Here is a 66404-nt window from a genome sequence, read left to right as displayed (position 1 = left end):
TAATTACTATCAAGTCTGAAAACAGAACTAGACATTGTGATCTTGAGAAAGGGAGTTATTTATCATGTCAGCAGAGGCAGAGGGTGATAATAAATCAGACCTTTTGGTGACACTAATTAAAGCATTTGGAATACACCTGGATCAAAGGCAGAAAGGCAAAAAGGAAGACAATGCAAACCTATTGTGCTGAACTAAGCCTGGAGGGTTTAAAAACACAGAATGACGTTATACATTGGGCTTTAGACTTACGATGTGGTAACTTTTACTTAGATGTCCCCCCACTCCCAACAATGCCCAGGCTCTCGTTGATCCCTATCTGACAGCATGCCTGCTTTCGGTGTGCCTTTATGAACTCTAAGCAGTAGTAAGGATGATGACTATTTACCATTTATAAAGCACAAGCTCAATTTATGTCACTTAAGATACTATATTAAGACAGCTTTGCTGCTCACGCAAATAAATATACTAGGAGATGGACACGATATTTCATTCACTTACATTTTTCCACACACTGTAACTAAGACTCTCACTACCAAAAAGACTCCGCGCCAGGCTGAATTTCTGGTCTTACCTAGACAGAGAAGCAGCTGACAGATGCTCTTGCCTTAGAAAGAAAGGAAGAAATGTAAATTCTACATTACTAAATATTCTATTAATGTCAATAAGTCTTTTTATTTTTTGAAAAGATGATATGGTCTAAAGCACTAGAAGTAGGATTATTGTTTAATACAGCTTTCTGGAAGGCAACTTGGCAACTAGTATGAAAATGTCAAACTCTTATAATGTATAAATACATATCCCGAAGATATCTCTCCAACAATATGAAAATACACATGTAAGCACAGGAGACTGGTTAAGTGTACACACACAAACAAAATGGAGAAATTACAAAAGGAACATGGAAGATATCTATGCACTAATAAGGAGTGACTTCTGGGAGACCACTAAAAAAAGCCAAGTGCAAAAGAGCATATGTGGTAAGCTATGTTTTCTATAAGGAGGAAAATAACAAAACGTACATATATCTGCTTATCTTAAAAAAGAAAACATATGCCCTGGCTGGCATGGCTCAGTAGATTGAGTGCCAGCCTGTGAACCAAAGAGTTACTGCTTTGATTCCCAGCCAGGGCATATGTCTGGGTTGCAGGCCAGGTCCCCAGTAAGGGGTGCAAGAGAGGCAACCACACATTGATGTTTCTCTCCCTCTCTTTCTCCCTCCCTTCCTCTCTCCCTAAAAATAAATAAAATATTTTTAAAAAGAAAGAAAGAAAACATAGGGAATCAACCAGTAAACAATGAAGCTGACTGCCTACAGAAGGTAAGGAGGTACAGGCTTAAAGGGATATGAAACAGTGAAATTACACTTAGTGGGCCTTTTTATGTAGTTCTGACTTTTGGAAACATGTTAATGTTCTGTATTCATGTAATAAAATGAACGAAGAGAGACAAGATGGAAAATAAGAAACTGAAAGCAAACTGAAAAAGCAACTCAATTGTATACCCAGTGAATACCATAACTATACTGAAGGCGAGAAAGAGGAAGAACCAGTCCAGAAAACATAAATACAGTACAGTGTGACTTAATGTTGCCTATAGGTTCTATGTCTTTAAACAAAACTACATATAACAAAGCCAATTTTACCACAAGCTAATTGACGTAAACTAGAGTTAAATTCCTAGGCATTTCATCAATGTTATAACAAAACAACGCTGAGCAAAATGGCATTATTTAAGGACCTGTGTTATTTGGCAGGGTAGGAGAACTACAAATACGCTGAGCTTTTTCTAGTAGATTTGTGTAGCCATTCTGAAACAATTTTTAGATGTATAATAAGATGGAATGAAAAGTAAATGTGTCGGTTTCTGGCATCCAGGATTCTCCCTGTGGAAGAGGGGCTTACAAATATGGAATGGGAGAGGCAAGAAAGAACTCTGGGGGATGGATTGGAATTGGAAGTGTCAGTGGGAACTTACAATTTCTAAAATATGTATTTAATGCTTATGATCAGAAGATGCCACTAGTCACCAAAGAAAAATTTGTAACCCCAAAATCTATACGTCCGCCAGTGTTGGGGTCATTTGCAGACATGCACAAAGCAGCAGAAACTTCGAGTCCCCTGACTTGTATGTTTTCAGTGCGGTTGACACAGGTGTCCCTCTGCCTTCCAGTGTCAACTCTCACGCCATAAACCAGTGTCCTTTTTCACAGTCTATTTAGTGCCACATTTTTCCCATTTTTGTGCTTTTTGTCAGCGATTTTGCTGTTTGAAATGGCCTCTAAGCACAGTGCTGAAGTGCTGTCCAGTCTCCTTAAGTCCAAGAAGGCTGTGATGTGACTTATGGAGAAAAAAAATGTGTTGGATAAACTTAGTTAAGGCATGAAATACAGTGCTATTGGCCATGAATTTGACATTGATGAATCAACAGAATATACTGAGTTAGATGTCTCTAAACAAACACATACCAAACAAAGTTATATACCGATCAGTTAATGAAAACGTTGTGATTAGAGGCTTGTAGGAACTTAACCCTGTGCCTCTTTTAGCAATGCTCCAGTATTCTCTAATCCAGTGTTTGTGGCAGCTTTATGGAACATAACTAATGCAGATAAGGAGAAGGAGCTATGTGTGTATGTGTGCATATTTGCACATGCATTTGGCATGTGGATAAGTATATTTTTGCATGTATATTTGTTTTAAGTATATATACTGTATGTGCATATACTTCCTAGCTCTGACTGCTGAAGGTGCCCAGCAGCAAAAACATCCTAGAAACAATTAGCACATCTAGCACTCAGATATTGGTCTCTAATACCATTTTCCACTAAAAAGAACCAGGGCTCCTTAGTCAAGTGGCTGATTCCAGAGAGTGGGTAGGATGGACACAAGATGAGCCTGGAATATCTCAGTGGGGAAGTGCTAAAAAAAATGTTAGAGGCAGCCAGCTCAAGGGGGCTATCGGTCAAGTCTGGGAGAACATGAGCATGAAAGTAATTGAGTACAATAATGAATTACAAACCACTGGGAAATAAAACAGGGATCCATGAATCCATACCCATTATTCCTAAATGAGAGAGAAGGGAGTTCTTGCCTACAGTAGTATGCTGAGTGCCAGCTGATAAATGTGGACATTGTGCTAGAGTTGGGAAATCATCACTTCTCAGCCATTGTTATAAAGATTGGTTTAGGTAAGAATCAATTAATGCTAAATCTAGGGGTAAATTTTGATGAGGAGCTAGATATTTGAGTATTCCTCTACAAGTTGCTTGGGAGCTCCAAGAGAAAACAATAACTATACACGGAGAAATCTGACCGCACTTGGTTGAGTGTTTAGATTGAACTGAGATTGCTGAAACAACCAGAATTTTTATTCTTCTGTGCTTCAAGATGTTTCATTTGGAAATAAGTTCAAACTTACAGAAGAGTTGCAAAAATAAGAATAGTACCAAGAACATTTTTACACACTTTACTCAGATTCACCTATTGTTAACAATTTATTCCCAAACACTATATATTTTCTAAGAGTAGGGACACTCTCTAATACAAGCACAACACAGTTATCAACTTCCACCACTTACTTCTGAAACAGTACTTTCACCTAACCTGTTGTAACATCACAGTGAGGGACAGATCGACACTCTGAAAAGCACAGGACAGCAGGCTATGCTGGGAATGTGTAACTAGAGTCTAATCATGAAGAAACACCAAACAGACCTGCAATGAGAAACCTCCTATTTTTTCAAGGAGTTGGGGGAAGCTCTGTTCTTTTAAAATATTAATGTCATAAAAACACAAAATGGCTGTGAACAAATGTTCCAGGTTAAAGGAGACTAAAGAGATATGACAACCAAATATAATGTGTGGTCCTATCCTGGATCCTGTACTGGAGAGAATGCTATAAAGACATTATAGATATTGGTGAGTCAACCTAGGAGACTAGAACGTGAACAACAGATTAGATGAAAGTACTGTCTCAGAAGTAAGTTGTGGAAGTTGATGACTGTGTTGTGCTTGTATTAGAGAGTGTCCCTACTCTTAGAAAATATACACCAGTATTTGGGAGCAAATTGTTAACAATAAGTGAATCTGAGCAAAGGGAGTAAAAATGTTCTTTGTACTATTCTCTCTCTCTCTCTCTTTTGAAAAAGATTTTATTTATTTTTAGAGAAAGGGGAAGAGAGGCAGAGAAACAATGTGTGGTTGCCTCTTGTACACCCCCAATGGAGGCCTGGCCCAAAACCCAGACTTGTGCCCTGACTGGGAATGGAGCCAGAGACCTTTGGTTTGCAGGCCAGTGCTCAATCCACTGAGCCACACCAGCCAGGGCCTTTGTACTATTCTTATCCTTGCAACTCTTCTGTAAGTTTAAACTTATTTCCAAATGAAACATCTTAAAATACAAAAGAATAAAAATTCTGGTTGTTTCAGCAATCTCAGTTCTGGGAATGTTTTTCAGGGAAATTTTAAATACAGTTGCAAAGATGAGTATAATAATAGAATGTTTGCTATCATGGTATTTACAAAATCGAAGAGTTGGAAACAATTTAAGTGCTCTATGATAGGAGACATTAAATAAACTGTGGTACAATGGAATAGCATGCCAACATTAAAAGTGATGTGGAAAGATTCACAGTATGTTAAATAATAAAATACAGTTGAAAAACAGTATTTACCATATAGTCATGTGGGTGTTTGTGTGTTATGGGCTGGGTTTCCCCATGAAGTGGATTTTGAAAAGGATTTGCATGTGAGTGATTCTTAGAGAAGCGTTCTGAGAAAGATCAGCTCTAAGGGCATGTGGGAAGGAGGATGAGGCAGAGGGAGAAGTTGAAACTAGTGCAGTCACAACAGAGGTCTCAGCCGACCGAGGGCACTTCTCTAGCTGAAGCTGGGAATTTCCTTCAGAATCGTCCCAGACTGGGGCCCTGAGGTATGCTGAGCAGGCCAGGCAGTGTCTGGCGTTCAGGAGTGCTTAGTCACTGCTGCTGAAGAAAGGAAGGAGTGAACGACATAAATTCATTTCAAATACGGTTTCCGTGGAATCTGAATTCGCAGGTCCCACTTTGAATCACAGAAAGGCTTTGTTGTTCTGGGAAGAGTCCTTATTATATCCATTTAACATATGTTTGTCTTATTAGCACAATATATTCATACATCGTTATTCTGAAAACTTCAGCCTGCATTTTTCTAGAACCACACAAAATTGCTATTTTTGTAGGCCAAAGTGATTGAACATCAGCAATTTTATATGATGTAACCTCATGGAAATCTCATAGTAAAATATTTAAACCATAGAACAATACAAAGTAACACACCAGGTCTCTGTTTATTCCCCCCTTCTCAACCCCACCCTCGGCCCCAGGGGTCACCACAGTTACAACCTGGTCTACAAACTTCCATTTGCTTTCTGGGCACAAACATTTCTGCATTTGTACAACGCACACACAAAAAGCTTACTTTTTATGGAAACGTACTCTACATCATGATTAAATTCTTTCCAAGTCCAGACCTATGGTGATACCTCACCATCTGCAGTTGCTACATACTGTGATTAATATAATTTACCATAATTACTGTAATTTATCCCATCCTGTCCTCTGCTGACGGGCATTCAGATTGTTGTCAGTCACTCACCACTATCACAGTGGCCATTCATTAGAATGAGGAAATAGCCTTTCATGTGGTATGGCTGTGATGAGGATTCCTGCCAGTGGCCAGGGAAGGGTCTCGGGATGGTTTCACCGACTTCGACTCCCATCAAAAGTTCTGGAGCTTATGTGTTTTCCCGCATCCTGATAATCACTGAATATTATCAGTTTTTTAAAATAATCTTTCGTCACCTCATCTTACAGATAAAAGTGAACTCATTTTAATTGGTGTATTTGTTTCTGTATGAATGGCCAGTAAGGCAAGGCTATGAATGCATAGACCTGGTCAATTGTTCTACCGGATGGTTTGAGTTACTCCTACTGATTTATAGGAGTCCTTTAAATTAATCCTCCGAAAGTCATAATGTTTTGGTAAATATTTTCTTCATGTTTGCTGTTTTTGTTTTAATTTTGCTTTTAGTTTTTGTTAAATACAAAAATCTCTTTAAAAACTTCATGCCGTCAAATCTGAAAATCTTTTGCTTGATGGCTTTGATTTTACTCTGGTCTTAAGAAGGCCTTTCCTACACTAAAACAAACAAAAAATCCCCTGCTATTTATCAGGCATTCAAACAGGTGGTGAGAATACTGAATGCATGCATGAATGAGTAAACCGGAAGAAAGTGTAGGAGAGTATCTTAGGTTGGAGAAGGCAACACTGTATTACAAATAATGCAAAGCAGATCCATTCCCTGCCTCATATCTCAGATTAAATTCTTACTTTTACACAGTTTGCAAAAGCACTCCTGGTAGGAATGAAAAATAGTACAACCATTTTTGGGAAACGGTTTGACAGTTTCTTCTCGTGTGTTTCTTAAATCACACTTTTCCAGGCTGGTCCCCAGATTTTAGTACAGCCTCAGCTTGGCCATTTTTCTTCTCACCCGCTGGAGGAAGTGATAGGCACTCAGAGGGCCCCCTTACAGGCCCTTGCAGCTGGTTCCTTCACAACCCTTTGCTTTGGGGCCTCTCCCCGACATGTACATCACACCAAGCAGAGAAAACCGTGAGAGCTGCTCAGAAAGAACATCACTTTTAAAGGGGGTTGTAGGTCTCAAAACACATGAAGTCACCCTTTTACTGCTTTGTTGAGTGCTAGGAAAGGCTTTTTAAAAACTGGTAACATTTCCTTCTCAACCTCAAGTCACATTAATATCCGTGATACTGTGAGTCTATAATCACAATGATCTACATACAGCCCCAGTCAGTGCAGGGCACAGATGCTGGTTGTTGGAGTGCCTGAAATTATGAAAGGTACCTTACTCTAGACTAAGAATTATTCCTACCTCCCTTTGTACTGTAACAAGCTGGCCTTTCAAAGGTTTCAGATGATCTTCCAACATAGGATCACCAAATTTAGCAAAAGACAAATACCGCAAAACCAAAAAACCAGGATGCCCAGTTAAATTTGAAATTCAAATAAATAAAATAATTTTTTTAGTATCTGACCCATGCAATATTTGAGATACATTTAGACTAAAAATGTATTTTTGTAAGATTTTATTTATTTATTTTTAGAGAGAGGAGAAAGGAAGGAGGAAGAGAGGGAGAAAATATCAATGTGCAATAGATATATCGATGAGTCACCTCTCGCACGTCCCCAAGTGGGGGCCGGGCCCACAACCCAGGCATGTGCCCTGACTGGGAATTATACCAGCAACCTTTTGGTTCACAGGCCAGCACTCAATCCACTGAGCCACACTAGCCAGGGCTATAAATTATTTGTTTTTTATCTGAAGTTTCTATATAATTGACAGCCCTATACAGGTATCAAAAGTCTTTGATACTTCCCTATACAGGAGTCAGAATTCTTTGAGCTGTTTGTGGCAAAAACCCAGGTCATATGAGCTTAAGTAAGATAGGGAATTAATTGGATGACATACCTGAAAAGTTCAAGGATGGTGCTGGCTTTAGACAGGCTGGATGCAGACAAATGACATCATCAACACTAGGTGTTTGTCTCTGTCTTTTTCAACATATTAGGCCAGTGTCTCTACATGGTGTCCCTAAGCAGCTCCAGGCTTATCTTCTCCCAGTATGGGCTGTCTTAGTGGAAAAAAGAACCCCTCTTTCCCAGTAGCTCCAACAAAGTTCCCATAATGGAGTCTCATTGGATAATTGGGTCACGTGCCTATCTGTGACCCAATCCCTACTGCCTTTGGAACTGGACATTGGATTAGCTTTCTTTGGCTGCCATAACAAATCACCAAAACTGGGTGGCTTAAAACAACAGAAGCTTTGTTTTCTTGTAGTAAAAGCTCTTGGGGGAGACCATCCCATGCTTCATCCAGCTTCTGGAGGCTCCAGGTGTTCCTTGGCTTGGGGATCTAATCTCTGCCTCTGTGGCCACATAGCTGCCACCTCTCTCTGTCTCAATACTCTCATGATTGTATTTCGGGCCCACCTGGATAACCCAGAATAAGCTCCTCCTCTCAAATTCATTAATCATATCTTCTGCCTTAGAAGGTAATATTCACAAGTTTTAGGGATTTGCACATGGAATATCTTTTTAGGGGGTCACCTTTCAACTCACTATAGACATCAGGATTGAAAAGTCAGTGAGAAAGAATTCTCCAAAAAATGGTGATCTCAGTACTTGAGAAAGGGAAAAATGAACGCTGGGGTTTCCCAACATAACATAACAAGGTGTTAGTGACAAGGACTTTCTATTCTATTCCATTCCACTGATGTCACATGTTTATTGGGAGGGCCCCTCCAATGTGCTGGGCACTGTACTGCCCACAGGAACTTGTAGTCCAGTCTGAAGTGTTTATCCAGCACCTGCCATGTTAAATGCCAGTGAGGATACCAAGCTAACAAAGGAGAGTCCCTTCCTTGGGAACTTTGCAGACTTTACGTGGTGGGGCAAAAAAGCGGTGTGTGCTATGAGAGTTGGTTCTGACTGGGGATGTTGAGCAAAGCTGTAATCAATAGAGGGGAAAGGGACCTCTTGCAGGCAAAATAGCAGAGCAAAAGCTGGGTGGGGACCCTGGCATGGAGTGAGGACATTGGACAAATAGCCAAGAATGCTACACTAGGATTCTATATAGGCAAGAAAAATCCCCACTAAAATTTATTAAAGAGGGGTGAGGTGACCAGATTGGTGCTTGAGGAAGATGATAATGTTGTACAGAATGTTTGTGGAGACTGAGGTGAACCCATGAACCCTTGGGTATACCTTCCAATGTTACATTTCTATCTCATCCACCCGTTTACAATGATTCCCTAACCCGCGCCTGTCCCCTTGCTTTTCTGCTTCAGGCTTGTGTCCCTCTGGGTCCCTCATCATGCTGGAGTATTTCCCCTTCGCTAAGACAGCCACCCATCTAGGCCTGTGTCTGGCTGCTGTGGTGCACGGGGCTTCCCCAGAGTCCAGTCTCCTCAGCGCACGGCAGGCAGCAGCAAGTAATGGCGTCTCCCCTGGCATGCAGAGCAGGTTTGCAGCAGAGTGTCGCCAATGAGAAACCAACCTGTGAACAGCTTTCCCGGGCACCTTAGAAGGAATGTTCCAGAGGGCAGATTTCCAGCAAGTCCTACTGTCACCACAGCAACTTCTCTGATATTCAGGGAGCCATACCCTTTCTGGTGAGGTGTCGAAGTCATTCCGGGGTGTGGGTGGGTAGAGAGGGGGCTCTTCTGAAGATGCTCCTTCTGAGCCCTAAGAGGTAGCAGTTGCTCCATATCTCCGCCATTCTTACATCCTTTAAAGTTCTCTCTGCAACTTGCTGCTCAGACTCTCATTAGTGCAACCCTGCTACAGTTAATGATTCTTCATATTAATCTTTCCATGTTCAAATTACTGTGATTCCTCTCTCCTGATTGGACCTGAACTGTACACCCTTCTGGACCTGCCTTGTCCAATGTAGTAGCTACTAGCCATATGGGCCCTTGAAGCACCTAAAATGTGGCTGGTGCCGAGAAAAAACTAAATTTTTAATTTTATTTAATTTAAACGAAAATATGTGAAACTGTTTTTCCGTTAAATACTTTAGTGTATGTAAAATATCTCATTCACATTTTATTACATTGATTACATGTTGACATGATAATATATTGGATATAGGGGGTAAATAAAGTACATTAAAATGATTTTTACTTGTCTATTTTTTTAATGTGGCTAGTAGAAAATTTTAAATTACATACATGGCATGAATTCTATTTCTGTAGGACAGTCTTGTTCTACACCCATTTTCCACATAGTCTTGATTTTCCTAAAGAAATATGACTTCTATCTCTTCCATAACTTTTTGAATTTCTGTTAGAACATTTGTGGGAGATTTTGGCTAGATTTTTTTTGCCTGCCAGTATTCTGTCTCCTGTTGGGAACTGCCCTGCCTGGTTTCAGAAGCCATAAATAACCCCCATGGCTAAGGCTGAGTAAAGAGACCTTGGGACCATAAGCCACTAAGGAGACAAAGCTTATCTTTCTGGTAGGGGCGCCGCCTCTGTCCCCTTTTACTTCACCCTGCTTGGCCCTGGGCAGATGACTGGTTAGCCAGTGATGGGTAAGATTCCTCAAGGCAGGGATGACCTAAGACAGGCATGGTCATGAAGGAGTCCTCAGGAAAGGACTTGGGGGGGGGCTATAGAAAAGGGGGTGATGGACCCTCGCCCCTCAGCTTTGACACAGCCTGAGTTCTCATTCTGTCTGTGAGAAGTCTCCTAATCTCTTGGCTGCCTTACTTCCCCTGCCTGATTTACACCTGAAACAGTGCCGGAGGTGGGTGCGGCCCTGTGCTGGAAAGGGTGGGTTCCCTGGGGTGATCAGGCCTAGGAAAGAATGCATAAATCCTGTGGAACCTGCTTTGCTAAAACCTTCGATTTTCTGATAAGGGTCCAAGCATAAAATGAGTTCATTTCCCAAAGATTCATGGCCCTTTGGCTAACTGACCATGACTCAAAATAAGCCCTCATAGTTCTTTGAATGTTATCTATTGTTTAATCATTACTGCCTGATAATGATGAATGAAGAACTTCCTTGAGGTAATGTTCTCAGAAAAGCAATAAAAGCCTGTCCAGGCAAGGGTCAGGGCGCTCTCTCACTCAGAGAGTGGCTGTACCATTGCTTTTTTTCCACAGGACTCCTGTAGTCTGTGTGAATTTGTTCATTGCATCCACAGCACTGCGGACAACACTGGTCAGAGTCCACATCAGTCTCCATGCAGGAATGTCCCATGGTGCTAGCCTTGATGAAAATGAGTGCCCATATCCCCCTAGAGAGACCACAGGGCTTGTGCCTACCAGCCTGAGGGAAAACACAAATGCCTTGCATCAGAAGCTCCTTACTGACACTTCATATCTTGAGCAAATGTTGCAAGGGATCAGCTGAAGGTCCTGTTTTTTTTTTTCTAAATATAGTTTATTGATTATGCTATTACAGTTGTCCCACCCCCCCTTTATTCCCCTTCACCCTGCACACCCCCTGCCACCCATATTCCCCCACTTTAGTTCACATCCATGGGTTGTGCATATAAATTCTTTAGCTTCTACATTTCCTATACTATTCTTAACCTCACCCTATCTATTTTCTACCTACCATTTATGCTACTTATTCTCTGTAACTTTTTCCCCTCTCTCCCCATCCCACTACCCCACTGATAACCTTCCATGTGATCTCCATTTCTGTGATTTTGTTCCTGTTCTAGTTGTTTGCTTAGTTTGTTTTTGTTTTTGTTTTAGGTGTTTGTTAATAACTATGAGTTTATTGTCATTTTATGGTTCATATTTTGTATCTTTTTTTTAGGTAAGTCCCTTTAGCACTTCACATAATAAGGGCTTGGTGATGATGAATTCTTTAACTTGGCCTTGTCTGGGAAGCACTTTATCTGCCCTTGCATTCTAAATGATAGCTTTTCTGCATAGAGTCATCTTGGATGTAGGTCCTTGCCTTTCATGACTTCGAATACTTCTTTCCAGCTCCTTCTTGCCTGCAAAGTTTCTTTTGAGAAGTCAGCTGAGAGTCTTAAGGGAACTTCTTTGTAGGTAACTGTCTCCTTTTCTCTTGCTGCTTCTAAGATTCTCTCCTTATCTTTAATCTTGGGTAATGTAATTATAATGTGCCCTGGTGTGTGCTTCCTTGGGTCCAACTTTTTTGGGACTCCCTGAACTTCCTGGATTTCCTGGAAGTCTATTTCCTTTGCCAGACTGGGAAAGTTCTCCTCCAGTATGTTTTCAAATAAGTTTTCAACTTCTTGGTCTTCCTCTTCTCCTTCTGGAGCCCTATGATTTGGATGTTGGAATGTTTAAAGTTGTCCTGGAGGTTCCTAAGCCTCTCCTCACTTTTTTGAATTCTTGTTTCTTCATTCTGTTCTGTTTAAATGTTTATTTCTTCCTTGTAGTTCAAATCATTGATTTGAGTCCCAGTTTCCTTCCCCTCACTATTGGTTCCCTATACATTTTCTTTATTTCACTTTTCATAGTCTTAATTTTTTCCCCTACTTTGTGACCAAATTCAACCAATTCTGTGAGCATCCTGAGTACCAGTGTTTTGAACTGTGCATCTGATAGGTTGGCTATCTCTTCACCGCTTAGTTGTATTTTTTCTGGAGCTTTGATTTGTTCTTTCATTTGGGCCATTTTTTCTGTTCTTTTCTTTCTTTCTTTTTTTTGGTCTCAGCACACCTGTTACATTGTAAGGGGTAGAGCCTTAGGTTTTCACCAGGGTGGGGCAACCCACATCGCTGCGCTGTGGTGCTGTATGTGGGGGAGGGGTCTGAGAGGGAACAATGACGCTTGTTCGGCTCCTGCCTTGTCACTTCTCCCACTACCCCCAAGCAAACTGGGCCCCTTTGGTGCTGATTCCAGGGTGGGTGGGTTTGTGCACGTTCTAGGACCCTGTGGGTCTCTCCAATGAACTCTCCAATGAGTTTCTCCCACCACCTCAACCACCACAGGTTTTTTCAGTCAGAGGTTCTGAGGCTTTATTTCCATGCACTAGAGCCCTGGGTTGCGCAGTCCATCTTGCTCCCCAGTTGATCCTCCTAGTTTATCTGCACAAGAATGTGGGACTGCCCAGTCCTCCAGCCACAGCCTTGCCTGGTCCTCCAGCCAGCTGCCTTGCAGTGAATTCTTTCCACCCGGCTGCCCGTCTCTGCTCCTCCTACCAGTCTGGGTGAGTGTTTCTTCTTTAACTCCTTGGTTGTCGGACTTCCATACAGTTCGATTTTCTGTCAGTTCTGCTTGTTTTTTGTTTTTAAATTTGTCGTCCTTCTTTTGGATGTGCAAGGAGGCACAGTGTGTCTACCTATGCCTTCGTCTTGGCCGAAAGTCCAAGGTCCTATTTCTTAAAGCTACAGCAGAGTGTGGCAGATAAACTACACTCTTTCTGTTGTGTCACTTTTGCAGTGACTTCTGTTGCCTACATTTTCCAAATTGGTTGGAAATCAATCAATAGAATTATACTAATTCTCACCATTGATTCTGTAAGACACCGACATCCGTTTAATCAATTCTCCTTTTCCTTAAGATTGATAGAGGCTTTTTCTGTTGTCTGCAACCAAGCGTTCTGATACCACACTGAAGCTGCTCTATGATGACTTACATTTAATTCTAGCAAGTTGTAGGCTATGGGGAAATTCTAATATTGAAGGATAAACTGGAAAGTCAGGCAGGAGCCAGCCCTGTAGGTCTATGTGCAAAGGATGATGGGAGCCATCACGGAGGCAGGTGCACATCAACACTTTTCAGTCCTTGGTCATCACTTTGCTCATTCCAGGAACAGAGTATAATGGGCCAGCCTTGGTAGGTTAGGGGTCTGTGGCAGGCTGAAAAATGGCCCTCCAAAATATTCATGCCTTAATGCCTGGAACCTGAGAATGTTACCTTCCATGGCAAAAGGGTCTTTACAGAGGTGATTAAATTAAGGACCTTGAGGTGGGGAGATTATCTTGAATTAGTTGAATGGGACCTAATATAATCACAAGGGTCTTTGGAAGTGGAGATCCTTCCCCAGCTGGGTCTGAGACACACGACTACAGAAGCAGATTAGAAAGCTGTTACTGATTTGGAAGATGTAGGAAGGGGGTCACAGCTGAGAAAAGCAGGTAGCCTCAAGAGCGTGGAAAAGACAAGGAAGTGGGTCTTCCCTAGAGATTCCAGAAAGGAATGCAGCCAGCGAGATTTCTCACCTATAAAACCATGCTGTTTTTAACTCATTAGGCTTGTGATAAGTTGTTGGGGCAGCAAATAGAAAACTAATACAAGATTCCGCACTCTGCCCTCTGCCTCTGCCCTTGAGCTGGAGAGGACATCACTTTGATTGACAGTCCTATCAAGACAAGGCTGCATCTCTTGCAGAATAGGAAGGTTCCTGTCTGAAAAGCACGTGTCATTAGCAAGTGAGGGAATGGAAACACTGAACAAACAAAATATGGCTGCCCACCGCCACCTACCACCACTGACCACCACAGCCCCCTGTACATCATTTAATCAAAAATCTGTCCAGTTGAATTTTTAGGACCAGCAACTGATTAGACTAAATATTCTGGGTAAGAAGTCTTGAGGAAATAAAAAACTTTATAAGGAATGTAAATCCAATATTTATATATGCAATATACACAGTCTGGCACTCAAGTAAGGCCTGCTTGAATATCATTGGTAGGGTAATAATATGGGTGTAATAATTTGTAGTTTTTACTCGAACATTTCACCTAAAATGTCATATGGTGTACCTGAGTGTGATATTGTTATGTTACAGAATTACATGCTTATGATTTTGTAATAAAAAATGTTATTTGTGCTGGACCCTGTATCTTTATATATATATATATATATATATATATATACATATATATATATATATACATATATATATATATATATATATATATATATATATATATATATATCTTTATATATAACTGCATCTTAAAAATTCCAAATTCTGAGGCTGTTGGCCGGGTAGCTCAGTTGGTTAAAGGGCGATCCTGATACGCCAAGGTTGCAGGTTCAATTCCTGGCCAGGGCACACACAAGAATCAACCAATGGACACATAAATAAATGGAACAACAAAATAGATACTTCTCTCCCCCTTCTTCCTCCCTCTAAAATCACTAAAGAAAAATCCAAATTTTGTCATAAAGGTTTTCATGGAACCTGAAAAGGACTAATTCCTCTTCAGTAAAGATGTAGTTAATTCGGCCAGCTGCCGCCTTCGTTCTTAGACACACGGACCTGTTCCATAAAAAGAATCACTGGCTTAGTCACTGCTGACTTAGCTGCTGATAAATGAGAGGTACTAATGGAGACCTACTCAGAAGCAAATAAGATGAAAGTGACAGGCTACCAATCTAAGAAGTCACAACATAATCAAGAGAGACAACAAAACTTACTGTATCTGTCCCCAAACCTGGATGTGCTCAGTTAAGGTTACGAGAAGATCAGAGAAAAGTGATACAAGTCAAGCAATTGGAAAAGCCAGGGCTGATGTCCAACATACTCTCAGCTTTTGAACCTTTGGTCTGACCAGGTAACCGTCTAACAGCAAGCAGCAAAAATTTTGCTTTGGAACATGGTAGAATATGACTCTAAAGGGGTCATTATTGCCAGCTCATAATTCAGTTCAGCAGGTTTTGGCTCATAAAAGTATTCTGGGGCATTTAAGGAGATCTATGGTCAGGTGGTTGTTAAGTTATCTTGGACACCCTTCAAGGTGAGTCACTGTCCAGGTTGAAAACAGTTTTGACTGTAAGCATACCCTTAGGGGTTTGTGTACTTCCCCATTTATCCTTCTGTTGTTAGGATTTGTGAGGGCTGAGAGGAAGGGGTTCCCACCCCAGAAACTCCGGCTAGGTAAGTTCCAAAGGAGATAATTCTATGAGAGCTTTTCTCAGTCCCAGCCATATGTTAGAATTACCCGGGAAGTTAACAGGAGTGTCCAACCTGCAGCCTGCGAGCCGCATACAGCCCAGGATGGCTGTGATGTGGCCCAAGTTTACTTAAATTTACTTAAAACATTATGCGATTTTTTGTGTGATTATGTGTTGCAATATATTTAACATGTGGCACAAGACAACTCTTCTTCTTCCAATATGGCCCAAAGATGCCAAAAAGTTGAACACCCTACAAAACAAACAAAAATACCAGTGTTTGGACTCAGAACTCCAGAGTTAGGAAACTGGCATCTCAATACTCTAAATTAAGCTCCCAGATAATCCTAACCTCTGGCCAGCGCCGTCAGGGTTAAGAACCATTGCTTTAGAATTTTCTAGTGTAGGAACTTTATAAGATGTTAGTTTTGTAGCATCCACTCAGGGAGGTATGACCTGACAGTGCTTTCCAAACTTCCTACGCCCAGCAATCTTCATTTTATCTGTGGCAAGTAGTCGGAAGTGTCACAGCCTAAAAAAAATAGGGCTTGAGACAACAGTGGAGGGCTGGGGGGTGGGGTTGGGATGGAGATTATGGCCAACTGGGAAGGGATGTGGAATTAAAAAAAATTTGAGCATAGTCGCCCCCCATCCACCGCTCCCCATATCTGTTTTTCACTGGCTCCTCTACTCTAGCCAGTTTGGGCCTGGACCCCTGAAGGAGGCTTGAATGTGGCAAGGTGCATGGCGCTGGGCGTGGTTGGCTCTGGTTTCCGGAAAATTCCTTGGTGGCCAAGAGGTGTGGGGGAATTGTCTCTCCAGATCGCTTAGCTCCGCTGCTGTGTCCCACCTATGTGCTTCCTTAAGAAGCGTCCGGACCACTCGATTTCTGCTATGGAGTTGTGTCCTCAAGGAACGCCCGTGGCCTTGGCTGAGAAGGGGAGGCTACCAGGCAGCAAAGAGGGAGTGCAGCGTTGATTTTCCCGCTCCCGCCTAGGGGCGGTGGGTTGGACAAAAGCACCTTGGGGCTGGCGTAGCTAGCTACACTACCCTGGCGGCACCCGCCTTGCCTCGCAGCGCCACCTCCCCGCGCCGCGGGCGCTGCCAGGGGGCGGGGACTCGCCGCTGCGGAGGACGGAGACGAGGCGGCGCTGGGCGCGCAACCCGGAGAGGACTGGAGTGCAAGGCCGGTGGCAGCGGGGAAAGCGGCCGCGTGGCCTGGGAGCCAGGCTTGCAGCGCCAAGCAGCCACCGGAGCTGTGGCAGGAGGTGAGTGAATGGCCTGCGTTCCCCCGGCGCTCCTGGTCGCCTCCCTGTCCCCTGGCTGCCTTCACTCTCTTCGTCCTTCCTGAGCCTAGGTTTCGCCCACAGGGACTCCGTGCGGGTCCAGGGAGACACCGCCCGGCTCACGACCCGGCTGCAGCCTTTTCCTGGAGCCTGCTCTGCCCCTGCTCTGCCGCTTCCTGCGCCAGAGCCTTCGCTTCGGGGTCTCCCGGACCCCCTGGGCTCTATCCCCTAGCTCCGTGGGGCCGTGCGAGGATTCCTCCCTGCCCCTGCGGAGGCTAGTCTGGGACGATGCGGGGCCTTTCTTTTTGTTCTTAGCTTGGTTACCCGTATTGGCATCTAAAGTCAAAAGCGTGCGTCCCCAAAGTCGTCCCGGTGCCAGTTCTGTGAACATGATGGGCACCAGAGCAGGGAAAGAGGGCTGGCAGCACCGTTCACCTCACCTCCTTGTCTTCCCTCCACCTCCCAGCCTTCGGCTAGCTCGGCCCGCAGCGGGTGCACACGTTGGCAGCGGTCAAGTCCTGGCAGGTGACCGGGAGCTGGACGCTGGGTCCTGGGACCGCACTGCTGGAGCCCAGGTGGAGCCCGTTTTAGGGATGCTCCAGGTCCCCTCCTGTATTTTCCACCACTGGCTGTGTGAAGAAGGATCTACAGAACTTTCGCTGTGCCGTAAAAATAGTTTCCTGGGTTCATATACTCTTTATATTTCACAACCTGTTTAATAGTTTTAATGTTGGTTTTTGAGGGTTTTTTTTTTTTTTGGTAAAACAAAGTGGGAAAAATACCTGTTTTGATCAATATTTTTTAGCAGAATTTCAGAGTCATTATTGTTTTGAGTTCCATAATGATGCTAGACATTTTCAGATGTCCCATTTTTAAATTTGCTTTAACAAACTTGTGTGGCTTTCACCGTTTTTTGAGATTTTCTTTGTCTGGTTGGGGTCTCCAAGGGCCTATAGCCTGAAATTACGTAAATGTTGAGGGACATTTCTAGGCATGGGTTATTAAGATGTCCAACAGCCTGATGAAATATTTAACAGCTCCGGAGTGACTCTGTTTGGCTTATGGCCATCAGATTGACTCAAATCTAGGCAGTTTTAGTGTTTCAGAATTACTTGGAGCATGAGACCTGGGGAGCAGTGTAATCTCTTGGAGGTCCTTGTGGTCCCCTAGGGTAGTCTAGGTCCTTCTCGTGTCATAAAAGATAAAACTAAGCTCATGCTATCGGGGAGAATAACTTTATTTGTAAATACAAACCAGGCCAGAACTCAGTTTTTAAAGTGTCAGTGGTTAAAAAGACATTGAATTTTTAAGATGTTTAAAAGAAAAGGTTAGCTCTTCGAGATGTTATTTTGTTCTTCTATGGCGAGGTGATCACGTTTGTTTCATCAGTTTTGCTAAAAAAATGAAAGACCAAGGATGAGAGGAAGGGGTGCTGAGGGTGAAGGAGGGGTCAGATTGCAGTGACAGTGCCACCAGGAGCTAAGGATGCCATTTGCTTTCTAGCTGCTGGTCCAGGTACTGATGGGGGATGCAAAGATTTTGGGTTTACATATGTTTTCAGGAGTGAGGCAGAAAGAGCAAGGAGGGTGGTTGACCACTTCCCTCAGCCAGGCGGGCTCGGCTGAACCTGACAACCCTGTGAAGGTGCAGGCTGGGGTTCTGCGTTGAAGCACACGGGGTAGCAGGGCAGAGCCTGGGGAAGCTGCCACTGCAGGGAGGAGTTGGAAGGGTGTCACCAAGCAGGCTGTGGGGAGCAGGGCAGTAAGGCTCCTTGACAGGCACTCAGTGAAAGGGAGCTGGAAGGCAACATGGTCCCCAAAGGCCATCCCTGCCTGGAGGGGCCAGGAAGGAGGGAGGGAGACTGGGATGAGGGATGAGAGTCCCTGTGCCCTGGGCTTTAATTCAGCTGTATTATTGTTATGTTTATCTTTAGAAAATAAGTTGCTTTAGGAAGAGACAAATTTCTTTTTCAATGACCTAACAATAAATTTTCTTTTTCAATGACATTACTAAATAATATCAATAATTGGGGTAAGAAAAAAAAATGCTGCTTTTTGGTAAACAGTCCCTCCTGCCCCTCCAAAGGAAAACTTTGTTAAATTTTTGAAAACATTTGCAGAAGTAGAAAGAATGGTCTTGATATGCTTTTGCTCTCCCATTAGGAAAGTGTGAATGGTATTTCATTTGTCTCCACCTTCCCCCGCCCCCCCCCAAAAAGTTCTTTGATTGTGGTTGTTTTCTTTGGTGGACTTTCAGGTTACTGATGAGGCTTCAACAGAAGAGAGACTTGGCTGGAAGAAGTGTTTCCTAGATTCCCAGAGTCTACTTTGCTTCACACACACATTTCTCTACGCTTTCAGGGGCCGGGGGAAAAAGCATGCCTTCTCAGATTTTCAGATTTTTACACTTTGATCTTATTTTTCTTTCAAACCTTTTAGGGCTGTTTTAATAATACTTTCCCACAGTTAAGATTTTTGAAGATTAATTAGTGTCTGACAGGAAGAACATATGTAAAAATACTATGTAATGTGATTTCAATGACATATTTTGTAGTTTACTGTGGTTTCCAGATTTTTTTAATCATTCTCATTAGTAAAATAAATTTAAACACCTAAAACTTATACACTGTGCTCTGTCAGTTATATCTCAATGAAATACCTTTTTAGCTCTCCCCATGTGCTACTATTAGCTTGTATCTCAAGGCCCAGTTTACATTTAGAGCTGGATTGTTAATAACTGGAAGTAAAACCCTATTTCAAATACTCCCTGAATTTTGAATATTTTTGTCCTGTTTCTGGTCAGATCATATTTTTTTTTATTGAATTTAATTTGGGGTGACATTGGTTGATAAAAATATATAGGTTTCAGGCTTATTGTGTGCTCACCACCCCAAATCCAGTGTCCTTCCTTCACTGTTTATCCCCCTCCCCCCTTGACCCTCTCTGTCTCCACCCACTCCCCTTTCCCTCTGGTAATCACCATGCTATTCTCTGTGAGGGTTTTTTTTTCCCCTTTAATTCCTTCACCTTTTTCACCCAGCCCCTCAACCCTTCTCCCCTCTGACAGCTGTCAGTCTGTTCTCTGTATCAGATCATAGTGTTATTTATTTATTTATTTATTTATTTATTTAAGATTTTGTTTATTTTTAGAGAGGGGAAGGGAGGGAGAACAAGGGAGAGAAACATCTCTCAGTTACCTCACTAACAGACCCCCCCAGGGAACCAAATCTGCAGCCCGGGCACGGACCCTGACTGGGAAGCAGACTGGTGACCTTTCCCTTTTCCCGACAGCGCCGCACTGTCAGGGCCAGAGCACTGTCAGGGCCAGAGCGAAGTTTTTTCTTTGGTGTGGTTCGTGCAGAGCTGACTCCGATAGAACCATGCACCTTCCACAATGGGCTTGCGCTCACCTGTGCTTGCGTTTATCAGTATAACTAATTTGCGCTTTTTATAGGACTCTGAAAGCTTCCTGTCCTGCTTCACATCCATAATGTGTAGTCGTGTGTCAGCCCGCCTCCCTGTGCAAGTCCCGAAGGCGAAGGAGCGCCTCAGGCGCCTCTGAGGGGTGAGGACACGTGACCTTGGACAGAAAGACTCAGGGAGAACGCAGAGGCAGCCTCTACTTTTATTAGCACAGTTAGTATTTTACGGTAGTGGAATAAAATTAGTATAATATAACATACTGTACAATACTTAGCATAATTAGTATATACATAATACATATTTAAGTTATTTTATGTGATAGTTGTATCACTAAAACAGTTGCTGTCCTTCCTTCTGGATAAAAATAAATGTAACTTCTGGGATGCCCATCCCCAGCTCTGAGGAGCGTCTCCTGCACCCGGTGGGATGCATGAACTCCGCTGTAGACAGCTGGTTTCTTATTTTAGCCTCAGATAATTCTTTCACTTGATCATCAGAAGAACCCCATGAAGGCAGGTACAATTAATCTCTCCCCTTTTATAAAAATGAGTACATTGAGACTAAAAAAGGTCACATAATACCACAACAGTCCCTTTCTGTTAAGTAAGTACTTGTTGGCAAGTAAATGTTTGAATTTAACTCTCACCCCAGCCCGAGGACACAGACGTCACGGTTGTCCCTTTGCAGACCGTTGCAGGGGCTGGGAGAGGGTGCACAACTGCCGGGCAGGGCGCCCGGTTGGAAATGGGTCATCACACTGCACGCCCTCTCTTCTTGTCCACCTGCCCAAGTCTAGGTGGGGACCTGGGTCTTCCTTGGGTCTCTTGAGGACAGAGATCTTTTTTTGTCACTTGGGGTCCCTAGTGGTGGGTTCCAGCGCAGAAGAGAGCTTTGGAATCTGTTTAAATGAGCTCCCTTTTGTCCTCTACTTCGTGAATATGCCTGTGATACGATAGTTTTGTTTTAGGGGAGGCTGTAAAATACCTTGATTTAACCTGGGGATGCTGAAATACAGCTCTAGAACTTGCTAATATTACCAATGTATATCTTCCTTACATCTTAATTTTTTATGGTTCCTGTTCGTCTTGCGTATTAAAAATATGCGTATTGAGGAGAAAAAGATTGTATAAAGTAAGAACGAGCGCTTTTCTTCCTCTCTTCTGTACGTTCTACTGTCACCATAGCTTGTACGTACCCCTCCCTTACAGACATGTGCTGTATGTTCATTTATTGAGAGTGTTTCTAAATTTTTTTCAGCAAAAATGGGATCATGTGATAATTAATATTTTGGGAACTTTTTTCACTTGACAGTTTGTATTTTGACTGCCCATTGCTCCATAACAAATCTCCTATAAACTTAAAACCATCGTGTTTTTGCAGCTCAGGGGTCTGTGGGCGCCTGTGCTCAGCCGAGCAGCCCTGCGAGCTGACAGGGCTGCCGTCTTCTCAGGCTCAGCTGGGCTGGAACTTAAAAATGACCCACTGGCTGTTATCAGTATCTAAAAGTATTGCCTTGGCATGTTCTTAGAGCAGATAAAATTATGAACTGATGAGTGACTTAGAAAAAAATTGACTATAGTTCTCTGATTTCAGTGCTGTCAGAACTGGAGAGTCTAGCCCATCACATCGTGTTTATCCGATGGATTCTTCCTTATCTTTCCCCATTTTTTAAATATTTATTTTTATTTATTTATTTTTAGAGAAGGGGAAGGGAGGGAGGAAGAGAGGGAGAGAAACATCAATGTGTGGCTGCCTCTCATGTGCCACACAACTGGGGACCTGGCCCACAACCCAGGCATGTGCCCTGACTGGAAATCAAACCAGCAACCCTTTGGTTCACAGGCCAGTGCTTGATCCACTGGCTCACACCATCCAGGTAGTATTTATTTTTAGAGAGGGAGGAAGGGAGAGAGAGGGAGAAGGAGAAAAAAAAAACATTGATTTATTGTCCATTTATTTATGCATTCATTAGTTGATTCTTGTAATACATCCTGACCAGACATTGAAACCACAACCTTGGTGTATTGGGACTCTAACCAACTGAGCGACTCTGCTAGCGCCTCCACATTTTTTTCTGTGTCATTGAGGGAGAGGGTCTTGCATAAGCTGCATTGCCCCGGACTTGGTGACAGTCCATTCTGATTAAATAATAAATACCTTTATGCACACACATACAGTGACTTTGAGATGCCCAAAGGAAGAAAAGAACCTCAGACTGAAAAGTTACTTCAAATGGAGTCCATTTTAGGTTACTCTTTACTTCACAGAGAAACAAATGGAAACCTAATTTCTCTGGGGCAGACAGTAGTAGATAAGTTTTGGGAAAAATGTTTGTGGCCCAGATGGGAGGTGGGAGACAATAGAAGAATAAAACCAAAGGCTGAAAAAGAGCTGGGTGTGTGTGGAGGGTGGCATAACATACCAAACTCAACCCTTAAACAGTAGGGGAATACAAATGTTTCTCCAAAGATTAAACACCTCTCTGACATCCCTTTCTGCTTCTGGAGAATAAAGGAGCGCAGCCAGAGCAAAAGTCACTGCCAGACTTGTCCAGGGTACCCTAGAGAGGACAGTGGTTCTCAGGCTTGCCTCGCATCGGAGTTACCCAGAGCACTTTTAAACACAGGTGGGGAGCCCCTTCCCAAGTCTGTGACTTGGTAGGTCTGGTCTGGGCTAGAAAACGTGTATGTCTGACATCCCTAGGTGATGCTGATGCTGTTGGTCCGGGGACCACACTTTGAGAACCATGGAGCTACAGCAGAGGTTGGCAGCCCTTTTCTGTAAAGGGCCAGGTGATACGCTGTAGGTTCTGCAGACTGTACGGGCAGGGTCACAGTTACTCAAGTCTTTTGGCCTGGCAGCCACAGACAATAAATACGAGAATGGGCATGGTTGTGTTCTAATAAGACTTTATTCACGGACACAAATTTTAATTTTGTGTACTTTTCATGTATCATCAAGTATTATTCTTTTGATTTTTTTTTTCAACCATTTAAAACCTAAGCTCTGCCCTGGCTGGCCAGGGTGGCTCAGTCAGTCGGAGCATCATCCTGTAAACCGAAGGGCTGCAGTTTCGATTCCCTGTCCGGGCACATGCCTGGGGTTCGGGTTCAGTCCCCAGTTGGGGCATGTGAGAGACAACCGGTTGATGTTTCTCTCGTTTTCTTCCTCCCTTACCCTCTCTCCAGAATCAGGGAGCTTGGCCTTGGGCGAAGATAAAAAAAAAAATCTAAGCTCAGGGCCTGTGTACAGAAACGGGTGGCTGGCAGGCTCCTGCCCAGGTGTAGTCTTGGTATGCATGTGGGAGGTGGCCTTTCTTCAGTAAATTCCAAGTGCTGGAAAAAACAGGATAGAGTTTGGTTTCTCTCATGAATATTGCCTGCTCATCTGTCTGCTTTTTGTAGTATTTTTACTACATAACACTAAATGTGCACATTAATTTTTAAAGTTTTAAAAAAATGTTGTTGAGGTATAATTGACATCTAACATTAGTTTCCCATGTAATGATTTGGAAGCTGTGTATGTGTACGCGTATAATGTGAAATGATCACAATAAATGATCACAGTTAACGCCTGTCCCCATATACAGTCATAAAAGTTTTTCTTGGGATGAGAACTTTTAAGATCTCTCTGAGCCATTTTCAAACAGGCATTACAGTATTATCATTAACTGTAGTCACCATGCTGTTGACATCTTTTGTTTAGAAACCAGCAGCTTCCAGAGTTGGGGAAAATGTGATGTTTATAATAATTGTGGATTGGGGAAGTGAGAGGAGGAGGTTCCGTGTACATCCTAGCAAGTTTGGAAAGCAATTTAAGGAGAACAAATGGACTTGGTGATTTAAACCCTCACGGTTTGGAGCAGGAGTTGACAAACCTTCTCTACAGGGCCAGATAAAAATTTCATCCGATCCCATCCTCATCGTAACCCTGTGAGACCTCTGTCTCAGCTGTTCGACTCTGCGGGGCAGCCGGAAAGCAGCTGCGGGCAACGCTTACAGGATGAGCATGGCTGTGTTTAGTAAAACTGGATTTATGGAACAGGCCAACTGTGGCCTGTGGGCCTTGGTTTGCTGTTGGGACATGCTCGATGTTTTAGTGTTTTAAACCCTCAAGAAAATGTCGGTGACGGAGTCCTTCACAGCCCCCAGTGCTGAGCTGGAGTGTTCCCAGGTTCGTTTGCTCCTGCTTGCTCCTGCCCTAACTTCTGAACTTCCTGCTCTGCTCCTTGGGCTCTCTGGCAGCCAATCAGTCCGATATCCAGGTGAGGCCACTTCCTGAGAAGGAATGAAGGTGCAGCTCCCCAACTGCCCAGAGCCTTGGAGCCCCTGCCCTGTCCTGCAGCGGTGAGGCGGGCCAAACAAGCTAATCTGGTTTGATTGCTCGAATGTTAAACCCCATGTGAACATAAGGAAATGAAAAGAAAAAGTATGTAACTAGGAGGGTCAAGGGACTCATGCACTTGTTGGGTCGCCCATTTTCATATGCCTTTTCTCTTTTAAAAAAAAATTAGAGGTCTGTGTTTTCTTATAAAAAGTTTTTGTCTTATAAAGCAACAATGATTTTAACCAGAAGGTCAAATTTTTAAAATCAAACCAGTAAGAAAGAATCTGCAGTGTTTTGTGACTTTTCCAATTTACCAAGAGACTTTTAATGCAGAAACACTACTTTGACTGCAGGGAAGCCTGGGGTTTCAGATAGTGTAGTTGGTTTAGGTTAATCACTTTTTTAGTACGATCAGATGCCGGTAATCAAACATGAGACCAAACACAGTCTGAAGCCTAAATTACAATGAATGTTAATATTTCTGATGCAGTATATCTCCTCTTCACGTACACCACCCGCTCTGTGCACATACATTACATTTAAGGTAGGGGGAAGGAGAACGTTGATAGTTTTGACAGCTGTGAACTCTGGCTCTGAATGACCGCGTGCAGTCTTCTTCAGTCTTTGTCCTTCCTCACCTGTAGCTGCCCCTTGATATTCAGCACTAGTGGTTTCTGTGGTCCTGCAAGGCAGGGGTGGGCACTTTGCAGGGCTGAAGGGCGAGTATCGGAAGGGCCCTTACTTCCTCGTGGTGACCTTCTTACCGGGGCAGCCCTGTGTCCATTGGGAGCCCAGGGCTCTCCCAACCGAGCCCTCTGAGCAGCTGCACACCCTCCTGGCCAGCAGCGCACTGGGGCACAGCAAGGGGCTTCCGAGGCTGGACTTGTGTGTGCCGCGGCATCTGTGAGTCAGCTGCAGGTGGTGCAGTTGCTGCTGCGAGTACAGAAGCGTCAGTGGGAGAAATGCAGACGGCTGCTTTCTATTCAATAGAACGGTCGTGGGAAGAAAACATTCATCACCTTTTCCTTATAAAATACGAAAAGCCTAGATCTGGAAATAATTTGTTATGCATCTTTCCACCTCTAATAATGGTAATAGTCAACATTTGCTGATTACCATGGGCCAGATGTGGTTCCAAGCACTTCTCGTATCGTAGCTCACTTGACCCTCACAGTAACCCTAGGCAGAGGGCAGTGAGGCACAGGTGGGTCCTGTGACTCCGAAGAGGTGGAACCAGGATCTGACACTGGCCACTGGGTCTCAGTATTTGTTCTCTTAACACTGCCCTGAGCTGCCTGGTTGCTCGTACAGCGCCTGACTCATGGTCGCTCAATAAATTTTTTATTGACTGGCTAAAGGGAGGAGAATATTAAACAGTCATCTGTGCACTTCCCTTGAAGTGAGAACTGACTGAACTGACTTCATATTCTGTTTTCAGACTTAAAAGTACACCTATCCACTAACATATATGCTGGGACAACAAAAGATCATTGAAGGATCTTATCTAAAATTATTGTTAGGGGGTTAGGTGTGTGAACAAGATAGCCTTTCCAGGCAGAACTAGATAAAAATAGCCTTTCCAGGAGTAACTAGATAAAAATAGGTTGTTTGATAAAGAGTACTGAAAGAACTAGCTAGCCATTACCCAAAGAGAGAGTGAGAGAAAGCCTTTTTCTTTGTACTTCTTACTTCTTACATTAAAAAGGAATGCTAAGTGGATGAAAGATTTAAATATAGATGTGGAACCATAACTACATTGAGAGGAGATATGTGTAAATGTATTTTGAAACTCAGAGAGAGTGGGAAATGTCTTTCTAATTCTAAACAAAATCCAGAAGCAACAAAAGATTGACAAGATTAGGTTGTTTTATTTATTTATTTTTTAGAGAGAGGAGAAAGGAGGGAGAGAAACATTGATGTGCGGGAGAAACATCAGTTGGTTGCCTCCTGCACGCCCCCTGTGGGGGACCTGGCCTGAAACCCAGGCATGTGCACTGACTGGAATTGAACCGGCAACCTTTTGGTCTGCAGGCTGGCACTCAAACCAATGAACCACACCAGCCATAGTATATTAGGTTGTTTTAAAAGCACCACCAAAAACTATGGGCAGAAAATTTCAGAGAAAGTCAAAAAATAAATGAAAAATTGAGAAAAAATTATTTCATGAAAGAGCAAAGATTAATTTATCTTTAATATACAAGGAGCTCTTACAAATCAATAAGATGAACACTCCAGTTTCAAATGGGCAGAGGCTATGAAAATGTCTTTCACCAAAATGAACATACAAATGACCAGTGAATGAAAAGATCTTCATTTATGCCTATAATTGAAGAAATGTATTTTTAAATATCGCTACTAATGAGATTACCACACATTTAAAAGTTCATGTGTTATTGTGTAAGAAAACAAATAATTCTCATGCAGCTGATGGAAGGGTTAATTATTGGAAATGATTTGGAAGCCAACATGATAAGATCTATCAAAACTTCATTAGAAATTTAATTTGTAAAAGAGTTGCAAAAACAGTACAGGTGGTTCCCATACATCCTCCTCCCACCTTCCCCTTACATTTATCAAAATTAAAGAAATTAGCCCTGGCTGGTGTGGCTCAGTGGATTGAGTGCCGGCTCTGAGAACCAAAGGGTTGCTGGTTCGATTCCCAGTCAGGGCACATGCGTGGGTTGTGGGCCAGGGCCAGGTCCTCAGTTGGGGGGGTGTGAGAAGCAACTGATGGATGTTTCTCTCCCTCTTTTTCACCTTCCTTTCTCCTTTCTCTGAAAATAAATAAATAAAATCTTTAAAAAAAATTAAATTAACCCTGGCACTCTCTTATTAACCAAAGCACGTAACTTATTTGATTTCACCAGTTTCCCCCCCAGTGGTCTTTTGCTGTTTCAGGATCCTGTCTAGGACGCCGTCTCGCGCTGAGTCATCGTGTCCGTGTAGTTGTTAAGCCTGTGACAGTTCCTTAGTCTTTTCCTTAGTTTTCATGACCTTGACAGGTTTCGAAGAGTGTCAGTCTGATGTTTTGTTCGATGGCCCTCGATTGAGTTCCTCAGAAGTTTTCTCCTGGTGCTTCCTGTCAGGTGGTTGGTGACGTTGATGTGTCTCATTACTGCTGATGCTAATCTTGACCACATGGCCAACTCAGGCCGTGTCTGCTGGGGTTCTCCACTGTAAAGGTTTTGTTTTCCTTTTGTAATTTGCTAAATATTTTGGAGGCGATGAGAGCTGTCAGTGTTAAACACATATATATTTTGGCCCAGCAATTCCACGTACTGAACTGTATCCCCAGCTGTCTGTGGTGTTCCAGCCTCTACAGTATGGGGTGGGAATGCCCCCTGGCACTGCTGGAGGCATCAGTGAGCCCCCGTATGGGAAGCACTTGGTCAGTGCCTCATGCACAGTAAGCTCCTTGCTGGTTTACCCTCCTTCCAGGACCCCTGGAGGCCAGATGTGTTTGGAATTCAGAATGTTTTCAGAATTCAGAAGTTAATACAATGCACTTGTTATATATTATGCGACAACCCCAGAGGCTCTGTAGCAGCACCTCATAGTCAAACAGTAATCTTCCTGCAGCAAAATATGTGAATATTCACATGAAGGGAGAAAGATCAAAACTATCATTAGTAGCTTCAGGTGAGATCTGGGCAGACTTTGATCTGATTTCAGGTCAGGTTTTGTTACTGGCTGCGTGATTAAAAATTCCTTTATGTTTTTAGAGCATTCTGGATTTCTGAATTGGGGATGAGGGATTGTACACCTGGATAAGATGTTGCAAACACAGGTGTGGATGCAGAAGAGTGTTTGTGATGCATTGTTGGGAATAAGCTTGGAATACCCCGATGGCCCTCTGTGGGAGCTGGCTAAGTGCATCCTTGTACACAGTGGTGCCCGAGTCGGCCCTTTAAACAGAATGGAGCCAACTATAATGTGCTACCAGCAAAAGGGAGACAAGATGCATTACTAAGTGATTCATGGCACGTACAGAACAGTGCCAGTGGTCTTGCGTCCTTGTAAATGCATCCAGAAACATTGAGAAAACTGGCTGCACGTTAGAATAACCCGGGGAGATTAAAAAACACCAGTACCAGGCCCCGGCCTTAAGTCCATTTAGAATCGGAGTGGAGGAGCAGGCCTTGTCTGGGTGCAGGCATGCCTCAGAGATGCTGCGGTTCCACTTCAGGCCACCGCAGTAAAGCACGTCTTCCAGGAAAGCGAGTCACCATCTTTTTGCTGGTGGAGGGCCTTGCTCTCCATTTGTTAAAAACGCAACACCTATGAACCTCAGTAAACTGAAGAGCAATAAAACAGAGTGTGCCTGTGCTAAGAAAGAGGACTTCTCCCACAGGGTGAGTGGGCTCTGCCAGCTTTTCTGTGTTCTCACAGAAACTTTCCTGAAAAGCTGTGTCCCTGGTGGTCTTTCCTCCCCTTCCACCCCGTTCTCTTTTCACCCCACCATCCTCCTCCTCCATTGCTGGCCCCACTGGGCATCAAAGCGATTATTGCCCTCCCTCTGATAAGGTCCCGTCTTATCTCGCTCAGCAAAAGCCTATTGGCAAAGTCAGTTTTCTTTGTCCTTGGTGGCCAGTGCTGGGATCCAGCCAGACCTGGCGTTGATTGAAGCTGGTGAACCAAATGGATGGCTCCTTTCTTTGAGAGCTGTATTTGTGTTTCTTTAAAGAAGCTTGGGTTTCTCTGCTGCTCCCAAAGTCTGCATAACTGTGCTGTGTGGCTCAGCGTGCTGTGGTTGCACAGGTCAGGGCCCTGAAGGGGGAAAAATGAGTGAGCCAGGGTGACGGCCTCATTTCTGCCTGCAGGCCCTGTCTGTCCCTGACTTACACAGAACGAATTCCCACTCCGGGTGTGTGTGGGGGGTGGGGGGAGTGCTTTCCTGCTTTGCTCAAGAAATGCTTTAGCTGGGCACCCTTAGTAATTCTGTCTCCATGTTACAGATGAGGAAACAGACACGCAGGCACATGCCCGCGGTCTGTGAGCCTGCCCTGGGGGGCCAGCCCCACTGCCCACTGTGGGGACTACTTACCTGTTCTCTCTTAGCAGCTTCACATTTCAAGGAGGAGACGCCACTCTTGCTTTGAGGATGCCTTCCTGTTGGTTGGGACAATGGACGTGGCCTGCTTTGGGCATGGGATGCTCTTACTGAAGCTTGTATATTTGTATTTATTTGGCAGATTCTCAGCCTGGCCTTTGAGATGATGGGACTGGGAAACGGGCGTCGGACCATGAAGTCACCGCCCTTCGTGCTGGCTGCCCTGGTGGCCTGTAACATTGTCTTGGGCTTCAACTACTGGATTGCGAGCTCCCGGAGCGTGGATCTCCAGGTGTTTTGTCTGTTTGTTTTGTTTCTATGAGTGTTGTAGCAGGGGTGTCCTAGCAGGGGTGTCCAGCCTGCAGGCCGCCGGCCGCCGGCCACACGTAGCCCAGGATGACTGTGAATGCGGCCCAACACAAAATTGTAAATTTACTTAAAACCTTTTTTTTTTGCTCATCAGTTTTTGTTAGTGTTTATATATTTAAAGTGTGGCCTAAGACAGCTCTTCTTCCAGTGTGGCCCAGAGATGCCAAAAGGCTGGACATCCCTGTGGAGTACCTAACCCTGCTGGATGGATGGGGTCCGAGGGGCTAGTATTTGTCGCCCCCTGAGGCCTTGCGCTCAGTGGTGTGTGCTCCCTGCAACGCGAGTCTGGGGCTCTGCATGTGCCCGCAGCCGGCCTGGGCCCCACTCTCCACTCCAGCTCTGCTCCTGGGTGGGAGAGGGCCCCCTTGGGACCTCTTAGGCTTGCTGCCAGGCCATCCCTCTCTGCTTTTCCTGTGAGTTAAGAACTTTGAGTTGAGCCGTTTGGGCTGGTGCTGGGAAGACCGCTTGGCGAAGGGCACCGACCACACCTGTTCGCGTCCTCCCATCGTCCTAGGTACCAGACACTGCTGATGGAAAGGAGGTTGCAGAATGGGTGTGAGAATGAGTTGTTAAAGGTGCCAGTCTGTATCATCACTGCTTAGTGATAGTAATACTTTAGCTTTCCCATCTCCTGTTGCCTGTCGTGGGTCAGGCAGTGCTTAGCAATGACAGACATGCTTTGTGACCAAACTCTAATCGGGCTCCTCGGGCCCCTCGGGCCCCCTTTACAAGTAGCCCTCTATGTTGTCCCCCACCCCATCCTGTCTGTGACCTGCCCAGCCCAGGCTTAGCAGAGAATCCTGCTAAGTATCCCCATCTCTGATCAAGCTCCTCATCCCTCACTCTTTAAGCCTTCCGTGTGCCTTTAGCAAGAGTCCCCTTACCCTAGATGTTTTCTTTGAATGCTTGCCACCTGCGGGCGCTCTGTGGCTGGAATGCTTTGCCATCTTTGCTGTACTCAGAGTTGAGCACGGTTTCTCACCCTCCCACCACAGTCATGACCCCTGTTGTGGCAGTCTCAAAGAAAGCTTTCCATACTGTTTTAACAAGCATCAGAATAGTGTTTTCTTCTTTTGTTTTTTAGAGTAGTTTTTTTTTCATTAACAGTACATTATACATACTGTCATCATTTGTACACAGCTCTACAAGGTTGGGACTTTATTTTCCCCATTTCATAGGTAGGCAGACTGAGGCACAGAGAGGTAAAGTGCTGGGCAAGCTGGGATTCCTACCCAGTCAGTCTGACTTTGGAGCTCAGCGCTCCGGCGCGCTCCGTCCTCCTCTCATGCTTTGCTCACCCATCAGTGGTGCAGCGCCTTTGAGCTTCCCCTGGAGCCCAGTGTCTTTGCACATGAGGGCTGGGTGTCCACAGCTGGAGAACTGAATCTGTCTTTAAAACTTTTGTCTGGTAAGGAGTGGTTAAGGGCTCTGTCAGTGAGGAAAAGAATGAAATATTTGAGCACCAGCTCATACCAGGTAAAGCATGGGGCATTTTATGTACTTATTTTATTTAAACCTCACAAACTCCTGGTGTGGGGGTGTTTCCACGGAGACATGTCGTGTAGACATATTTGCTGCTTCCAGACTGTTTCTCTAGAAAAACCTGCTGTAGCTTCTACACAGTTGACTTTAAAGACTGAGCCCTGGGGACACACCGTGTGTGTGAGGCTTGCTGCTGGCTCTGCGCCCCGTGTTGTCTTTGCTCAGATGGCCTGGTCTGCAGGGAGGGCTTGATATTTGCCCTCATGCTGTGGTGTCCTTGTAGACGCAGATCATGGAGCTGGAAGGCAGGGTCCGCAGGGCGGCCGCCGAGAGGGGCGCTGTGGAGCTGAAGAAGAACGAGTTCCAGGGCGAGCTGGAGAAGCAGCGGGAGCAGCTCGACAAGATCCAGTCCAGCCACAACTTTCAGATGGAGAGCGTCAACAAGCTGCACCAGGATGAAAAGGCAAGGCCTGCTTTGTTTTCTTCTGCTCTCTGTCCCGAATGCTGGTTTACTCACTGTCCAGTTCTTCTCGAGGGGAGGATAAGTGACTCTGTGTATAGTTATGTAAATGCATGGAGTTAGCCTCTTGATGAAGCTTTGAGTATCTCATCCCATCTGCCCATTAGTTCTAGGGTGGGCTTCTCGTAAAAGCCTTTGCAATGGTGATAAATGAGAGAAATGCAAAAGAACTACCTTAGCATCAGATTTATTTTCCTGTTGGCTTTTTTTCTTACTGCCTACAAACGTGTTAAGTCTCAGCTCTCTACTAGTCCTGTGCTGGATGTTTACATCTCAAAGAAGAATAGCATTTGTGCCCTCATTACGTCTCCTGCATTGGAAGAGTTGCAGACCTCTAAATAAGAACTAACAGAGAGTAGGGGACTCAAGAACACTGGATTTTAAGTTTAAATAAAAATCAAATCCTACAGAGATTAAAAAGGGGCTTCCTGCTAATTAACATATCTAAGCTTTATATGTCTTGGTGTTTTCTGTTTTTCTTAGGGATGGTTGACTATACTTTCTTGTTTATGAATTTGTATAATGGTGCAAGTACTAATGTCTTCTTTTCTAAAGTGCATCAAGTTCATGGCTATTTATTACCTAGAAGGTTTTGGCTCTTACTAATGTGTTCACCTCTGTCCTCTGAAATACTTGGTTTATTGGAAAGAGGTCATATCCTGAGATCCATTATCTTGAAGGTGGACTTCATTTTAGTATGACTTGTCACTAGCACTTCAGCAGAAAATGAGCCACTTCTAGGTAGGGCCTCGGACTTTTCTTACCTAACTGGTATAAAAATACGAGGAATACTATTTTTTTTTCATTTGCAGAGTACTTTCCCATATTCACAAATGTATATTTTTTCCCCCTGGGAAATTGTTCCAATTTTAATGCTATTACAGTCAAGTACATCCTGACTTCTCTTTACTTTTCTCCTGTGTGGTGACACTATTTGTGCCTGTTTGTGAAATCCTTTTTAACGGAATAGAATAGGACTTAGACAATTCGCACAGATGCACACAGATGGAACCCCTTTAAAGCACACTTTTGGGAGGAAGTAGAGTTTATTCTACTCTAGGGTGTGGAGTTGACAGAAATTCCATCTTGGATTTGTAGGACATACAAGAGCATGTCTCTGGCACCTTGGTCCTCTGCCTGGTTAGGAAGGAAGAGTGTGACAGGAGCTGGGGGACATTGGGCTGGGGAAGGGGACCCAGTGGAGGCTGGGCTGAGATGGGCCCCCAAGCTGGGTGGGAGGAAGGGCTGAAGAAGCCCATCTGGGACCAGTCAGAGCAGTTTTTCCAGTCTGTAGGGGGTGAGAAAGAACAAGGCGGTTTACTGCATCTCTCTGCCTCTCTAGCCCATGTGTATGTCATTACCCGAAAACTTAATTCTCTTTTCCTTAGAAGGAATTGTGTTTTACTTGAAGCCTTTGGCCATTCTACATTTTTGTTTTTAGTTTTTTTCTTTTTGAAATAGTAGTGATAGAAGATAGTGTGGGTGTGGGTGTGTGTCTGTTTCTGTGTGGTGCTTGTTGTTACTTTAAAGTGTCTTTTTTTTAACTCCATCAGTCTGCCAAATGCTCCTGAAATTTTACTAGAACCATGAAATCCAAAATTCTAGACTAATCTCTTTCCTACTCCAAACTTCTGGTTCTGTTTGTGTGTTGCATGAAAGTGTGGTTGCACATTTTAGGTAGAGGGGGAAAGAGGTTGTTACAGGGCAGTTTCTGCTCATGGGCATTCGCCTTGACCTGGGTCCAAGCTGGTGGCGCTCCAGTCCCCTGTGAAACATAAATACCTGGGCTTCCCGTATCATGTGGGCAGAATCCTCAGAGGACGTGCCGTACAGAACCATTTGTTCTAGAGAATTCCAGTAATGTAGTCAGTGAGGCGTCATCACCACAGGCAAGTCCTAAGATAGAAATGCTGGTTCATGTGAGTACAGTTTGTTGTGGAGATAAGAGCCAAACTTGGAATTCTTTAAAACATGACTGACTAGCTGTTTCTTAAAAACATCTTCCCATGTAGAATGAAACAAGAGGGAAAACTAATTTTAGCCAGAAATCAGGTGACTATTTGACCTCTGTTCTTAATGCTTCACTTTTATGGGTTTAAAAAAATTTTTTTAACATTTTTTTATTGTTGTTCAAGTATAATTTTCTGCCTTTCCCCCTCACCCCTCCCTGGTTTTTTGTTTTTTGTTTTTTTTTTTGGTTTGTTTGTTTTTTTTAACAGGGGGGCATAATGGGTGGTCGGAGCCCTCCTACCTCATCCCCAAGTTTGGAACTGCTTGGGGACCCAAGCGGAGGGAGGCTCTTGTAGTCACAATGAACATCTTCTGGCACATGTTGCCGATCAAAGAGTTCCAGTAAAGGAGGTAAAATACACATTTGGAAGACAAAGAGCCATTGAAAAAGAATGTAAGTCCCCTTTACATTTAGAGTGTTTAATTTTTAAGATACGTGATGTAAAAAGTTCCTTTCATTTTAGGGATGGGTGTAAGTTTCTTAGTTCCAGGAGGATTTTAATGTTGGCTCTGGGTGGTGGTGAAAGGCACAGACCGGGCTGCGGCCAGGCAGACGTGTGTCCAGGTCGTACCCTCCTCGGTCGGTCGTGTGACTTCAGGCCAGTCAGTTAAGTTTGCTGTCTGGTCGGTGGCCGTGCTCCCTGCCAGAGCCTCCGCCATGTGCTAGTGTGCGGCGGTGCGGCTGTCATTGCAGTGAGAGCTTCCATTGTGTGCTAGTGTGTGGTGGTGCGGTTGTCATTCCAGGGAAAGCCTCCGCCGCATGCTAGTGTGTGGCTGTCATTCTGGTGAGAGCCTCCGCTACGTGCTAGTGTGCGGCGGTGTGGCTGTCATTCCAGCGAGAGCCTCTGCCGTGTGCTAGTGTGTAGCGGTGCGGCTGTCATTCAGGTCATCAGGCCTACTTGCTGTTTATCCCCAGTGTTGGGGTTGGAACTAATTTGTTATGGAAGTTGTTTCAGAGCAGTCACACGGGAGCTTGCTCATACAAAACCACAGACTTAAAACACACTGGGTCAGATCCTCTGGGTGGTGGGCCTCTGAGAATACGGGATTGTTTTATTTTAAAGATTATACACACACCATCACACACACAGGCACGGGCACCATATTTTTGAAGTTCTCAGATCATTATGATGCAGGTAGGTGTGCCATGAAAATCGTAGGATGTAAAAGGGGTTCTTGAAATGATGAACGTATTTGACCACATCTAGGCTTGGCACATCATTTAAAAAGACACAGAAACTTTTGGCCTATTGATGGAGTGTTACTTTAGGGGTGTTGAGGCAACTACTTCAAAGGTAGAAAATCAGGGGTATCGTTCGAGATAAGAGAATTCTTCATAAATGTTTGTTGAGAGGAACTTTAGTTGATTACCTTGATAGCTAACTGGTGTAGGTGACTAGGTTTTGGATAGGAAGTTCTTCATTTGATTCAGGTGAACAGGCTACACATACATGTGTTATTTCAGTTATCTATTGCTGTATAACAAATTACCCAAAAACATAGTGATTTAAAACCAGGACAGACAACATTTATTTTGCTCTTGTGTCTTCTCTGTGGGAGGGCTCAGTGGGCACAACATGTGTCTCTTCCATACCATGTCACTGCCTGTGAACCTCGAATGCTGGGGCAGAATCGCCTGAAGGTTTCCTTCCGCATGTGTCTGGTGATCAGTGACCCAAGACCTCAGTGGAGCTAGAGCTGAAGCACCTCCATGTGGCTGCTTGGCTTCCTTGAAGCGTGGGGGCCGGGCTCCCAGGCTGAGCACCCTGACAGACAGAGGGAGGGGACGAGCCAGGAGGAAGCTGTCACCTTTGTAAGGGTTTCCCAAGACTACTGGAACAAATTGCCATAAACTGGGTGTATTAAAACAACTAAAATTTATTCTTTCATGGTCTGAAGACTTAGAAATCCCAAATTCAGGGTGTTGGAAGACAGCAGACTACTGGCCAACATGGAGGCGTAGGTAGACACACTGTGCCTCCTTGCACAACTGAAAGAAAGGAGGACAACAACAATTTAAAAATAAAAAATAACCAGAACTGCCAGAAAATCAAACTGTATGGGAGTCTGACAACCAAGGAGTTAAAGAAGAAACATTCATCCAGACCTGTAGGAGGGACAGAGGTGGGCAGCTGGGGTGGAGAGGACTCACAGCAAGGCCACGCTGGAGGACCAGGGTTGGGGAGGTAGCGGCTGGCAGAGCGGGCAGTCCCACATCAGTGTGTGAATAAACTAGGAGGAACAACTGGGGAGTGAGACAGACTATGAAACCCAGGGTTCCAGCAGAGGGAAATAAAGCCTCAAAACCTCTGACTAAAAAAAGCCTGTGGGAGTTGGAGTGGTGGGAGAAACTCCCAGCCTCACAGAGAGTTTGCTGGAGAGACCTACAGGGTCCTAGAATGTACACAAACTCACCCACCTGGGAATCAGCACCAGAAGGGCCCAATTTGCTTGTGGGAAGCAGGGGAAGTGACTGAAAGCCAGCAGAGAGCTGAAGAAATAGCATTGTTCCCTCTCGCACCCCTCCCCCACATATGGTGCCACAATGCAGTGATGTGGGTTGCCCCACCCTGGTGAATGCTTGAGGCTCCACTCCTTACTATGTAACAGGCACACTGACACACAAAAAAATATGGCCCATATGAAAGAACAGATCAAAGCTCAGAAAATAGCACTAAGTGATAAAGAGATAGCCAACCTGTAGATGCAGAGTTCAAAACACTGGTAATCAGGACACTCACAGAAATGGTTGAGTATGGTTGCAAAACACAGGAAAAAGTGAAGTCTATGCAAAGTGAGATGAAAATATACAGGGAACCAACAGTGACAGGAAGGAAACTGGGACTCAAATCAATGATTTGTAACAGAAGAAAGAAATAAACATTCAGCCAGAACTAGAGAAACAAGAATTCAGAAAAATGAGGAGAGGCTTAGGAACCTCCAGGACAACTTTAAACATTCCAACATCCAAATCATAGGGCTGCCAGAAGGAGAAGAGGAAGACCAAGAAATTGAAAACTTATTTGAAAACATAATGGAGGAGAACTTCCCCAATCTGGCAAAGGAAATAGACTTCCAGGAAATCCAGGAAGTTCAGAGAGTCCCAAAAAAGTTGGACCCAAGGAAGCATACACCAAGGCACATCATAATTATATTACCTAAGACTAAAGATAAAGAGAGAATCTTAAAAGCAGCAGAGAAAAGGAGACAGTTACCTACAAAGAAGTTCCCTTAAGACTCTCAGCTGATTTCTCAAAAGAAATCTTGTGGGCAAGAAGGAGCTGGAAAGAAGTATTCAAAGTAATGAAAGGCAAGGACCTACATGCAAGATTGCTCTATCCAGCAAAGCTATCATTTAGAATGAAAGGGCAGATAAAGTGCTTCCCAGCTAAGGTCAAGTTAAAGGAGTGTTCATCATCACCAAGCCCTTATTATATGAAATGTTAAAGGGATTTATCTAAGAAAAAGAAGATGATAAAAAATGTGAACAGTGAAATGATGACAAACTCACAACTATCAACAACTGAACCTAAGAAACAAAACAAAAACAAACTAAGCAAACAACTAGAACAGGAACAGAACCACAGAAATGGAGATCACATGGAGGTTATCTGTGGGGAATGGGAGTAGCGAGAATGGGGGAAAAGGTATAGAGAATAAGAAGCATAAGTGGTAGGTAGAAAATACACAGGGGGAGGTTAAGAATAGTATAGGAAATGGAGAAGCCAAAGAACTGATATGTATATCCGTGGGAGAGGGGTACAGGGCGGAGGGGGATAATGGGGAGAAAAAAGTGGGACAGTTGTAATAGCATAATCAATAAAATATATTTTAAAACCCCCCCAAAACAAAAGGTGTAAGCAGGACCCTGAAGGCTCTGTGGCAGGATCCTCCCTCGCCGGTTATGGCTGCTGGAGCTGGCCGGCAGCTTGGGGCAGTATTGACCTGCCTGCGCATCCCTCCAGTCTCTGCTTCTGTTCTCACTGGTCCACGTTTCCTCTACGTCTGTGTCTTTGACTCTTCTGTTCCATCCTGTTGATTTGGAGTCCACCCTCATGACCTCATTTTAACTTAATTACAGCCGCATAGACCCTGTTTCTAAATACATTTTTCATAGGTTCATTTCTAGGTTCTGGGTGGATATGAATATTTTTGATACAACCTCCGGCACCTTTTATTGTGGCCAGCGGGGTCACTTCCTCTGCGTCAGTTAGAAGTGAGTCACTCAGGCCAGCCCAGATGGAAGGGGAGGGAGTTAGACTCTACCTTTGGGCCAGTGTCAACAAACCTGAGGTTGCATTTTAAACCACCAAATTTGTATGGTTATAACTAATCTTTACCCAGCCACCAGTGAAATACTGTTTTCTTTTTAGGTTTATATACGTGTGTGTGTGTGTGTGTGTGTGTGTGTGTGTGTGAGTAAAATAAATTTTTAAGGGGCCTAAGTAGAAACAGACCCTCAGGTTTTAGTTCTTGGCAAAAGCTCATAGAGATTCACTTGTAAAAGTCTGTGTTGTCTTCTAAGGGCAGCACAGAGTGGGGCAGTCCGTTCTTTTATTTTGTTGTCAAAAGGCTGATCGGTCTTGTTGGGTCTGCGACTTACCAAAGTCTTGAGTATCCTCCTGGCCAGTGCCTGCTCCATAGCCACACAGAGGCCCTAGGTGCGTGTGATGGAAAAACTGCCTGGTATCTGATGTGCGTGGAGAAGGAGTTGGGAAGATCCCGAGTTACGTCACAGCGCTTCATCCAGGGAATGTCCAGCTTCCTGCTATTGTGTTCGTTTCTGCTTGCCACAAGTCTGAAATAGCTTCAATTTCTGTATTTTTGTTAGTGACATTCTTGCTAGGCTGGGGGGGGGTTTGCAGCCATTTATCTGATGTTGAAATTTAGCCTTTTCATTTATTGTTAAAATACATAAATTAATAGTGCAGGGGTACAAAGAAAATCATTTGAGTAACATTTCATGTGTAATGGAAATGCAGTTGCTGTATCATTCCTGGAGGGAAGCAGCTGACCTAAAAATGAAAGACTGCTGAGTGGAGGAAGAGGGGATGCTGATGACATGTTAACTGTTTTGTATCCAGAAGAGAAGAGCTCAGAGGCCGCGGGGAAGGTGGAGGGAGGACAGGCGGCCATTCACCTTGCCGTAGTCCCTCACCTGTGTGACCTGCGCCCACATTGAGGTGACTTCAGTGAGCTTCCAGGTTTCTCCCCTCTTGCCCAGTAACTGGGGGCATGAGGAGATGGTGTCCAGTGTTATTTGACGGTGTGAGGCACGGAAATAGCGTGTTACAGAGGGTTTCCTGTTGGAAATGACTGGGTGGTGGCATGTCCCTGGTTGTCAGGTAGTGACAGGGAGGAGAGCTGAGAGGGGTCGTGTCATGGGCTCTTGGCAGTCTGGGACCCGGGCTGGGGGCTGCTCCCTTAGGCTGCAGCAGCGTTTGTGTCTGTGTGTGACTTCCTCTTGAAGATTCAGCCTCTTGAAAAGGAAATGACTAACGTTAAGAAGTTTGGGGGGAAAAATTTGGTCATTTGCGAAGTGCAGAATTTTCAAAGTGCATTCACACATAAGAACACATTTAATTTCTCAAAGTGCCCAACTGGGAGACAGGCGTCTCTTCTCAGTGGAGGTAAAAACTGCACCCTGAGAGGTCACTTGCTGGCCTCTGGGGGCTGGGCCCAGGCTGCTGGCAGGACACCGCTCTCACAGTGTTCCAGTTTCTGCTCTCCAGGTCAGCTTTTCTTGTGCACCTGAGAAAGTGGTGATTGTCTTCTGCAGAGGTGTTTGTTTTTTGAGGACTACAGTAGACTTGTGCAGATAAATGTAGTTTCTTTGATTTTTATCACCTTTCATCCCTGTGATTGATTGAAGAATCAAGGGTTCTAGAAAAGCTTTTCTGTTCTTATTCCCATCAGTTTTCTGTGTTCAGTTCCGTCCGTGTGTTCAATAGTCTGCTGGGCACTGGGCTTGTGCCCAGGTGCGGAGCAGGCTGTATCTGTTGTCTGCGCATTTCCAGTGAGTGCTGGGGACAGAGCAGTGAACGGGTCAGTTAGGCTCAGTGGTTGGCAGAGAAGTCACTCTGGCTGTTTGAAGCAGAAGGGATTTTCTGCAGGGAAGTGGGTGCCAGTGCAACGGTGGGAAGAACGTGGAGGAGCCGTGTGGCTGGGATGCCTCACCAGGGCAGTGTCAGCCCCAGGGCCTGGTCTGGAGGCTGAACCAGGAGGCCGCTGCTGCAGCCTTTGCTCAGAGCCAGGGCCCCCCACACTCCTGGCTCCATTCTGCACCCCCAGTGCCCTAGCCCTGTTCAGCACTGCAGTCTCAAAGGGATGCATCTGATTGGATCTAAATCCCTCTGGGGGAATGAGTCTGGGAAATGTACTTTTTCGCTTTCAAGCCTCTTCAGGAAGGCACTAAAAGTTGTGTGCCACAGACGTGGAGGAGCCGATTCGCGTCCTCCACCAGGCAGGCAGGGCGGGGGTGTCCCAGTTCACATAGGGCCTTTCAGGCCAGTTAGGGAGTTTGAACATGAGTTGGAGGACAGCGGACTCCTCACAGGATTGAAGCTGTGACTCAAGGCCGTCAGGTCAGATCCAGGGGTTTGAAAGGCAGCCCGGGGCTCCTAGGCAGCATCCTTGGGGTGAGGAGCAGGGCAGAGTGGAGGCCGATCACTCAGGCAGCTCTTGAAATATTCGAAGCAGAAATCACAGGCTGAATTGCAGTAAGAATAGAATGAATTCTGAGGAGAGAGTGGATTGGAGAGACAGCCAGCGGGAGGAATTGACAGGCTTGGGTGGCAGATGCGATGTGGGGGTGGGGGGTCTGCAGCGGGGCAGGCGGTGGAGAGCAGGTGAAATGAATCTGAAAAATCTGTTTCCCTGGGGGGAAAAATGGAGTTCAGGAGATTTTTAGTCTTTTCAGATTGTAAATTCCTTAATTTGCCATGGGATATAGCCTTCAAAGGCGGCTTTGTAATTAAACTTGAGTGATTTACCTCTCACATTTGAAAAAAAAAAAGTGTTAAGAAAAATGGCAGAAGGCATCACATTTACACAAACGCCCTTTTCTGCACTGTCCCCGAATTGCATCCCTTCCCCTCCCTGTGCGTGCTCCCCAGGGGAACGGCCCGGGGTCTGCCGCTGGGCCTCAGAAGGAAACTTGGGGACAGCTTACTTAAGGCCGATCCGATTTTATAATACTCCTCGGATTAATTCCGAGCGGAGGACATTTCCTTGCAGCGGGATTGCTTGTGATGGCAGTATTTGAGCAGAGGTGGCTGTGTTTTCTGTGCATTGCTCTCTTGTTCCCCAGGGACAGGACAAAACCTGCACAGGTACTCCCCCTTGAACTTGGTGTCTCACTACAAAGAGCCCGTCCGTGTTGCGGAGCTGTGAAGGGAGCTGTGAAGGGTGCCTCGGACCCTTCGGGGTCTGCTCCTGTGCTGGCGTCACTCAGAATTCCCTGCCCCTCTGCTCACCTCTGTGCTTGACCAGCACCGCAGGGCGAGTGTTCGATGTGAAACCCATAGAGGAGGTTGCACCGTGCAGCCTTTCCATTTATTTTCTCTCTGGTGCTGACAAGTGTGTGGGGGGCGTCTGTGATTACTCCTGTGGAAGAACAGTGTGCAGGGTCTGTTAGGAGTGCTGGCTGAGCAGTGTAACCTGTACACTCAGTTCGGTCTTCATTTTGTCTTTAATCCCCGAGGGCCTGTGCACACCTGTTTGCAGGAAGTCAGGATTTGACCTTCCCACAGCTCAGGACGGAGACCTCACTAGGATCCCCATTTGGGAAGGAAGGAAGTAAAGCCACAGAAGGGGCTCTGCCAGGCTTCTCCCAGTCGGTGCGGTGAGGTTGGGCGAGGTTGGACTCTGTGGCTGTGAGCACCAGCCCCACACTGTCACCATGGCATTTCCTGGTTGGTTAAGGAAGAGCCAGGAATGTTCCAGATTGCCGGTGCTGGCTGTGCTGCGTGACAGCACAAGACCCTTCTGGCAGGAGCTGGTTTGGGTGTGTTGCCTATGCGTTTCCCTGTGTAGGTGGCGTTCCTTTTTTTTCCTTTGAATCCTCACCTGAAGATGTATATATTCACTGATTTTAGGAAGAGTGGGGAAGCAGGTGGGGAGAGACAGAGACAGAGAGACATTGATCGGTTGCCTGTCAAACACGCCCCGACCAGGGACTGAACCCAGAACCCAGGCATGTGCCCTGACCGGGAATCAAATTGGCACATACAGGACGCAGCTGATCACTGTTCCTCTCTACATTGGTGTTTCTCTCTCTCTGTTTCTCTCTTCCTCTCTAAAATCAATAAGCAAGCCCTGGCTGGTGTGGCTTAATGGATTGAGCCCCAGACTGCAAAGCAAAGGATCGCCAGTTCAGTTCCCAGTCAGGGCACGTGCCTGGGTTGCAGGCCAGGTCCCCATTAAGGGAGCACATGAGAGGCAACCACATGTTTATGTTTCTCTCCCTCTCTTTCTCCCTCCCTTCCCCTCTCTCCAAAAATAAATAAATAAAATATTTTAAAAAACCAAATCAATAAGCATATCCTCAGGTGAGGATAAAAAATACAGACTAAGAACCAAGAGGTTTCACGATCTTCCTCTGCCATGCTGGTGCCCAGACGTCTGCGGTCATGAGTCCCCTCTGGCCCCTCCCGTTCCCCCTCCCTCTGACGTAAAAGAAGCCGGAACTCTGTACATTCTCAAGGTGGATTTGGGCCACAATGGGTCTCCCGTCTTCTTGGTTGGCACCTTCTCAATCGATAAACCTTTCTGTACTGCAAACTCTGACATTTTGAGTTTTGGCCTTTCGAAGTGTCAGGCACACGGACTTTAGCCTGGTAACTGTCTGAGCATGTAAGCTTAGTGGGATGCCATCAGTAAATAACTGGCATTTTCCTGCTACTGGGATTCTGTCTGCCCTCCCTTCTTACTCCTCAGGGACTGTGCTGTCCCTACCAGCGAGTGGGTATTGAGCACTGAAAATGTCCCAGTTGGGATGTGCTGTCGTGTAAAATATGCTAGATTTTGAAGGTTTAGTGTGAATAAAAAAGTAAAATACCTCATTGACACTGTTATATATTGATTACATCTTGATATGATAATGTGGATATATATGAGGTGGAATTAAATGCTAATACTTTATTAACCCTGTTTCTTTTTGTTAATTGGGACAAAATTCACAAAACATAAAGCTCGCCATTTTGACCATTTTACATTCAGCGGGTTTTGGTATACTCACAACCATCGCCACTATCTAACTCCCACACGTTTTCATCACCTCTGCAGAAAACGTGTACTCACTGAGCGGCCACCCCCATTTCCCGTCCCCTTCGGCCCCCGGCAACCGCTCACTTGCTTTGTCTCTGTGGACCTGCCAGTTCTGGGCATGCCGCAGCAACAGAGTCGGACCTTGTGGTTCCTTTTGTGTCTGGCCCCTGGCACGGGGCAGTGTGTTTCCAGGATCCATCGTGCTGCAGCCTGCGTCGGTGCTGCGTTCCTTGTTATGGCTGCGTCGTGCTCTGCTGTGCAGAGACACCACTTTTTGTCTGTCCGTTCAGCACTCGATGGAGATCTGAGTTGTTTCCACCTTTTGGCTGTTAGGGTCAATTTTGCCGGGAATGTCTGTGGACGGGTTTTTGTGTGGACGTCTGTTTTCAGTTCTTTTGGGTCCACGCCCAGGAGGGGAGTCACTGGGTCCTGTGATCGTTCTGTTTAGCCTCTTGAGGAACCACCAACCCGTTTTCCACAGCGGCCGCACCACTTGCAATTCTCATCGTCCGTGTGTATTCTTTTGTATTCTTTCACGTGCTTGTTGATACTTAACTTTCCTCCCCCCACCCCTTAACTTGTAGCCATCCTAGTGTTTGTGAAGTGATATCTTCTCATTTTGATTTGCTTTCTCTAATGACGGAGGCTGAGCATCTTTTAGGTGCTCCTCTGCCACGTGTGCACCTTCTTGGAAGAAGTGTCTGTTGAAATCCTTGGCCCAGCCTGTGCCTTGTTACTTAGTTTAATGTCGCTGCTAGAGAATTTGAAATTCCCACGTGTGGCTACACACTGCTGTTGGATGGCTCTGCCCTGGGAGATTCTGAAATTGCCGAGGGCTAAGAAGATGACGCTAATGAATACTTCATATTTTCCCTCATTCTTAGTGTCAGCCCCAGTGGTTTGAGTTTTTCATTTTCAAGTTCATCTCCCTGAGGCACTAACAGGACTGTCATTACAAAGACATTATCCAGGCACCTGAGTGAGTGCCAGTGGGTTGATGGGGTGAGGTGGTTTGAAGGTCCTCTTCAGTAAGGCTTACGTTAGGGTGGACCTCACCTTCGAGGCATGCTGATTATTTTATTAAGCCAACCGAGTATAGCAGTAAAAGTCACCTTTTTTCATAATGCAGTCAGCATCACACTTCAGTGAGCTTTTCAAAAGTTAGTATTTTTAAGCTCAAGTCATTTACATCTTACTGAACTCACAGAACATAATTTATTGTAGATTTACTGCTTTGGAAATGTGCTGTGAAATGTTGAGCTTCCTTTTCTAGGAGTCTAATGCAGAAATAATTTGATCAACTCTACTTGTTTCCCAGAATAGAATGGTTATGATGAGTTTGTACATGGAAGATTCATCTTGAGGTCTCTCAAGTTTAGTTTCCAGTTGCATCCCGGTGGCCCTCGCGTGCCTCCTTGTCTGCTGCTGGGCGTTCCCAGGGGGCAGTCCACACATGCCAGGAACTGCAGCGCACCCACAGCAGATGGAAAACACCGGGTTGTTTAAAAGTAGACTGTCTCATTCATTTAAAATAGTTTCATTTAATGCGGTGGTTCTTTTCTTTGTGTTGAACTCCCCAAAAACCAATAAGCATTTTTATTGTTTTCCTGAAAATAATTCAACGAGATCTACAATAAATAGTAAAACTGCGTACAAAAGCTTGATGGCATTTTATGATCCTTTTCTCATTCACTGAAGTGGTGGAGACTGTATTTTTCCATGCATAAGTAGGTGGAGGAAGGTAACCAAAGTATATTTTCTTTGGGAGAATAAAGCCACATGGGAGATGGCAGTATCTTCAGGTGTTTCAGAGTGCAGCCAGTTCTGAATCTTCCTAAACACCCAGAGAGCTGCAGACTCCAATATGGGTGGGTTGGGGGCCAAGGAGAACGAGTGGAGAAGGGTCAAAAGTCAAACTGTCATAATTTAGACATGATTTACCCAGGGGATAACAGTTTTTGAAATATAATCAGTGTGTATCATTTAAGTGTTTCCTTTTTCTGTTTGTTTCAGCTCTGGTGTTCAGAGGGAGGGAGGTTTTGATACCTAGGCGAGGTGAATTTTAAGGGCACAGTTCATTAGTGCTAAATATATTCATGCTGTTGTGTAAAAGATCTCGAGACATTTTTTATCTTGAAACACTGAGACTATGCCCATTCTACCTGAATCCTCCTCCCCCTCCCTTTCTGCTCTCCACCTTTCTGCTTTCTGCTTCTGTGATTTTGACGGCTTCAGCTCCTTCACTGAGTGGAATCCTACAGTATGTATCCTTTTGTGCCCGGACTTTTGTGTCCTCAAGGTTCATGTGTGTTGTAGCCACAAGAAGGACACAAGGTTCATGTGTCCTTTTTAAAGGCTGCATGATATTCCATGGTGTGCACACCCTCTGTTTCCATAGAGGGTCACAGGGCTGCTCCCAGCTCTGGGCCCTTGTGCATAGTGCTGCTGGAAAACACGGGCATGCGGGTATCTCCTCACGGTCTCGCTGTGAGTTCTTTCAGCTGCACACCCAGGAGTGAGAAAGCTGGATCACATGGTCACCTTTTGTTGCTTTAATTGAACACGTGCAGGCCTTTTCCTGGAGCAGCAGGAGCTGCACGCCGTGTACACCTGGGGCCATGCTGTGCGAACCGTTGCGGCACTGCAGGATCTCTTCTCGCTGCTGCTCCTCTCGATGGGCGGGGCAGGGGGAATATAGACTATCTATAAACACACCTCTTGATAGTCTCTCCGTGAGAGATCAGCCACACAGGGTATCATCACTGTAATCCTTTCCTGTTGTACCAGGAAGTGTTCTGTGCTCAGATCTCCCAAAATAAATGCCAGAGTAGTCTGGTTAGATTTCATTTACCGGAGCACACACCTTATTCATAAACACCTTTCTCCAAAAAACTGTTTAGGCCAAAGAAAGAGTGAGGGCTGGGCAGAGAGGGCCAGGAGGACCCCCGAGGCACAGAAGGGGGAGGTGGTGTGGTTGCCATCACCACCATTAACCAGGAAAGAGATGGAAATGTGTCCACAGGTCGTGGGCAGCATATGCAGTCTGCGGCATTTTACCATCTCTTTTGGGTATGACGCAGTAAGGAACTTCCCTGTAGTGGCCCTGTGCACAGTGTGTGTTCACAAAACAACACTCACCAGTGTGATGCGCTCTGATGTTTCATATTCTAGTCCCCCTTATCCGGTGTGCTGCTCTTGGCCCTGGATGGGTGCGGTCCACTAGATTGGTGTCCTCCATGGGGCTTAGATCCAGTTTGCCAAGTAGTGACAGAGAGCTCGCTCCCTGGAGCCGGCTCAGGTCTGGCTTTGCCTGTTTGCTGTTGAGAGAGGCACGTGACCTTGAGCTCCCTAAGCAGCCTGTGCCTCAGTTTCCTGCCCCCTCAGATGAGTGCTGTGCAGGCCCTCCTCAAAGAGCTGGTTTGCCACCCTCAGCAGAGCACCTTCTGTGGAGTGGGTCCTCCTTGGTGTGTGCAGGCTGCTGGTCATGCTCACCTGCACACTCACTTTTCTTTTCACCTTTTTTACATTGTTATCCTGAGTCCTGTGTTGCCTTTTCCCTCCTCTGTCATCAGCACCCCCAACTTGGTGAAACTAACTGGGTGTGAACCCTCCACTCCAGAGCTTGGAGACTCTGTGGACAGAAGGAAGAGGCCAGAGATTAAAAGGACTCAGGACGGTGTGCTGGTGGCGTGGTCACCAAGGCCCCTTCTCTTTGCTCTGTTAGCCAGCCTGGAATTCAGAGTTTGACTTGTGATTAAGGATGTGACTGTACCCAGGTCCCCTCCCCCAGAGAAAGGTCAGAGTTGCGGCTTCAGCCTGGCAGGACTGGGCCTTGCGCAGAGGAGGAGCCTGTCCTGGAGCCAGACCCAGCCTGGGGCCCTGGGCCTGCCTTCCGACCTCTGCGGGTAGGGGAGGGGCTGCTTCTTCCCTCTCCCTCAGCTCCCCCAGGTACTTCTTACCAGGGCTCCTCTGAGTCATTAGATTCTGGGTGTTTCATTCTGTGTTTATCTTCTTTGCAGGCGATTTTGGTGAATAATATCACTACAGGCGAGAGGCTCATCAGAACCCTGCAAGGTGAGCTCCCCTCCCCTTCTCCACACCAGACACCAGGCCTTTAAGGAAAGGGGGGGACCCCCTTTCCTCTTGTCCTCCCCTGGAGTTTCTTATTCTGATCTAACGCTGGGTGTGATTACAAGTGATGAAGTAGTCTTCAATTCATTCTTCTTGCCTAACTATATTTCCTTAAAGAGCTTTTTCTTTAAAAATGTTAGTGAATACATTGCAGGCTGTTCTGTACAGAAGAATTTTTTGATCTGTTGAAAAAAAAATACATATGTACCCACACACATATCTGTGGTATGTTTGTGACCGGTTGTGTGTGTGTGTGTAGATGGTATAGATATAGGGTGGGGCAAAAGTCAGTTTACAGTTTTAAGTATGGAAAATAACACAATAGTTAATAAATAATAATACAAGAACAAACTGTGTTCTGCCTACTCACAGCTGTAAACCTACTTTTGCCCCAGCCTGTAGTTTGATTGGGCAGTGCTGGTCTGGAATTCTATGAATATTAACGGGGAGATGCAGGGTCACACGTAGTTAAGGGGGTTACTTGGTTGCGGGGTCTTCTCAGAGCTGAGGTTCCTGGTCAGACCTCAAGGAGGGAAGACAGTCTGCCGCCTCTCCCATACAGTCACGTGCTGCTCAACGACCAGTACGGTTTGGGAAATGTGTCGTCAGGCGATTTCGTCGTTGTGCGAACAGCACATGGAGGGCACTTGCCCAGACCCGGGTGGCGTGGCCTGCTGCACTCTGAGGCTGTGTGGTGTACCGCGGTCATGTGTGTGGGCCCATCACTGACCAAAAAAAATGTCGTTCGGCAGAGCACGACTGTGCTCGGCGTTTTCAGACAGCTGCCATCAGGTCCAGCGGACACACAGTGAAGGACACACATTTAAAGTGCACGGCGGGACAGGTTTCGATGGAAGCGTGCACGTCAAGAATCCACCGCCAAAATCAGCACGGCAAACACATCCGTCAGCCCCAGAAGTTCCTTCATGCCCCGTGGCCCTCCTCCCCAGGGAGCCTCTGACCTGCGGCTTTAGATTAGTCTGCGTGGTTTAGTTTTATGCGCATGGAATGAGACAGTGTGTGTCCTTTCTTGTCTGGCGTCTTCCACTCAACACGCTCTGAAACCCGTGCGTGCCCATGTGGGTGGCAGTGCAGGCCTCCTCATGCGGGGGAGTGTTCGCCTGCCCCTGCTCCGTTTGCCTGTGGAGGTTTTTTTTTAAGGTTAAGTCTATTGAACTATATAATTTACACACAATAAAGTCTGCCCTTGGTGGTGTGCCTTCCTCTACGTTCTGACAAATGCAGAGTCCCCTAGACCACCACAGTCCCAGCCAAGACAGCCCGTGCCCCACTCCAGGAAGTCCCCCCCCAGCCTCTTGTGGTCAGGGGCAGCCCCCACTGCAGCCTCAGGCACCCACTGAGTTTGCTACCCCACCCCACCCCACCCCTGTTTTGTCTTTTTGAGATCATTATGCAGCTTTGGACATGGATCTGTGTTTTCACCGGCTCCTTCACTTCATTTATGCCCCTCCCGGAGAGCCCTGCAGGTCTAGAGTTGCTCGGACAAGTCTTGGGGAACTCGGGGCTGCCCAGGGCTGTGCTCCGGGCCCTGGTTGCACCGCCCACCTGCTCTGGTGTCACCTCTGTGGCAGCTTGTCCTTCCACCACCCCCAGCCTGACTGTTCGCCAGCTGCTGCTTTCTTCAGTAGAGCTTTTACAAGATTTCTTCCCATGTTTCTGTAGCACCCCATCCTTTCCCCTTTGCAGTTCTTATCAGACTTGTAAATATCTATTTAATGTCTTTGTTTCCTACTATGTTGCTTTTATGAGCCAAGTTGTCCGGGCAGCAGGGACAGGGCTGAATTTCCTCAAAGAAAGCTGCAGTTTCCCAGATAAGAGGGTTAGGTGATTAAATGACCCAGGGCCTCTGAGAGTGGCTTGGCTGTGAATAAATGATGGGAAGGGTGCCGGCGGGCAGCCTGGCAGCCACGGGTGGGGTTTTGTGGCGGGGGGTGGGGAGACTGCCTCTCTGACCAGGTGTCGAAATCAGTGGGGTACACGGTAGAGCTTGTGGGACAGCTCAGGGTTTATGATGTCTAAAACAGAAACAGGCATTTTAAGGGTTGGAGGCCAAAAAGGAGATTTAAGAGCAGAGACATTTGGAAGAGAAGCAAGGTGCAGGCTCCCGAGGGATCGTAGGCCTCACAGGGGCACTGTCGTGGCTGGGGTGCGTGAGTGCTAGGGTGGTGGGGGGGTTCTCATCCCTTCCTTTTTCCCTCCTCATCCTCTGGTGTGCCGCTGCCCCTTGTGTTCTGGTTGTGGGTTTTGCTGTGTCTGCTGTTGTCCTGAGGGCCATCCTGGTGACCTGTGTGATTTCCTGTCTTCGTCTTGGCTTAGACCAGTTAAAGGCGCTGCAGAAGAATTACGGCAAGCTGCAGCAGGACGTCCTCCAGTTTCAGAAGAACCAGACCCACCTGGAGAGGAAGTTCTCCTATGACCTGTAAGTGTGCGCGGCATCCAGCGCTGGCCCTCGGGGGCTGCTGGGTTTCAGGCTGAGGCCCGCAGACGGGCTGTGCGGGAAAGGCCCAGCCCCTTCGAGGGGTCAGATCCTTCTGAAACAGTGCCTCTTACATCTTCTGTGTCAGCAGTGCTTCAGAAAGCCATGGGAGTGTTTGCCAGTGGGCTCATTGTACAGGACCAGTAAGAGGGCAGTTCTCCTCAGCAGGAAAAGACTTACTCAGCACGCTTTTAAAGTAGCTTAAAACCCTATAGAGCACAGGTGAGGTGGGTAAGTCAGTAAATCTTTAGATTTACTTTAAAAATGTGTCCCAGAAGTGCTCAGGTGTGACCTGAGTCCAACTCCTGGCCTGAGGTGTGTTGGCCTAGATCAGTGTGATATATCGCTTTTGGTTTTCTTGAGACTGTGGAGTCTCTTTCCAGACTTCTGCAGTGAGAATGGAGTATGTTTAATTTTCCAGCTTTATTGAGGCATGATCGACAGATGTGTATATTTAGGGTATAAAACGTGATATTTTGATATACATTATGAAATGCTGCTCCCGCTCAAGCTAACTAACCATCCATAATCTCACACACATACCTTTTTCTGTGTGTATGGTGAGAGCACTTCAGTTACTCTCTTACAAATCCCAAGTACACAGTACATTGTTATTAACTGTCGTCACCGTGCTGTGCGTTAGACTCGGCTCGTAGCTGCGACATCCTTTTAAGCTGATGGCAACCTCAGGCACATACAAAACGCTACAACTTTATTTACTGGAGTGCTTTTATGATCTAGACAAAACACACTTCTGAAAGGTTAGCTAAACCCATAAGTAAGATAGTAAAAAAACAATTTTGAGGGTAGAGAATGAAGTTGTCGTTGGTGTATTTTTTCCCCTTTTTTTCCTCATAAAAACAATATAACCAAAGCCCAGGAAGTTGAGGATTCAGAGACCCCGCACCCATCACCCCAGCCCTCTTTTCTCTTTGACTTACTCCTCTCTAGTTTGGGCCCAAGTTCATACATTTTTTCCATAATTGCACTCACCATTTAAATGTTTAAATCATGTTTTACTTAGCTTGCATTATGTATATGTAAGAATTTATATTCTATAATGTTTTATCATTAAAAATGGCTGGTTAGTATTCCATGCTGTGGAGGTATCAAATTCAGTTCTCCATTTCCCTGTTGGATATTTAGTTGACTTCTAAGTTTTGGTTATTGTAACTGGCCTGCCTTTAATGCCTAATAACTTTTAAAAAGTTATTATCTTGAATTATTTCCTTCTAAAAAAGACTCAAATCTGGGTTTAGTGTGTGATTTGGTATAAATTGCCAAATTGGCTCCTGAGAAGATTCTGGCCGTCTGTGTGGTGACCAGCCATGTCCCACCCTTTGTAGGTATGCTGATGTCCTGATCCCTTTAGAACCTAACACAGCTCAAACCAGGAACTGCCAAATAGGTGAATACACAAAGGACATGCACAGTCAATGCAAAGGAATATACTAAGCACATGCGCATATGGAACCTCATTCAGCTAGGCCAGTGGTTCTGAGTGGCTGGCATTTCGCCCAAGAAAACTCCTGGCAGACAGTTGTGTTTGCCACAGCTCGGAAGAGGGGGCCCTAGCATCTAGTGGGTAGAGAACGGGGATGCTGCTAAGCATCCTGCAAGCACAGGGCTCCTCCCCCAACAGAGTTTTATCTGCTCCACGATCCCAGTCATGCCGAGTTGAGAATCCCTGAGCTAGGCTGGCAATCCACGAAAACTTTCAGACAAAAATCAAGTGCCCCAGTCTTACTATTCATCCTTGATGCACATACTTCCCTTCCACTGACTGGATTGCAGTAAGCCATTAAGTAATGGCCTCACCTAATATATTTGACCCAGCAGATTGTAGCTGGAAGTCAGCCACGGCCCCGTGACTGGGAGGGCAGCTCCACTGCCCAGGCAGGAGTGTTGAGACGAGCCGTGAGCAGAGTGTTCTAACCTGGGCCGGCTCTGGGCGCAGGAAGCACCATTTTTCTCTCAGGTGTTGGATAGGTTGAAAACTCTGGTTGAGCACATCTGGTTGTGTCCACAGCCCTGAACCAGAATCAAGACGCTTCCCAGGGGTGAGGTTCACGGAGTGTTGAAAGCTGGAAAGAGTTAGTTGTTCCTAACTTTCTTTGGATTATAGACCCTTGGTGAGGATCTGATAAAAGGTAGGACCACCTTGTTCGCAGATTTATAAATGGATGTGTACATGAAGTTGTGCATCAGGGTCCCACAAATCGAACGCACGACTTTGTGTATGTGTCCATTTATAAATCTGCCCGTCCTTCATAAAACACCCTCTCTGGTCTAAACATTTTCTAAAAGGCAATGCTGAGAATGAAGAAGCTGGTGGAAAGGCCAGGTCTCCTGACGAACAAGCTGGTGTTCTGACTTCGGATGTGAGAGTCCGCACACTTTTCCTACTTCTTACTCCCACCCCGTGGCAGACGTCAATCACTAAGTGATTACTCGATCCAGACAGCCTTGCATTCTCTCCCTGAGGCACCTGGAGGTGGTATGTGAGGTGAACGGCCTGCCATCTCATGTCTGTGCCATGAGGAGGTAGAGTTGGTGGGATGCAACCAGCAGTACTCTGGCAGTAGCCTCCCAGATAATCGGGTCAGCCACCTTCGTAGACTCCTGCACTGAGCATGTTCTGTTCATAGTCTTCTGACTGTGCCTTGCACCAGTTAGCATAGCCTTTGGTTGCCAAGTCTTGTATGTGTCTACATTTCAGCTCCAGTTAACACCTGAACATTTACCACGTACCTGTAAGAAGCAGCCAGCCTGAAGCCTCCAGGAAGTAACACTGTCACGGTCTGCGTGCGTGACCTGTGTCTCAGACTTTGAGCTCCGTTCTGAGGTTGTTCCCTTATTGCTGTTGAGCTGAAATGTGGAAAGCTGATCTTAATCTGCAAGGCTGGGGGCGAGAGGCTCTTTGTACTAGATTCTGGCAGGGCTGAGAGCAGGTGAAAACAGTGCTTCCCTTTTGCAGGTTTCATGGTCCGAGAGCAGCCCTGCACCTGCTCCTTTGCTGACCCTGAGCAAATTGTCTGTGAAAATGTCTGTGAAATTGTTGGGTGACAACGAATTAGACACGCCTAGTTCTCTCAGTGTGCAGATGTCTCTCTTCTTGTTCGCCACGCTGGAGGTACTGGGCACTCCCTACTCTACCACCTGGGGCTGGCCTGTGTGTGAGGATTTTATTTAAATGAATTTTCCCCCAAGTCTTCTTTTGATCTACAAGCTGTGCAAGGTCAGGAACTCCAGCTTTCATTATTTCTGAAGTACCTGGTGCCCCCTCCATGTGTGTCACGTTGAGACCCAGTAAGTCCTTTGAACTGTCAGGTACGTTCCAGGAGTTAGCGGTTGAGGGTGCTGGCACTTGGCCCTGAAAGGCGTGTGACCCAGAAGGGGTGGCGAGTGGTAGAGAGAAACAAGTCTGGCTTCTGGTTTCAGCCTTCTTCACCCTCCCCCCACCCCCACCCCACCCTGGTCACCTCTTAGCTTCCTTATTTGTACACGTGGGCAGTTAATTACTGTATGGCTGGTGCTGGAGGTAACTCTTAAAATGAGTTCCAGGCAGGAAGCTGAGGTGACACCTCCAAGTGTTGGGCGGCCGGTGCTGCGGGCTCTCAGGCTGGGCTGGGGCACGGGTGCCGCCACCCACAGTTCCCTCACCCCAGCCGGGCGTCTTCCTCCCATTCCGTTCAGTCTCATTCTATGTTTCAAAATAAAGTTGGGTTTTTGAATGTTAGGCTTACTGCTAAGGTAGCACAGGGAGTCTCTGTGTATCCCACGGCCCATGGCCCCTATTGCTGACACTTTGCATTAGTGTGGTGTATTTGTCACAGTTAATTCACCGACGTAGACACGTTGTCCTCAGCTGAAATCCGAGCCGTATTCAGATCTCCTCAGTGTTCCCCTGATGTCCCTCCCCGCCCCGGGTCCCTCCTAGGGCCCCACGTTACATGCATTTGTCAGGCCTCCTTCGGCTCCTCTCGGCTCTGACCGTTTCTCAGACTTTTCTTGTTTTTTCTGTTGTTGTTTTTTGTTTAATGATCCTGATAGTTTTGAGGAGCACTGGTCAGGTATTTTCTAGAATGTCCTTCAGTTGAGGTCTCTCTGATGTTTTTCCTATGGACACACTGGGGCAGCGCCTTCCTGTGGGGGGAAGGCCACAGGGGTGCAGTGCCCCTCTGGCCGGTTCGCACCCCGGGGACACACTGGCAGTGCGACTTAGCACTGTGGGTGTGAATCTCGATCCCTGGACTGAGGGGTGTTTGTCAGGTTCCTTCGTTCTCAGGTTACCCTGTGTTTTCTCCCTCTGTGCTGTGATCTTTGGAAGAAAGTTGCTGTGCATAGGCTACACTTAAAGACTGAGGTGTTATGTTCCAGAAGAGAGAGAGATAGAGACAGACAGTGGGGGCGGGGGGGGGGGAGATGCGGGGGGGGGGAGGAGGGAGAGAGAGAGAGAGAGAGGGGACACAAACCTGGGGAGACAGGGCAGGTAGTGTGCTGTCTGGTAGGGGGGATGGGTGAGTGAGTAGCAGTAGTGTCTTGGGGGAGGGTGTGAAAGTGATTAGTTGGGTGGGCCCTGCTGGTAAGTCTCCTCCTTCCCAGATTCTGATGACACGGATCTTAGGTCTTTAGTTAGAGTCCCACTGGTCCCTGAAGCTGTGTTTTTGGTTTGTTGTATTAATTCCCCCAGCCAGTTTTTATCTCTGTGCTCAGGTGGGGTAGCATCTGTTGTTCTAGCTTCCGGTTCACTGATTGTTTTCTTCGCTGAGTTTTTAAATTTTGGTTTTTGCCTTTTTAAGTTCTAAAGTTTCCATTTGATTCCTCTTTAAGTCTTTTGTTTCTTTCCTAAGACTCTGTTTTTTGTTTTTTGTTTTTTGTTTTCTGAGACTGTTTATCTTTCACTTGCTTCAGTCATGCTTTAAATGCTCATTGAAATATTTTTCTGGTACCTGCCTTAACCTCTCTATCAGATCATTTTGCCATGTGGCCGCTGGTGTCTCTTGATGGCCTCTTCCCAGTCAGTGTGAGAGCTTCCTGGTTCTCGACAGGACAGGGATCTTTGCCAGAAGCCCTGACTCCCCGTTGCTGTCCTCAGGGAGAAGGGGAAATGCTGGCTCCCCGTGTGCTCTGCACACACAACCTCTCCACACAGCACTGTGGCGTCCTTCAGCTCCGAGGTCCCTGGCGGGTTCGCCTTCTTCTCTCCACTGTTCAGAATCTTCTGTGTATTTTAACTATAATGACTGGAGTTTTTAGTTGTGCTTGGTGGGAGGAATAGGGGAAAACATCTCTGTTCCATCTTCCTGGAAGAAGAAATTGACTCAGTTTTCACACTGCTCAGAGTCTGCACAGACCTCACAGATTAAGGCGCTCAGTCCTGTATGACCGCCCCCACTGGCTACCTCTGCACAAGGGCTCCCCACAACCCCTCAAGTTCACTAAATCTCTCCACCAGTTTACAGAACTCAGGAAAGTTCTATCCTTACAATTTCAGTTTTATTATAAAGAATACAACCCAGGAATAGCGACATAAAATGGTAGAGACTTGTAGGGCAGGGCCTGGAGTGAGAGGGGGCAGGCAGGAGCTTCTGTTGGAGTTGGGGTGCCACCTCCGTGTTCACCAACCAGGAAGTTTGCGCAGTGACATGGTCCAGAGTTTTATCTGCGGTTTTATTACAGCGACGCGATTGTTTTAAGCCTTTGAACACGGGTTGCATTCAATCTCCAGTCCCTCCCCTCTCCCTGGAGGACGAGGGTCCTCTAAAAATGTGATTGGTTCCACTGGCCACCAGTCTCATCCTACAGCTTTGTAGGCTTAGTGAGTCATCTCATTAGCATAAACTCAGGTGGGGTCTTCAGGGGCTAATCAGGAATAACAGAAGCCACTCCCATTACTCAGGAAATTCCAAGGGTATTAGGAGCTCTGTGCCAATACCTGGAAACAAAGACTGAATTTTTTTTTAATTATGTCACAGATTACATTTTTAAAAATGTTTTCTTTCTAACCAGTAAAGTTTACCTGTTTTAGAACAAGGTAATGTATTCTTAGTAAGTTTCACTCAACTACAGTTTCTTGTCCTTTACTAGTCAAAAACACAAGTTGCCCCACCTTCCATAGTGGCCTTTAGATAAACCAACTGCCCGGCAGGAGAAGGATGAGCTGTGCCCCTCGTGGAAGTGGGTTTCCCAGTCACGGCAGGGACACACGGTGTGCAGGCACACCCGTAGATATCTGTCCTTTCCTTCTTTCACCAAAGGAGCCAGTGCATCAATCAGATGAAAGAGCTGAAGGAGCAGTGTGAGGAGCAGATAGAAGAAGTCACCAAAAAGGGGAACGAAGCTGTGGCTTCCAGAGACCCGAATGGAAAAAGGGAAGACAGCCAGCAGGTAATTCTGGGTTTTTCTGCCAAGGAGTTCCAGAAGGCATCGGCTGTCCTGTTTGCTCTGTCCTGTGCTCTCGCTAGCGGGTTTGTGTCCCTGAGGCACACAGGCTGGTCCCGGGGTGCCGGGACGCAAAGGGGTGGGCTGCCTCTGGTCCCAGGCCCCATGCGTGCGTGCTCCGGGCTGTGCGCTGTGCCAGGGTGACTGCACTGAGGGCTCACAGCCACCCAGGGAGAGAGTCGCTGTTGTTTTCCCCGTGCTGAGGGTGCTGGGGCCCATGGAGATGGTTAAATGCTACAGCCAGGGTCACACCTCCTGGCCGGCAGGGGGTGCCCGTCAGAGCCCGTGCCTCAGGCTGTGTCCTGTGTGATGCACAGTCCAGGAGATTGCTTCTGGAGATCTTCATTTTTGTTTTAAGATATAGCAGCTTTATTGAGATATATTTATATAGCATATAATTCACCCATGTGCTATATGTACATTTCATTTATTGTTTTTTTAGTATATTCACAAACTTGCGAAACCATGATCACTATCAATTTTAGACTTTCACTATCCCCAAAGACACCCTGTACTTGTCAGCTCACCTCTCACGTGCCCCAGAGCCCCCGAGCCCTAGGCAGCCTGCTCGTCGCTGTAGAGTTGCTTACTCTGGACATTTCATATCGGTGACATCACACAATACACGACCTTTTGTGTCTGACGTCTTTCGCTTAGCATAATACATTCAGGGGTCATCTGGGTGGTAGCTTTATTTTTTATGGTTGAATAATATTCCACCATATGGCTATCATTTTCTGTATTCGTCTGTCAGTTGATAGTTACTTGGGTTATTTCCAGTTTCTGACTGTCGTGAATAGTGTTGCTATGAACATCCAGGTACACATTTTTATGTGGCCCTGTTTTCATCTCTCTCAGGTATATATGCCCAGGAGTGGAATTGCTGGGTCATGATAACTGTTTCCGGTATCGAGAAACTGCCAGACTGTTTTTGGGATGTGGTCACCCCATTTTACACTCTTGCCGGCAGTTTATGAGGGTCCCAGCTTCTCCGTGTCCTTGTCAGCTCTTGTGCTCACCATCTTCTACATTATAGCTGTCCTAGGCGGTGTGGAGTGGCACCTCGCTGTGGTCTGGGTTTGCGTTTTACTGATGACAAATGAGACTGAGCATCCTTCTCATGTGCGTATTGGCCCTTTGTGTACCTTCTTCAGAGGAATGTCTGTTCAGAGCCTTTGTCCATTTTGAAACAGTTGTTTTTTATTGAGTTGTAAGAGTTCTTTATATAGACATATATAGATAAAGCTATTGGATATATGATTTGCAAATATTTTTTCCCATTCTGTGAGTTGTTGTTTCACTTCCTTGTTGGTGTTCATTGAAGCAAAAATTTTTAGTTTTGATGAAGTCATGTTTATTTCTTGTGTGGCTTATTCTTTGATGTCTTACTGAAAAATACTTTGCCAAATCCAAGGTCATGAAGATTTATTTACTCCTGTATTTTCTTCTGAGAGTTTTATAGTTCTTCACGCTTAGTTCTTACATTTACTCCTACAATCCATGTTGAGTGCATTTAATATTTTTACATGCTGCGAGGGCAGGGTCCCACTTCATTCTTTTGCATTGCACGTCCAGTTGTCGCAGCGTCGTTTGTTGGGGAAAAACCCTCCTTTTCTACACGGATTGTCTCGGCACCCCGTCGAAAATCAGTTTGCTGTGAACAGGAGGGTGTATTTCTGGATGCTCACTTTTGTCCTGTTGTCTCTCCTCATCTCAGTACCTCACAGTCTTAATTCCTACAGCTTTATCATGAGCTCTGAAATCAGGAAGAGCAAGTCCTCCAACTTCCTTCTTTTTCAAGATTGTTTTGGCTATTCTGCATCCATTGACTTTCAATATGCATTTTAGTATCACTGTCAATTTTAAGAGATTACTTTGAAACTGTAGATCAGTTGGGAGGGTATTGCCATTTTAGCAATGTTAAGTCTTCTGATGTATGAATGTGGGATGTCTTTCTAATCATCTAAGTCCTTTAAAAATCTCAGTGTTTTACATTTTTTAGAAGTCTCACAGTTCTTTCGTTCAATTTATTTCTAAATATTTTATGCTATTATAAATAGAATTGTTTTTAAATTTCATTTTCAAATTATCTATTCCTAGTATATAGAAATGCAATTTATTTTTACATTGATCTTGTATCTTGCAAACTTGCTGAACTTGTTTATTCTAATGTATGTGTGTGTGATTCCTTAGGATTTTCTTTATAGACAAGATTATATCATATAAAAATAGAGGTAGAGGCACTTTTACATCTTTCTTTCCAATCTGTATGCCTTTTCTCTTTCGTGCCTAATTGTCCCGGCTGGACCCTCCAGTACAATGTCAAGTAGAAGCGGGGAGAGCAGTCCTCCTTCCTTGTCCTGCTCTTGATCATAGACGGAAGAAGCATTGTCTTCTACCATTAACTTTGATGTTAGCCGTATGTTTTTCATAGATACACTTCATCAAGTTAAGGAAATTCCCCTCTGAATTTGTTGGTTTGTTTGTGTTTTTGTTGTTAAGAGGTGTTGAATTTTGTCAAACACCTTTCTGTATTTACTGAGATGATCTTGTGTTTTTTGTCCTCGATCCTTATTGATATGGTATTACATTAATTAATTTTTAGATGTTAAACTAACCTTGTTTTCCTGAGATAAATCCCAGTCAGTGTATAATTCTTTTTGGTGTTGTTGGATTTGATTTGCTAATATTTTGTTGATGATTTTCGTGTCTATATAAAGGATATTGGTCTATCATTGTTGTTTTTTTTTGTAGTGCTTTTGTTTGGCTTTGGTATCAGGACAATACTGGGCTCATAAAATGATTTGGGGTATACTCCTCCTTCTTATGTTTTTTGGAAGAGTTTGTGAAGATTTAGGATTGATTCTTCTTTAAATGTTTGGTAGAATTCATAGTGAAGCTATTTAGGCCTGGGCTTTTTTTTTTGAGGGGGCAGAGGATATTTTTTAATTTAGTAACTCAATCTCATTATAAGTCTACTTGGATTTTCTGTTTCTTGAGTCAGTTTTGGTAGTTTGTGTCTTTCTAGAAATGTGTCTACTTCACCCAAGTTATCAGTCTTGTTGACAAACAGTTGTTCTTAGTATTCCCTTAAAAATAATACTTTTTTATTTATGTATGGTTAGTAGTGTTACCCCATTTCATTTTTTATTTTTAGCAATTTGAGTCTATTCTCTCTTTTTTTTTTTCCAAAGATTTTATTTATTTATTTTTAGAGAGAGGGAGAATGGACGGAGAGAGGGAAAGAAACACCAATGTGTGGCTGCCTCTTGAGCACCCTCTACTGGGGACTTGGCCTATAACCCAGGCATGTGTGCCAACCGGGGATCGAACCTGCAGCCCTTTGGTTCACAAGCTGGTGCTCAATCCACTGAGCCACACCAGCCAGGGCTGAGTCTATTCTCTTTTCTTTCCCAGTTAATCTGGCTAGAGATTTGTCAATTTTATTCATGTTTTCAAAGCACTAACTTGGTTTTATTGATTTTCTCTATTGTTTTTTTATTCCTTATTTTATTAATACCCTTTCTAATCTTTACGATGTCCTTCCTTGAGTTAGGATTAATTTGCTCTTGTTTTGCCAGTATCTTAAGGTGAGAGATCACATTATTAATTTGAAATCTTTCTTTTTTCTTAATGGAAACCTGTACAGTTTTCTCTGAGCACTGCTTTAGCGGCCTCCCTTGAGTTTGGTATGTTGTTTTTTTGTTCCAGTTTTTCTCAGGTACTTTCTGATTGGCCTGCTGATTTTTTCTGACCAATTGGTTATTTAGGAACGTGTTGCCTAATTTCCACATATTTGCGAATTCTTCAGATTTCATTCTGCTATGATGAATCACTTTATTCCACTGTACTGGACAACATTTTACACGATTTCAGTCATTTAAAGTCTGTTGAGGCGTTTTGTGGCCTAGCCCCTGTCCGCTGTGGAAAACGCTCCGTGTGCACTGCAGGAGAACGCGCATTTCGCCGCTGTTGGGTGGAGTGTTCCTGCGACGTTTGTTCTGTCTGGGAGGTCTCGACTCGCCCTCAGATCTTCTGACTCCTGTCAGGGAGGGGCACAGTCGGGGTAGACGCTGGCGTTTCTCAGGGTATCGGTGTCCTTATTTGTCAGAAGGACGTGGTGGTCTGTTGTATCGCTCGGGGTCATTATAAGGCTTCCGGTCACGGAGCCCCTGCCCTGGCCGCCCTGTGCTCCTGTTGCAGCCCCACGCATCCAGTGAGCCTCAGCCCCGGTTGCAGGAAGCAGGCCTGTCTCAGGCAGAGGGGCCACAAGGGAAAGGAAACACGCCCAGTAGCAGCAAGCCCCAGACACCACCCCCCAGTTCAGAGGCGGCTTTGGATGTGAGGAGAAAGGGTGAGAAAGGTAAGTGAGGCTTGGTCATCACATGTTTGAACCCTCCTCGGAGCCCCATTCGAATAAAGAAACATAGTGGCCGTTTAAACCCTCCACTGCAAACACAAACCCACACTCCGAGGCGGAGAGACTGCTGCTGGAGTCAGGCAGTGTGCTCGCGACGGGGCTGTGGTGGCCGGTGTGTCTCTGGGCACTTGGAACTGGCTCTCTCTCTGTCCTGCTGGTCTCGTCCTGTCAAGTGCGCACCTTGCTCTGTGGTAGCTGGGTGAAGAAGGATCTAGGCTGTGCCTTTATTCAGGACGGTGGGGGGACCGTGGGATCAAGGGGAGGTGGCTGAGTCCTGCACACCTGTCAGCAGCTCCCAAGCACTTGTCTTGAACATACGACGATCAGGTGACCTCAGCAGTACACCTTCCTCCACTTGTAGGTTGTCACTGGAGTCACGATAACTTGGTCTAGATTTTTTTTTTCTTAAACCACTTTTTGCTTCCTCATGGCTCTGAAGATGAGCCAGGGGCATAGAGAGGACTGGAGTCTTCTGCTGAGGTCATTAAATAAAGGGCCCAGCCGTCCCAGCCGTCCACAGCCCACCTGGCCACAGTCCTTGGGAGGGCTCTGGGATGTGGGTGGCGTGAGAGTTTTTGCTGACATGAAGTGAAGTGCCAGTGAGGTCACAGCTAACAATGTTCTGTGTAGAGGAGACCAATGACATTGAGGTCCGCAGTGAGGAGGAGCTGCGGAGGGACAGCCTGGGGCTGCCCCGGGAGCCACACCAAGAGCAGGCCGTGGAAGAAGACAGACATGCAGAAGGAGGAGCCGTGGGACACGCTGGAGACCTTGGCCCAACCCCGCAGGTGCCAGCCACCCTGCTGTTGAGCCAGGAAAACCAGGAGGCGGAGGAGCCTGAGCGGGACCAGCTCGTCATCCGGGACGGGCAGGAGGAGGAGCAGGGAGCTGGCGAAGAAGGTGGGTGAGAGGCACCACCCACTGACTGCTTTCCCAGACTTCTTACTGACATGGGAAGGGTTTCCAGGAAATTTATTCTGTTTATTCGGTCACCGTGATCACGTAGGAGGCAGGAGGGAAGAGTAGTGTGCTTTCTGGCACTTAGGAGTTTTCAGAAATAATATTCACAGGGAGTGAGGGGGCATTTCAGGTGAAGACCTCAATGGGTGCTTAGTATTGATAAAAGGAGGGAGGGGGGAGGCATGGAGGAAGTTAGGTAGGAAGTCATTTGCAGAAAAGGGACATGTGAATCCCACCTTTCTGGCTTGGTTGACTTTTCTCTTTTTTAAAGTGTGGGAAACAGATCAACAATATTCTGGGATGTATTTCAGTTTCTTAAAGATGTGAAAAATTTCAATCCCAGCGGAGCCAGGAACACTTAAGTAGAAGACACCTGTGTTCTGGGAATGGTCAAGTAGCAGAAGTGGGAGAATGTGCCTGTTTGCAGACATTATCCTGATTCCATTTAAATCTAATTTTCCCTCAAGTTTCTCTTTCTGAAGAATGCTTCCTCAGTTCAAGAATTGAGCCCTGGCCATTGTGGCTCAGTTGGTTGGAGTGTCATCCCGCAACTGGAAGGTTGCAGGTTCAACTCCCGGTCAGGGCACATACCTAGGCTGCAGGTTGATCCTGGGCACGGGCATGTGTGATCCCCAGTCCTGACTTGTATGATCCCCGGTCTGGGCATGCACAAGAGGCAACCAGTTGATGTTTCTTTCTCTCCTTTCCTCTCTCTATAAAAAGCAATGAAAATAAAATGTCCTCAGGTGATGATAAAAAAAATTATTAAAAAAGATATTAAAAAAACCCCTCAGGTGGCTGATTCGGTAGCAGACTGCTGTCATACCACTCAGCAGCTGGTCACACAGTGCACCAGCCAGCAGGGCTGCGATGCCGCAGGGTGTGAGGCTGCACTGTGTTCTGGGCACAGTTGCGGTGATCTGCTTTGCAGAATAAAGCTGCAGGACACACAGGCCTAGCTTTGTTTCCGCTTCAGGCAGTAAGTGCAGAGAAATATAACTAGAGCTGACTTTTCCAGCGTGCTTTAAAAAAAAAGATTTTCTTTATATTATGTACAAATATAACATGTTTACATCCAACCCTATGACTCTGTCTGTTGAATGTATTTTGTCCTTTTCTGGTTGCCGGTCTCTCTGGGGATGATCACAGTGACGGGTGACCTGACTCCATGCATATGATGGAAAATCGTGTCCTTTGGCTCACAGCAGCCGCTCCGTTTCCTTCTTTTGGAGCAGTGAGCTGTGCTAAGGAGATACCGTTATTAACTAGAAACCTGTTGTTTCCAAAAACAGTGCTGTCTTCTTCTAACCTCAAGTTGTGTCTTTAAAAAAACTGGGATTTGGGTTCAGCTAGCTAGTTATCCCGTTTTCTATGGACTCCAAGTTGAAGTGGACACACATAAGCAGAGAACTACACGCGCTCTGTACTAGCAGCCAACACACGAGTCCTGCCAGTTCCTGAGATGCAGCAGAAAGATCTGAGTGCAGCCACGACTGGGGTAACCCTGGTGTCTGGGCTCTGGTGTTTCTGTGGCGTCAAGAGAGAAATGATGTAGTTCATGTTTTGTGTGTCTGCCCTGACTTTACAGGGAGAAACCGGCCAAAAATGGGAGGAGACGATGACTACAACATGGACGAAAATGAGGCCGAATCGGAGACAGACAAGCAGGCGGCCCTTGCAGGGAATGACAGAAACGTAAATGGTAATAACTGTGGCGGTGGGGGTGGGGTCACCTCCTCCTCGGTGCAGTTGTGGTGATTAACTTTGTGGCCCTCCACTTTTGGAGTGACTCTATAAGGAATCCCAACAGTAATGTGGTAAGTGATCATCATGTGAAGGCTTTCTTTTCTTCAGAAGCCTTTGACTCCAGGACAGCGGAGAGGGTCAGTTGGAGGATTTGCCTTTAGTGACATTTAGGGATTTTCCAACAAAATGGCCAGGTCACCATGTGATCACTATGTAGTACCAATCAAAAAGTCAATAAATATGCACGGAGCTCCAGGCAGCTTTTTGTATTAACACTTTGTATGACTATGATTTTGTATTTTGGAAGAGTCCAGGCCAGTGGATGTATCCGACTCTGGATTTGTCTCTTTTGTTGTGACTGGATTCAGGACGGACATTTTTGCAGCTGCAGCGTGTCCCTCTTGCTTCACGCCAGGAGGCGGGCGACGGCAGTTGATGGCTTGGCTAGGGGCTGCCCACCAGGTCTCCCCCTTGCACGGGTCCACTTTCCCATGTAATACATCATCTAGGGTGGGATGCACTTTCTCTGTTTTTATTGAGATTAATTGATATACAGCTCTGGGTAACTTTAGGATATATAGGGTAATGATTTGACACATCGTGAAATGATCACCACAGTAAGTTTAGTTACCACCCATCATCTCACAGGGATACAAGTCTGTTTCCTTGTGGTGAGAACATTAGGGTCCACTCTAACTTCCATGTGTGTCGTAAGGCATGTTCATGACTTCGTCACCCTGCAAACCACACCCCCTATGGGGGACTTTTCCATGGCACAGCTTTGCCATCCACTGAAAACCCTTGCCTGATTCCGTCACCTTCACGTATATTAGCTGCCATTCTCTAAGGACCCCCGCCCTCAGCACACACTTACACACTCACACATACCGGTTTGTTTTAGTATTGCTGTGAACTTAGGGTTTCCTTTAACATTTTTATTTTTTCTGTCAGATTCTTGGTTTTAATTTTGTTTTTGAGTGCTGTATGTGCTAGAGAGATTGTTCCTTATCTGTGATGTTAAGATGCAAATTTCTCCTCCTAGTTTGTCTTGATTTTGCCTATGGTGTATTTTGTCACACACAGATTTCAAAAATTTTTGTCCTCATTTGTGTAGTGCCTGAGCTCTTGAATAGCATATTTTCCGATGTGGTCACTGTCTCAGAGCTGGCTGCCACTTTTACATGAGCCCAGTGTCGTCCTACACGTTTGGCTTTGCAGTGACGGCTTGTGCTTTCATCTCCTACAGCCTGGTCGTCCGAAGGATTTGGCTTTGTGCAAGGCTTTAAAAAAAGTGAGGGAGGAAGCAAGGCAGGACGAATGCTCTGTCAGCTCCTTTAAGAGACTTTCAAATTGAAGAAATGTCATCAACATCATTTTAAGATTACCATTGGAATAGTTTAAGGCCCGGTTTGCACTGGGGACAGGAGAGGCATTAGCTCCAACTTTATGAGAGAGTAATTTAAAGCAGTCACTTAATTAATAACATCACTAGAAATGTAATGTGTAGTAATTGTAAATATTATGTTGGCTTTAGGTCTTCTTTGTGACATGACATTTCTGTTGTCTGTGTGTCCAAGGATGGAGTAAGGGTGGGGGAAGCCACAGTCACCTTCAGCTCTGTGAAGGGAGAGCTTTGGGAAACGGGAGCTGCCCGGAGCTGCCCACGCCTCGTAGGGGGCAGTGTGCTTCCTGGTGGAGGGGCCCGAACAGGGGGAGGTACAGCGTGTGAGGGCTGTGATAGCATCAACAACTTTGAGAGTAATGTTGTTATCCATTTTATGGGACGTGGGGTATTATTTCACGATTTGAAACAATATGGCATTTTCAGATGTTTTGGCTTTGTTTCATGGCACCTTGCTGGCCATACACGTGGTCTTGTTTGTGATCCTGTCCTTGGTAGGAATGGGATTCCCCATTGTAATGTGGTCATGAGAGATGGTCTCCTTTATGACGGTTCCTACGTACTTAGGTCAAATGGGACCTGCCTGGACTGGTTTCTCAAAATGTTTAATTAGAATATTACTTTTTTTTTTCCTTTTTAGTTCTTAATGCTGAAAGTCAGAAAGGAGACAGTAAATTTACTTGATCAGCATGAAAAGAGGAATCACGTACTCTGAACCAAACTGGAATCACATACTTCGTGTCAGGATTGAACAGCGATAACCACAGAATCTTCACGAGGGACTGAATACTGTGAAATGTACTAAGTAAAATATACATCTGAAGATGATTATTATGGGATTTTAGCATGTACTTTATGTAGGAAAGTGAGATTGTTTTTTAGATGTTTTTTGGGGGGTTACTTTTGAAGCATCCCTATTAAAGATGTTAAAATGTGTTGGCTGATAGGTATTTCATGAGAAGATCAACGCCAAAAATAGAACACAAGTTCTCCAAGTACATGGACAGTGCTTCTAGAATTTAACTGTGTTTAAAATAAAGGCAAGCCTGTAGGAAGAGTCCACCTTCTGGTGCAAAGGAGTGATCTGCTGCACTTAGAAACTCCTTTTTCTCAGTTCCTTCCGAGTCCTTCTCTTCTCCAAATGCCAGGGTGAGTGACGGCACCAGCCTGTCACTTGTTCTCCCCTGTCAGCACTGGGTTCCTGGTTTGTGGTCTCTCCTGTCCATTTCTGGTTCCTGTACTCAGTGGCCTGGAGCACTGACTGGTAACAGGAACACCACCTACGGTAGTTTAAATACCCAGGTGTTTTGTGGGAGAATTTTTGAAGACTACTTGTATAATAGCCCTCGTATTAATGTTAAGTGGGTCGTAATTTGAAAACTCGTGATCTATACTTAACTAATATGTGTAGGCAAAGCAAAATCTTCTGTAATTCAGTCCATAGTACCACAAAAGGCCAAGTGGATTAGACTTTGGACACAGCGGGGGCCAGAGCAAAGGTGCCCCCAGTGCCCGCTGCAGAGCGGTGAGGCAGCCCGGCACTGCAGGGCGGGTTTGTTGTGGACAGACTGCCAACTCCGCTGGAGGGAAGGAGGAGCAAGTTGATGTTGAAGGGTAT

The 66404-nt window shown here is 45.5% G+C and overlaps 1 protein-coding gene across 1 annotated transcript; it reads left to right on the top strand.

The window, feature by feature from the left end:
• The first annotated feature begins 16572 nt into the window (after positions 1-16572).
• On the top strand, positions 16573-65722 carry GOLM1 (golgi membrane protein 1). Its single transcript, XM_045840155.1, has 10 exons — positions 16573-16722; positions 29681-29830; positions 31673-31852; positions 47206-47260; positions 49655-49757; positions 56075-56204; positions 60462-60621; positions 61309-61578; positions 63227-63340; positions 65427-65722. The coding sequence occupies exons 2-10, from the start codon at positions 29702-29704 to the stop codon at positions 65468-65470; spliced, it is 1185 nt and encodes a 394-aa protein (XP_045696111.1). The 5' UTR covers positions 16573-16722; positions 29681-29701; the 3' UTR covers positions 65471-65722.
• The last annotated feature ends 682 nt before the right edge of the window (positions 65723-66404 follow it).

The sequence above is a fragment of the Phyllostomus hastatus genome, unplaced genomic scaffold, assembly GCF_019186645.2.
Source record: "Phyllostomus hastatus isolate PE091 unplaced genomic scaffold, TTU_PhHast_1.1 phas_contig_34, whole genome shotgun sequence".
Taxonomy (NCBI): domain Eukaryota; kingdom Metazoa; phylum Chordata; class Mammalia; order Chiroptera; family Phyllostomidae; genus Phyllostomus; species Phyllostomus hastatus.
The sequence above is the reverse complement of the archived record's forward strand: the minus strand, read 5'-3'. Positions and strand labels throughout refer to the sequence as shown.

Excerpts from the sequence above, each read along its gene's own strand:
- GOLM1 (XM_045840155.1), top strand. The coding sequence starts at position 29,702 with ATGATGGGACTGGGAAACGGGCGTCGGACCATGAAGTCACCGCCCTTC. Across the intron at positions 47,261-49,654 it reads GCTCATCAGAACCCTGCAAG|ACCAGTTAAAGGCGCTGCAG; the intron begins GTGAGCTCCCCT and ends GTCTTGGCTTAG. Across the intron at positions 61,579-63,226 it reads GCAGGGAGCTGGCGAAGAAG|GGAGAAACCGGCCAAAAATG; the intron begins GTGGGTGAGAGG and ends CTGACTTTACAG.